Raw genomic sequence first — 72089 nt, forward strand, 5'->3', positions numbered from 1 at the left:
AAATGGGATTTAATTGTGATAAGTTATTCTAATCAAATTGAAATTTGTTGCTTGTTTATGTTTATTGTTTATAAAATGCAATTACACTGTGTTGTATGTTTTAATTTATTCTTTATAGGAGCATTTTGACATCCAAGCTAAGTATAAGAAGGTTATGTTGCAATTTGTTAGGCTAAAATTTAGAGATTTTAAAGGCAGATTAACTTAAAATTTTATTTTATCTAATGTTGACAATTTTGAACTATTAACTCATCCCTTAGCCACATATTTAGATGTAATCAGTGATATAGAGTGGACAAAGTTTATTTCAGCTAATCTATCAATTGAATTCAAAGTATGCATAATTCTATTTTTTTTTGTAATAAATCATTGAAGCTAAGATGTTTGTTTCATGTGTTATTAAAATTGTTTATTCATGTGTTATTTAATTTTTTATTGCAAAAAATAAAAAAAGCCTAAAAAAAATAAGGGCTTAAAAAAAGTATAACCATCGAGCATCACGAAATGGGTATGCAAATGTCGAGCATGAACTTGTAAGTATTTTTAATTGTTTATTATACATGTGGTTTTAGGAATTTGAAATTTAAGGTCTTTTAAGTTACCAACTTATATTTTTATATAGTTTTAGGAAACCTTTGGCTCAAGTAATAAAATATCAAGATGGGATGTTTCGAAAAAAGCACATGCATAAAAAATTAAAAAGTGTTTTGATGAAGAATTGAACAAATGGCTAAGAAGATTGTAAGTTTATATCATATTTATATCTCGTTTGCTACTTCACCATTTATGCATGTTAATATATCGTATTTAATTATGTTTGCATGTTGCGTTTTAGGATGACATAGCTATGAGATTCACATCCGATGACATTAAAATTAGTGATGGCAAAGATGTGATGACCTTAACTTTCAATTCAAAAGACAATCCTAGTTGTGTTAGGGGGTTGGGAGCTTTGTAAATCCAACAAATTATTTTAAAACTCAACCTAAGCCTCGTGTCACAGGTTGAGACTTAAGCTCCGAACCCGCGTAGCTTTGAGACCCAAGCATCCACTCATCTGGCATTCAGATTAGCCTAATTGTTATAGCTCACACCCTTGTGAGGTATTATCCGCTTTGGCCCCCCTAGCCTCATGGTTTTGTCCTACAAAAGGTACCTCACAAGAAAGAGATGGTGTGAACCCTTTTATACCCCAGTGACCCTCTTTTTATATTTGATGTGAGATTCAATACTCCTCTTTAGGTTTGTGACATTCTCCCCCACCCAATCTCGTGATGCCATTGTCATGGAGGCTGACCACCCTACCTACTTCCCTCGAGGCACTTGACGTGGATCGAACAGTTTAGGGTTGGCTCTGATACCACTTGTCATGGGTTGAGACTTAAGCTTTGACCTACACAGCTTCAGGACCCGGGCATCCACTCATTCGACATCCCGGATCAGCCTAATTATTATGATTCACACCCTTGTGAGGTATTATCTGCTCTGACCCCCCGGCATCATGGTTTTGTCTTACAAAAAGCGTTTCATAAGGCAGAGGTGGTGTGAACCTTTATATACCCTGGTGACCTTCCTTTTATGTTCGATATGGGATTCATGACTCTTTCTTAGGTCCATGACACTCGCACCTCCAAGACTACTGAATATTTATCCATAATAGCTCAAAATCAATGAATTGTTGAATTGGAGGTACAATTGGCAGTAATGCAAACTAACACGATGGGTCTATTATTTACTGACAATGTTAAAAATTGAATTCATGGATGAAACTTTTGACTAATCTTATTCTTTAGTAATACATGTTTTGGATTAATTAATTGGATTATTTGATTTTTGTGATTTGATTTTATATGGAAACAATTGAATTTTATATGAAATAGCTTTTTGAGATTGAGATGATCCAAAATCCACTTGTGGACTCTAGTGTGCATGCATTATGCAATTATGTGCATTAGAGTTTACTAGGTGGATCGCTTATGAACATCGAAATCAAGGATGGACTATTTGGTTATCCCTTGATGACATGGATTAGATAGGATGAGATTCTTAGATCTTGTCAATGAAGAAGATTTTGGTTCTAGAAATATTAGTGTACATGAGGTTAGCTTATATATTCATTTAAATATATAATGTATATTCATTCATATATTGTGTATACTGGTATTATAATTGATTTGTATTTATCTTGTAGCCTCATGTACTAACATGTAAAGAAGAGACAAATGACTGATACCTAGAGATTCATTAACCTATATCATATATCTAGTAGTGTGGGCTCTTATAGAGACCCATACCAAAATTTGAGGTCTTATTCGCTTTGACTTGAAAGTTTCATGGTTTTATCCCACAAAAGATGACTTAAAGTATGGGTTTTGATCTCTCTATATATACATCATTTTATATCTTTATGTTCTTTTAATGTGGGATTAAGTCATTACAATCTTCCCTTGTTAAAGTTTGACATCCCTATCAAGCCTAACTTAAAGCACACATAGATCCATAGAACAAGGATTACATTAAACATTGGGATTATAGAGGTGGCTCTCACCATGTAGCACTTAGCTTTTTAGGGATTTTAGAGGTGGCTCCCTTGGGATTCTAGAGGTAGCTTCCATGGTGTAGCACTTAGCTCCCATGCAATTGGTGACCACTTTGACACCATTTGTGGTGACCACATATAACTTGTGACGTATTATCCACTTTGACTCAAAGGTCTCATGGTTTTATCCCATAAAAGGTATCTCATAAGTATAGGTTTAGATCTTTATATAAATATCAGATTATATCATCATATTCTTCCAATGTGGGATTTGAGATGTTATAGCTCTGTACTTGATTATGCATCTACTTTGGCATGTACAATGGAAAGAGAGTTTAAATACTTTATAGCACTTTATAATTTTATATATGTGTTCAATGTTTACTTTGTTAATTACTTGACTATGTTTGATTTACGGATTTGATAATTGTTACAAGCATTACATTCTAATATTGGAATCAATATAATGAATTTCAGGGGTCATTGCTAGTTGGTTGTCATTGAGTACACAACCTTTTCAGTGTACTTTTTTTACTTACAAAAAGGTGCACTGAAGCCATCATAAGAACTAGTGAATATAATAGAAAGTTATTCATTTTTGTTTTGTCAAATAATTACTATTATGTTTACAGTTTATTTATGAATACAATTTTATGTTTACGATTTCCTTTATGTTATTTTAGGGGATTGGTGATTGCACTAAAATATTAGCTTTTTCATACTCATTTTTAGTGTAATTTAATTCATATTTTGGCTTGTTCCTTAGGATTTTTGGCAAAATTACTCCTAAATGCACATTTATCTCATCTGTAGCTACAAATAGAGAAAATGAGGAATTTTGGACACATTTGGAGGATTTATGATGGCAAATGTTAGCAAAGGTCACAACTAGTGTAATTATGCTTCATCTGTTAAAAGAGTTCTTCTTACTCTTTTCTTCTATGGCTTTTTAAGCTCACATGAACTTCATAGAACCATATTTCAAGTCCCAGTTCTTATAATTTTCATTTAGAATTATCTTTCTTACCTCAATTATGCATTAGTACCTTTTAAGGATCTTAATACATGCTTGAAAGGTAAAATGTGCATTAGTGAGTTAAAAGTTAACTTTTATGTGGTAAATTTCCAAAATTATTTTTCAAGCATTATAATGTAAAAAAATTTCCCTTTTATGACTTGAATTTTGGTAGAAAAATTAAAGAATAAATGGACGCATTTAATGCCAGAAGGAGGGAACATGAATGCAAGCTTACATGTTGGAAGTTGGCCATGTAACCAACACTCGGGTGCCATCTTTTGAAGAATTAAAAGAGGTTTTAAGAAGCACATGAGTTGGCATTTTGGAGAGCTCCTATTTGCTATAAAGAAGACTTTTGGGTGTGGTAGAAATGCATAAAGAGAAGTTTGCAAACCGGTGAGGAGTTTTAAAGCCAAATAGCCATGCACTAAATATAGAAGCAAGAAGGAAAGAAGTCACTAAAAGCTTAACCTATTGTATATATTTTGGAGAGATTTTTTGGGCCTCCATTATTCACTCACCTGTCTATAAATAGGAGTAGAGCCAACCATTTTAGAGAGTCTTTAGCTTAGGATTTTATTTTTCTTGTTTTTTAATTTTTGCATTTTCCTTTACTGCATTTTACTTGCTTAACAACCTAACAGCCCTTGATCTTTATGTCTTTCTATAGATTTTGTTTGCATTTTCACATTTCCACAAGTATTTTTAGTTTTCTTTATGATTCTGGCAATGAAGCTTGCAAATTTTATTGATTTCTAGCTCAAATATACTAATTTTTCATTAATACTCAAATTTATTTTTAAATTTGCTAGTTTTGATCTATTTGCCATTTTTTATGATATCTCTTTCAAAGCTTAACTTGTTTTTGTTCATTTTTTTCATAGTATACTAATTTAATTAGCTATAACATATTAAAAATTTAGCCTCAAAATCACACCATAGCATTCTAGATCAAGCTTGGATCATCTAGATACAAGTGACAAGTGTAGGTCAGATGTGATCAATCAAGTTTAGCATGGAACTGCTCTCTCCTTGGTGAATTGTTCTTTTCACTTTGAATCTTTAGTTTTATTTGTTTACTTGTTGATTGTTACTTGTTTCAGTTTATTTCTTTACATTTCATTACTGTTTGGATCATTTTCTTAGATGATATTATGATTTTCCAAATTCTGCACCTATTTTGAAGTTAAGTATGTTGAGTTTGTTGAACCATGCTGTTTTCTTATTGATTTAGGTAGTTAAATCATAGATCTAGGTTATTCTAGCTTAAATGAAGTTCATTTGCAGTATATAATTATAGATGAAATTTTTTCTCTTGAAATTCTTGCATTTCGAGTATATACCAACTGTTGTTTTAGTTTTTTTTTTGCACTATTTGTGTATTTTTTTGCATTTTTTTCTGCCATTTAATTCTTCGTTTAGTCCTATACTTTTCCATATGAATTCCAAATTAGGTGTACATCCATTTGTTCAAAGCAAAAATCCAAAACAGTGAAATAAAAAATTAGTTTCTAGCTATGGTCATTCTTTGCATTTATGGTTTGACGTGTTGCTTGGTTAAGCTTTCTTCTACATTTTGTTCATTTTTTTTTCACTTTAGATCAAGTGTTCATACATGTTATTTAGGGTTTGTTTCAAGACTAGTTTAGGCTTAGGAAGTTTTCATATTTAGTTTTCATTTCCATAATATAGTTTCATGTTCGTGTAAATTTTGCAATTGTAGTTTACATGTGATTTACACATTTTGCATTTTAGTCTAGTTATTATGTGTCTTTGCATTTTAGGACTAGTTAAAGTTTTCATCTGTATTTTATTCATTGCTTTCCATGTCTTGATTTTTTTACTTGGTTTTAGTTGATTACTGGTATTTTTTTAGTAGAATTTCAATTTATTTTTGTTATTTGGCATGTTAGTTTTTTTTATATGTTAATTTTGCCTTAGTTAATTTTTCATTTTCTTATGTATATTCTTTGATTGAACTAACTTTAGTAAGAGTAGGGTGATAACCAATACTTAGCTTAGGAAGTTCTACTTAATCCCTATGGAATTGACATTTTGACCAAAAGATCACTTTTACTACTTATCCGACTTGTATACTTGTAGATTTTCTATATCAATTAGCTATCCATAATAAAAAGAAAAAAATAAAATGGGTTACATTTTTGGTAATTTTTTAATTTTATTTTCTTAAATTCTTAAGAGTTTAGTGAAAGGCATTTTGACCACTTAACAATGATTTGTAGGTTCCTCATCAACCAGGAAAGAATAATGTGAGTATTATGTCTTCCATTTCATGAAGGAGATTATTATTAACAATCTTATAAGTATACTAGATAAGGTGAACATAATTTGGAAGTATTGTTCCTGTTTTTATTTACCTAATGCTAAAAGAATATTGATTGACATTCATTCAGTTTTTTTATAGTAGGTTCAAAAGGAACAATTCACGCGAGCAAATTGATGAAGTCCATCTTGAATAGTGTGACTATAAATCTAGTTTTATATAGTGAGGATTAAGGACACAGAGTCATTTCCCTATTTAGGTTTATGTAAATTTGTATATTGATGTAAATTCAATATATAATTTGTATATAACTCCAAATTGTTTCATTGAAATGAATCAAAAAATTTTCATTTATACAAATCCACAATTTATCATTTATATAAGATAAACTTTTATGATTGATAAATGACTCATATCAAAATTCAATGTATGTTTGATATACATAGATGGAATTTTTTTAATTAAAAACAAAGTCTTTGACACAAAGACAACGTTTTTTGTTTAAAAACACAGTCTTTAACAACAAAAATTACATATTTTCCCTAAAAATGCAATTTTTGACAACAAAAATGCAGTTTATAATAGTCAAAGACAGTCTTTGTTAGTTTATCAAATTTTAAATGACATTAGTCAGTGACTGTTAACAAAGATGACTTTTTTTTTCACAATGTAGTGATTGTTAATAAGGACAACATTTTTTTGTGTTTAAAACATAGTCTTTGTTTGTACTAATCATTTTTAAATTGAACTTTGTCAATTTTACATAAAACTGACTATCACAATCTGTATAATTTATGTACATTTAATTACAAAATACCAAAGGCAATTATAATATTGAAACAATACAAGGCATTACATTATCTTTAAAATGATAAAACTATGAACCGTAACATTTTCTAATCATAATATTTAAACTGTCTAACCATATCCATAATTAAAAAAGTGTCACTCAATAATATAAAAAATTATTAATGTTTTGGGTTTACAAATAAGCTATATGTGTCATGGAGGAGAAAAGTCAAATGATGGTTGATATGTATTACATTCATTCAATTGTTTTCATATGTAATCCTTTCTCAATTCAAGTGGTAAGACAAAGAAGAAATCAATTTTGTGAGTATTCCCTGAGATATAATCACTAATAAAAAGCATTTCGTCTCAAGAAAAACCATCTAGTTGCATGATTTCAATGAAGAGCAACATTCGCCTATCACTACTCTTGGCTTCTTTCTTGAAGAAAGATGAAATGCCCATAATTTATTGCACTACCTCACAATACGCAACTTTGAAATTGCCTATTTGCTTGCCAAATCAGCTAATCCATCATCGATGCTTCTTGCCTAATAGTATTCTAGTTGTGGTTAGAGTTGTAGCACAAGGTTAACCTTTAACTTTATCATCCTCTAATTTCTCCTTATCCTGATCAGTGTTGAACTAATTCTCATGATAGCCAAAGTTAGCATCCTATCAGCATAAATGATTACACCGTATCAATTGCTGTTTCAGATCATTAACTAGTAGCTCTGCTGGTTCCAAAAATAATTTTGAAAGTCATTAAAATGAAGGAAATATTTATTTATTAACCCTCTAGCATGGGGATGAGTCTATACAAAAGTTAAATTAAATGTGTACAAATATTTGATAAGAAATAAACAATCAAAGTAACTTCTATATTCATGTTAACTACATAGTCGAACCCATTGAATAAAAACATCCTTGTTAGCATATAGACATTTGTCCCTATTGTTCTAGCAAAATCCACTTGTATTGGCTATCATATCACAAATAGCATGATATTTTGTTTTAAGTAACTTTACCTTTAAGTCGATGTGTGGGTTTGCTTTAAGTTGGGCTTAGGGATTTCTTGACTCCAACATCCTTTCCAAATGTCTTAGATAGCCAACTCTAAAGGTTCCATTATTGGTCCACCATTTAGGATTATCAACCAATACATATAGGCATTGGACAAATATTGCATCGTCATCCTCTGTCCAAGTGTAATTACCTACTGATGAGGTTTTTTTTCTTCTTCTTGATGTAGTTCTTATAGTAGCACTAGATGAAGGCATTTTGATATCATAATCATATAGTTACATCATGTAACAAAAGGCATATCACATCTAAAACCATATGAACATGAACCAATAATTAGTGTAGGAAGTAAACCATCATACATGATAACAAAACAAATAATATTGCAAACAATAGTCAACTACATTGTACACTCATAAAAAAAAAGGAAAATAGATATAAAACAAGTGTAGAAAGCAAATGGTACACCAAACCATATTGTACGCACATCAATGTAACCAATAAAACAAAAACCCAAAACAATGTCCCTAACCTTGGGATTACAACCAATTGTGAACTTCTCTTATGCTAGGTTATCTCTAAACTCAGTCTAAACATTACTTGGCTTAATGTGCCTAATCAAATCTTGATGTTCAGATCCATTTGGTTGGCTATTACTCACTTTAACAATATCACCTTTAATATGGTCAATTACCATCTCAAACCTAATAAAATTATGGAGAAAGTAGCAAGCAAAAATGATTTTGCATTGTCTTTTAATTGGATAAAATGACTTCTCCCTTAAAACAGCTCATCTAGCTTTGAATATACCCAAACATCTCTCGATAAAATTTTTTACTTAAAAGTATTTTATATTGAAGTATTTCGAGGTGTCGTAGGTTGGTGTCCTGGCCTTTAATAATTCAAATGGTATCTTTGACCTCTATAAGATACCAAAAAGCCTTTTTCATTTATGTATCTAGCACAACAAATATTAAAAACCTAATCTAGTGTCGTAACATTAGTATATATTTTTAAAATGTCTTTCTTATGAAACTAAAACCAAAATATTAAAGCTAATATCTTGTGGGATCCTTAAACCATTTTTGCATGTAATGGCATCCTAGAGCAGTCTGCTATTTATTGCAAAACCTTTCTATCCTGGTAGAACAAAAATGAATTGTATGTCTAATATGTAGCACCAAAAATATTGGTAGTAATTTCATTTTTTCTAGTCATGTACCTAGGCTTATCAACTGAGTCTACATGCACCTTTATTTACGTTCCATCAAGGTGCCCTCACAACCTTAAACCTAACAACTCTGATTAATACATTATATAATATTAAGATTTATTCATATTTACTCAAAGCAAGCAATGATTAATGCATTACCTTGAACCATTTCCATTTGTTACTTGTTAAATTCTTTGGTATCGATTTTGGTTTTAAATAATAGAGAATGCAGTTTCAAAATAGAATTTAACATAGCATGAAATTGTTTACTAATTATCTCTCCAGATCTAGCTACTTGATGCTTCATAACCCTATTTTTTGTATAGTAGGCAATGATATGAAGGACATTAATAGTCATTTCTTCTATTGACATATGTCTAGATGCCTTTAATTCCCTTTTTGTTTGAAGCAATTGACATAATTTTGCAAAAGCTCTCCTACCCATTCTACAATTATCTACACTTTATCTATCACTTTCAAAATCATTTTTTTAAGTTCAACTCTCTAATCTAAAGCCTCTCTTGAATGTCATTAACATAAGATATTCTACATCTTTTTTTAAGTTTCATTGCAAATAATGTCATAGCAATAATAAGTAACAATTGAAACATAGTATCTATTTGGTTCAATTGCAAAATAAGCATTGTTACCAATTCCATCTTTCTTATTGATAAATGATTCATAGCTATTTAGAAAAAGATTTTTATTAATGTTAAAAACATATGTTAAAAGCAAATATGTGTATTTGATAGATCGAATCTAAAACACATCTAACAAAAAACAAAAAACCAATAACAAAACATTTGTGGATCAAGAACAAAAGCCAATATCAAGAACACATATAATAGATTAACAACTTTTCAATCAAGATCTAAATGAGATCTAAACAAATAAAATAAGAAGACATTTGAATCAAACAAATAATGTAGAATAGATCGTACAAAACAAAAAGTAAACTCATTGTTTACTAAAAAAGATAACATAAAATGAATAGTGCGAATATGAAATCATAAAGGTTGATTTTTCTTTTTTGAAACAAAAAAGAAGGATTAGACTTGAGATTTGCAATGTCATTTGAAGAAAGAAAGTAAGTTATATTGTGTTCAAATGTAAGTTTTATTATGTTATTTTTTATTCATTATCAACCACATTTTTTGTTAAAAATGTGGTTTTTGATAGATTATGAACCACGTTTCTAACATTAGAAACATGGTCTATTATTTAAAAAAGTGATTTTTGTCATTTAGCTAAGATTAAGTTTCTTTTGTAAAAAATGTGGTCTTTATATTATACAAATACTGCACTTTGGACTTTAAAAATGTGGCCTTTGTATTAAAGGCTACATTTTTTACTTCAAAAATGTAGATAAAAGTATCAAAAATATTATTTTATAAAATTATTTCAATTACTACATTTTCAATATAAGAAACATCGTAGATATGAAAATAGTTATTTTATTATTTTAATTGATTTACTATGCTTAATGTATAAAAAACTTAGTGCTTTCTAAAATAAAAATTATTTAAAAACCAAAAATTGAAGTTATCCATTGCGTTTGTTTTGTTAAAAACATTTTTTTTATTATATGTAATATTCTACTGATCATTTTTAGTGCCAAGTGTCCAATCTTGTGGTTAGGAGTGCACCTTTGCCAAATTATATGGCTATGGATGCCAATTTTCTTGTCAAAATGGGTATGCAATTAAGTTGATTTTCAAGGGTAAAATAGATCGAAAAAATTTATTATTAAGATCAAATGTGGGACAAAATAAAATCTCCTTCCAGAATTTTAAAAAATCATAAGAAGAGGTGGGTTTTTTATTTTGGGACATTTAAGCACTGCTAGGAATCTTAGATTACCCCTATGAATCAAATATCTATCAACCAAATATGGAAATCACATTTCAAAAAGCATGATTTCGGGAGAAAATCTTAGATTCCCTTGAACCAAGCACCTTTTTAGTGGGTATTTCGATAATTTTACTCCTTATAAATTGCAATTAGGGTTTTTAATGCATTAGAATTATGTATTTTTATTTCCCAAGCCTTGTTAATCCCATTGAATTGTGAAATCTAAGGATTGATTCAAGATCAATTTGGTTTGACTGATGATTGCCTATTTTTATAATACCTGCAAGTGCATGATCATAATTAAGTAATAAAGTGATGAAAGTAGAGTATTAACCCTCAATGATTATATAATTGATTTTGTTGGGTAGATTCAATTACCAAGGTGACAAACTAATCTTTTATATCTAAACTAACAAAAAATTGATTTGATTTGCAAAGAAAACAATTGAAAAAAGCAATAAAGAAAGATTGTGTAGGCCAAATATAAACTCATCTGCTTGTCACTTGGAAAAGTCTTTTGATTGTAAAATATAGATCTAAAGAAATTATGATTGAAACTTGAATTAAAGACACTTTTAAGGTTGGCCAAAACTTGTAGAACATAAAAGAAAGATTTAAAACAAATGTGCACTAAAATCGAAAGCATGAATAAAAAAATAGGGTATTATTGAATCTTAAAAAGCAAAGAAATTGTAAATTGAATGCCAAAGAACATAAAAGTAATCAAAATCAAAGCTTGTAAACAATATTGGAAAATATAAAAAATGTAAAGAAAGCTTAAAAGAAAATATATATTGAAATAAAAGAATGCTTGTATTAAAGGAAGAGTTAAGAAAACAAAAAGCTTTTGTAGTGGCTAATCTATCACCAAAGCCTAATATAAAGAAACTTTAAAGAAATCTAAAAATCTAAAAAAAGTAGGGGGAAACTAAAAGCAGAAGAGAAGAGTGGAATGAGTGATGTTTGGAATCAAGAACTAGCCTCTTTATTTATAATGAAGGGTTTAGCTATAAGGTAGATATAAGATTAAAGGTTCAATTATATCAAAACCCCAAGGATAAAAGTTATCTACAGCCTCAAAGAGTCATGGCTGAATGGGATTCTTCCTTCTTAAATGTCTTTGGTTGATCATCCTACCTTGGGAACTCATCTTGGATGTTAAATCTTGGAGTGCTTCATCTTGATCATGTTTCATAGTGTATTTGGTGAGATTTGGAGTTCAAGACTAGATATTTGATTTTCATTCAATTATCTTGATAATTAGCTTGCTATTTCCTTCTTGAATCATAACTCTTCATGTGATTATCAAAAAAATCATTCTTGAGTACAAACTCCCTTTGGTCGAATATCTTATCCAATTCTTACTTGCATTGAACTCTTGAGTCATCACATGTAAGCATGAATCCTATTGAAACTTGATGTAGTCGAATGCTTTTGGGTGTCTTCATGGCATCATGATTCCTATTTCAAGTCAAATTTAGTAGTTCTACTCCAAGTTTAATTCCATTTCATCATTACATGCTTGTCTCAAAATTACAAGTATGATGCTTGTCTTAATCTTGCATCATTTCTTGCATGAAAATGATAAAATTCCTACTACAAGTATAAAAACCTAAAGATCAAGAAAATTAATATTAGATGCACCAAAATCAATAAAATTTGAAAATTTTTTCTGCCAAATTGAACCTAGAAATCACTATATTTTTAAGTGCTATCACACCCTTAAATTTAAGTCTTTTCTTGTACTCAAGCAAAATTCTCAAATCAACATAGCTAATCTTCAATAGAGACGCTCACAAATTCAAATTTTCACAACTTTCATACACTATCGTATAATACAAAGATAATTACAAACATAGATTCACAAGAAATACATCCAAAAAGTAAGTTCACAATATATAATTTCCAAGCATATGAAATTGCTCCATCTCCAATCCATTCATATAATTTAAGTAAAATGAATGCAAAACATATCATCACATATCAACTCAAAGATAGAATAAACTTTATATATATTTTTTTCTTAATGTTAGACTTACATACTTAACTCAAGATCAAGAAATCTTTAAGGTTGTAATGTAAGGTTTGGGTCAAGCTACGAAAAAGGAAATTTAGGCCCAATAACCTTTAGCTTACTTTCTTGAAATTTCTTGGACTATAGATTGAGAAGTTAAGAACTTTCCAACTTTGAGGCACACTTTATTTCAGTAATTTCTCTATTTTTTTCTCTTTAAGCCATTTTCAATTTTATTATTATTTTTTTTTTCTTTTGTTGTTTCTTTTTTTTTTTTCTTTTTCCATTTGTTGCTCATCCCTTCTTACCAATTAAGTCCATAATAAGTGTAAGCACATTAGCTTAGGGTGAAATGATAAAAAGGGATAATAATAAAAGAAAAAGGCTTTTGGCTTATTATTGTGGCTATATAAGCAAAGAAAATGATATATAAAAATAGGCTAAAAAATAAGTACTAGGGATGCATCATTCAAAGGTTGGATTGAAAAGGCTCAAACTATCCAAAGAATGCCTAAACCACTTCCTAAGTCAAATATAGGCTAAAATTTCACCTCAAGGATTGAGAAGGTAAATTCTCAAGTCTTATTCTTACTTTAAATTTCTATGCAACTTAACATCTCACAAACTTTCCATAAAAGTTACTGCATACCATAGATTAAGAACAAAAACATATACATAGAAATCATATTCCAAAGAAAAAACATACTTATGAACTTGTTTCATGCTTCACTACATTCATACTTATCCTCATATCATACTTAAGTCATTCTTTAAAAACTTTGAAAAATCAACTAAGCTTGTATAATAAAAAAATTAGCATGCCAAATCAGTTTGAATCATAAAGCAAAAATGGGTAAAAATTTTTGAAAACAAGTTTAACTCAAAAACCATTATTTTCCTTTTACTTGCAGTAAGCACTACTTTAAAACAAAGCAATTAAAAATAATGAAAAAGAAATACACCCTCAAATTTTACGTCAAGGTGGAATCTCCTAGTGTTCTTCATGAGGTTAGACATTCCATCACTTTCCATTCCTACAAAACACAAAAACAAAAGTAATTCAAAGCATACTTGTCATAAAAATAAGAACAAAAAAGCATAAACCATTAAAGTAAAACTTGGGTTGCCTCTCAAATAATGCTAGTTTTGGTTAAGCTTGACATCATTAAATTTAAGAATCACCTCAACCCCTCAAGAGGTAGTTTGCCTTGCTATATCCTTCTTTGTAGATTCATATAAATAGAACTAGGCTAATGAGGTGTATTAACTTTCCTTGCAAAAGTAATAAATACTGGACTAGAATTCAACATAAGGGGTTTTTAGTTATAAAATTGTAAAATCTAGGGCTTAAATATTTTGTTAAGTGGACTTGTGACATTAGGTGAGGATGTTTAGACATTATGCTTGACTCTCTAAGGTTATTTTTTTCCTTAACTCTTGTTATTGAGTGTACATCATTGTCATTTCTAAGGACTTCATATTCACCAGTTACAAATTGTATTCTTTTGTCCTTAAATCTTAAAGTAAATCACAATTATAAATATTAATCAATGCTTTAGATGTCAAGAGGAAATGTCTACCTAACAATAGAAGGGGTTTCATTATCCTTTATATCTAAAACAACAAAATCCAAAAGAAAAGCATATTTTTTTACTTTTACTAACACATTCTTCAACATTCATTATGGTTTCTTAGCAAATTTGCCAGCAAATTTGATGGTGAATGTTGAAGGCTTTAGCACTTCACAACCTAGCTACATAAAAACATTCATAGGTATAAGGTTAATACTAGATCCAAGATCACAAAGAGTTTCATAAAACTTTAAATGACCAATTTTACAAGAGGTAGTAAAACTCCCTAGATACTTTTACATTTTCAGAAGGAGTTGTTAAAGTTTTGGATTGCAATCTTCAATAAAAATGGCATTTTTCAACTCTTTGAGTAGCATTTTTAAGATAGGCTCAGTGTTGGTGGTGTTATCTCAAAGGTTTGCCTTCAAGTAGTCATTTTAGAGGTCAGTCTCACTCTTTTCACTTATTGAATCTCCACATCCTCCATTTTAGATTGAATACTTTCTAAAAGTTCTCTTCTTTTTTACATTAGCATCTCTTCTTTTTCAATTGATCATTCATTAAACTCTTCAGGATCCTTCTTATAAACATACTCCTCATGATCTTTCTTAATTTTAAAATTCTTTCTCTCTTTTTCATAAGGCTCAATACTTTTAGAGGCTTCTAGTGCCATATGATCAAAGTTTTCCAAGATCTCCCTACCATACCTTAATAGCTTATCTTTCTTCATCACATCATCTTTTTTAATGAAGTTTACCTTAGGTTGCTTAACAAAACTATGGAGGTTAACCACCATAGGTTCATTCATAATGTCATCATTATTAGAGTCATACATAGTTTTTTCCCCAAAGGAGTATATAGCATTATATGCTTCATTGCCTTATTTCTTAGAGTTTAACTCGGTGTTACTAGGCAAGGTTCTTAAAGGTTGGTTGGCTATAGCATGAGCAAGTTAACTTATCTGGTTTTCAAGGTTTTTGATTGATGCAAATTGACTTTGGATGTTTGCATTATTTGCTTGCATCAGTTGGGTCAACATTTCCTTAAAATCAATTTTTTTTCTTGGGATGGGTTATAAGATTATGGGTTAGGGTGAAAATTGTTGTTTTGCTTGGTGGCTTAATTGTTGGGTTGATTCCAAGAAAAGTTGGATGGTTTCGCCAACTTGTGTTATATGTGTTGCTATATGGGTTGTAGATGGGTTTAGACTATTTGGTGAACTAAACTGTTTCTATCTTAAATTGGCACTTATCACCAGAATGAGGTCCATTATATATTTCACAGGAAATAAAAAGGTTTTGTATGGTATGGAATGGGTTGGTTTGAGATGGGGTTCTTAATGCTTCAATCTTTTTAGTTAAAGCTTCCAATTATGAATTAATAGGTTTCTTGTGTACCTTTATTTCCACATCCCATTGATAATTGTTGACAGCCATCTCTTCTATTAACATATGGGCCTCCTTAGTAATCTTGCTTATTATGACTTTTCCAATAGCTAAATCCAAAAAGGTTCTCATGGATGGAGAAACCATTATAAAATATTTGAATTTATAGCCATTAGGGAATATCATGATGTGGGCAATTTCTTAATTGCTCTTTGAATCTTTCTTAAGCATCATAGAGATTCTCACCATCCATACATAAAAAAATGGTGATTTCATTCCTCAACTTGGCAATCTTAGTAGGTCGAAAGAATTTTATTAAGAATTTTTATGCCAAATCCTCTCAAGTTGTAATTGATCCATATGGTAATTAAGATAGCTAGCTTTTCACCTTATCCTTAAAAGAAAAAAGAAAAAGCCTTAGTCATTTTGCATCATCTGAAACACTGTTATACTTAAAAATATCGCATAATTCAAGAAAATTTTACAAGTGAAAGTTAGGATCATCGCTTGGTAGACCACCAAATTGTATAAAAATTTGGACCATTTGTATGATTGAAGGCCTGATCTCAAAGTTGTTGGCTTTTATGGCCAGCTTTCAGATGGATGGTTGAAAACCATTAGCATTAAGGATTGTTGGTATTTGCCTTTTAAGCCAAATCATATTTTGGCTAAGATATTATCATATTTGTAGAACTTTAATATTTGATATCCTACAAAGGTCTTTTTTTTTTTATCATTGAGCTTATGTACATATATTTCAATGTTGATGCTTATATGATAAAGTCCTCAAAAAACAAATAAAGCTTTGCATGGGAATTGCAATGAGATTGTAATTATGAGATCATCATTTCATAAAAGCTATATGTTTCAAAATTGTTCCTAATTGATGCTTTATCAATAAAAAGACATTGACACAAGCCGTTAGACTAGCACATGGTTATGTTTTTGCTTATGAAGCAAGTAACCGATCTCATAGGTTGAAGTTTTGGATAAACTTAAGCTAACATGTGGGTGTTTCTTACAAGAATAAGTTCATTGTACATGACTTGATATGGATGCTACATGGTAGTTCACATAGTGTCTATAGCTGCATTCTCATATGATGGTTGTATAAGTGATCCTTAACTTGAAATTACTTATGATCTTATATGATGAATGTGATACTTTACTTTACTTATGGTTCTAACCAAAAATGCTCTAGTTGAGTATTGTTGGGTATAACATAAGCCATATGAAAATGCATGAAATAATCAAGATGGGATTTATCACCTTGTGTGATCAAGAGAGTATGTTAACTAGTTTTGATTGAATTCACTTAAGAAATTTTTGTCAAAGTCAAAATAAGAGTCTAGAAATATTCTAAAGCTTTTTATAACTTAATGTCAAGGACAAGACTAAATATGGTTGAATAAGATTAAGTAGACACTAAACCATACTCAATGTTCAAACAAAGATACTATGTGGTGAAAGGATATTAATTACACCTAAGACTATTCACGAATAGGTTTTCAAACCATCTTGACTTTTCTTTAGCAATTAGGGGTCATGAAAATAAAGCTAGTATTGATCATGATCTATAAATATAAGACTAGCTAATTGAAGAATTGGTAATAAAGACAAAAAGTTTGTTTCATCTGTAGCCGAATACCAAGGCTTACAATGCTTGTTTTTATTGCCAACATGCTAAAGAACCTAATGGGCCACACACAATAAAATAATTGTGAAAGATTAAAATTGGGACAAATTAAGTAGGACTTAATTTGATTTTGGTATAGCCAAAAATAGAGGAAATAAAAACAAGAGAAATAGTTTCCCTTATTTGGTACATTCAGCTAGCATCAAGTTAATTGTGAAAATTTGCATTCAAAGCATTAAACCTAATATGGCTGAATGCTTCCCCTATAAAAGGAACATCAAGCCACCCCATCTTGTAACCAACTAAATATTTAGAGCAGAAAAAAGAAAAAACTAAGAGAAAGAATTTTCACTCAAGAAAATACAAGATGTCTTGCAAACACTTACTAGCTAGAGTGTAGCTTTGAGTTCTATCAAACCTTAGAGAAGGTTCTTTCACAAGAGTTCCTCGGGATCACCATTAGCGGTTGAACACTTAGGTAGCTTCTTGGCTTGGAATCTATTTGGAAGGTCACCAAATTGAATCAAAGGATTTTCGACATTCAAGGTAACACCTTTAGCTGAAACTATATATACTTGTATATATATGTTGTTTGTATAATCTTATTGATTGATCTTGGCTTTAAGGAATTAAGATTTTTTAAAATTCTCCTACTTTAACTCTGCATAATTATGCATAATTCCATTCAACTGGTATCAGAGCCTTGTCAACATAGATTATACAAATTAGAAGTTTGTTTGGTTATTCATGATATCAAAACTGTTTTGATTGCAATCATTTATTGTAATATAGAGGCTAGAAAATTATGTTTTCTACATTATTCTGATTGGATTCTTTTAGAATATCAAAGTATGATGTCTTAGAATGAATGGGTATGAATTTTATGATTTATGGATATCGTTTGCATGCTCAATGAATTTTTTGTTTGCAATTTATGCATATTAGGAAAATTCTACTATAGTGATATTATGAAAATTGTTTCTGATTCTAGGAATATTATTTGGCTACGAAATTCTAACATATAAAAATAAAGATATTGATGATCATTATTTAAAAATTTTAGAATTTTAGGAGCTGATTTGGTCATTCAAAAGTTGATGACAAATTTAGCTCATAAATATGTCAATGGCAGCTGGGCATGTAAAATATGCTTATGATGTATGGTTGCCCTAATATAATTAGGGTAATTGGTTTTCTTGATGCAGCTGGTATTCTTAAAAGTTAAGAAACTTTAAAAAACTTGCTTACTAAGATTTTAATGAAAGTCTACTTAGTAATCAATATTGGAAATCTTAGTCAACTTGTTCACCAAGATTTCAAGATTTGCTTTCTTAATCACCAAGTTTAATGGATTATTTTTATAGAAGTCAAAGTAATTGTTACTTGTGATTCAAGAATCATTACCAAAGGTGTAAGAAAGCTTAAGAAAGAGTTTAGAACTCTTGGATGGTGGCTAGTAGGGGTGGTATAGCAAAAGATGGCCAAAACTAACTAGTTTCCATAAAAACTACCCTAGCTGCAACTTGCTTTCCTTCTTGGATGGGTTTTCGGTGAAGCCCTAGATTGGTGTTATTTCTTATTGAATTTGGATTACTAAAAAGTTTGGGATTGAGAAATAAGATTTCATATAAATCCAAATTAAAATGGACTTTCTAAATTGTTTAGAACTTTTAATTAATAAGAAATTATTTCACTACAACACCTAGTTGGACTAGGAAAATCCCAAGGCATGTAATTTGACTTGATTTTAATTGATTGGCATTCCTAAATGGTTTAGAGTGATATCGACCATGTTACATTAGAATTCAAGTAAAATTATAATTCTTTAATTTTTTTAAGAAATTATGATTGCAAATTACATGTTCCTAAGTTAATAGTTAGACATATTCTGCCATGCTAGCTAAACACGTATATGCCTTGCAGCACATTGAGTTGGATTGATGATTGATATATGATATTGATATTGATTCAAAGAATAAATGTGCAAGATCATGAATTTGAACTAAACATGATGATTGTTGTAGTATGCATGTTAGTTATGAGATACATACCATGTATGCTATATTGATTTATTGTTATACATGCTAGAATATATATGTGATAAATGCCATGTATAATTTATAAGATGCATGATAAGATAACATGTATTGGATATATGATGAATTCTTAGGCATGCTTGATGAAACCTATGATGAATAAAAAATCCCTCATAAAAAATATTAAGTGTTGATAAATTCCATTAACTTAAACAACTAAACTTTCTACTAGTGGGGCTTTTTGAAACAAAACTCAAGGCACTCATTATTCAAAATAAGGTTGTGTTACAGTTAATAGGTCTTACTTAACTATCATTGTATTATTTGGATATGAAAAACTTGATCATATAATGATAAAGGCAATGATTTGGGCAAATCATATAAGGTGTGATTAGACAATGAGTTGTCACCTAATTCATTTAGGAGTCACATAGGAATGAGATTGATAAGCAAGTTATTTGCCTAATTTACTTGTCATGGCTTGTTCAGACAAACCTTAAGGTTATGGTAAACTAAATGGGATCCTAACTCGTTAGAAAGGTTTGATTTTTCCAAATTGATAGTGAAGGCTATTAATTTGATTAACATAGTGGGAGCAACTAATATATAGATTTGGACCTTATCTATATTGTTATTGAACAATGTGACTAATACTTGTTCATATTTTATAGGTTGCAAAATGAGAAATAACTTGTCACTTCATAGCATACTTGATGCTAACAAGCTCATAAGGCCTAATTTCAGTGATTGGTACCTAAACTTGAACCTTGTCATAAGGGAAAAGAAAATGCTTTATGTTCTTAATGAATTGGTTCTATCAAAACTTGATGCCAGTGCTAATGATGTAGTGTGGTATGTTTATGAAACCTATAAAAACCATGCTAATCAAGTCATGTGTATCATGGTGGCTAGCATGACCCCTAAGTTATAAAGGCAACATGAGACTATGGATATTTTAACAATCATTTTGTAGCTTAAAGAGTTGTTTGACAAATAATGGCAGATTAAGAGGTTTAAGACCTTTAAAAAATTATTTCGAGTGGTGATGTCTAAGAGCACTTTGGTCAAAGTGCCTTGTCTTAAGATAATTAATTGGACTGAAAAACTTGGACAATTAAGATTTGTGATGGATTATGAGTTAAGTGTTGACTTGATCTTATCATCTTCTTTTAACAGCTTTTCACAATTTGTAATGAAATTCCATATGCATAAGATGGAAGTAACATTACCATAATTGATGAATATGCTTGACACTATTGAAAAGTCCATTAAGAATCAAAAGCCTAAGGTTCTTCTAGTTTTTTCATCTAAGGCCAAGCAAAAGTCAGCCAAGAAAAAGAAGAGTTAAAAGGTTGATCAAAAAAGGGATGCAAGCAAGGCTATCAAGCTTGCTAACAACATCAAGAAAGATAAGAGTGCATGTCACCATTGTGATAGAAAGATCATTGGAAGAGGAATTGCAAGGTCTACTTGGCAGGCTTGAAGGAGAAGAAGTCTAAACAAACTTATACTTAAGGTATGTTTATGATTGAGATCAATCTATTTCTTCTTGACACATCTATTTATGTATTGGATACTAGATGTGGTTCTCATTTATATAATGACATATAGGTACTAAATATGATAGATGCCTAAAGAAGGGAGAAATGTCCTTGCATGCTGGAAATGAAATAAGTGTTGTTGCCAATGCACTGGGGACTTATTATTTACCTTTACCTTTTGGTTTAGTTTTAGAACTAAAATATTGTTATTATGTTCCTGTCATAACTTGAAATATCATTTCAATTTCTTATTGAAGTATGAATGATGGATACTTATTTAATATTAAAGGCAATTGTTGTTTCTTTTATTTAAATGATGTGTTTTATGGCATGAGAATGTATGATAATGGCTTATATGTTCTTAGATTAAATAATGTCATGAAGGCTAAGCTAGATAAACTGAATCAATCTTACTTGTGGCATTGTAGGCTCGGTCACATCAATGAAACATGAATCACAAAGTTACATAAACAAGGTTACTTTGATCTTTTTAATTATGAATCATTTGAAATTTATGAATCATGTTTGCTTGGAAAGATGATCAAATCATCTTTTACTAGAAAATGAGAAACGGCCAGCGTGGTTCTTGGACTAATACATTTGAATTTATGTGGCCTAATAAACACAAATGCTAGAGGAGGATACTTTTATTTCATTACATTCACTGATGATCATACAAAGATTGGTTATGTGAATTTAATTAAACACAAGCCTAAATCATTGGAAAAGTTTAAAGAATTTAGAATGGAGGTTGAAAGGAAAATTGGTAAAAGTATCACGACACTTAGATCTGATTAAGGTGGTGAACATTTAAGCCATGATTTTCTAGGTTATCTAAAAGAGAATGGGATTCTTTCACAATTTACTCCACTTGGAACACTACAAGACAATGAAGTTTCTAAGATGAGAAATAGAACTTTGTTGGACATGGTTTGATCCATGATGAGCAATTCAAATTTTCATATATCATTTTAGGGTTATGCACTTGAAACATCCATTTATCTTCTAAATATAGTTATATCTAAATCCATTGATAAGACACTATATGAGATGTGGAAAGGAAAAAGAGCTAACTCGTCACACATAAGGATTTGGGGATGTGGTGCTTATGTGAAGCATGCATAAGCTGACAAGCTTAGAGCTAGATGAATTAAGTGTAAATTTGTGAGATATCCAAAGGAAACTATTGGATATTACTTCTACAACTCGGAAGAGCAAAAAATGTTTGTTTTTAGACATGCTATCTTTTTGAAAAAAAAAGTTTATTCTTGAAGAGAAAAGTAGGAGTAAAGTAGAACTTGAAAATTTTCAAGAAACACAAATTGACACAAGAATGGAACTTGAGCTAATGGCTAAGGCATCAAATGAGCAGCTAAAAGCTCAAAGTACAAAAAAACTCTATAGGTCAAGTTGGACTCGCCAAGCTCCTGAGAGATATGGATTTCTCTTGGACAATGATGAGTTGATCATAGATGATGATCCTATTACTTATCAAGAAACAATGTTGGACATTGATTTTAGGAAATGGCATGAATCCATGAAATTTGAAATGGAATCCATGTATGCAAACCAAGTATAGACTTTGGTGAAATCACCCGAAAGGATAAAACCTATCAGGTGCAAGTGGGTTTTCAAGAAGAAAATCAACATGGATGGCAATGTACAAACATACAATGCCATGTTAGTTGCAAAACGTTATAATAAAAGACAATGAGTTGATTTTCATGAAACTTTTTCTGTAGTAGCCATGTTAAAATCGATTAGGATTTTGTTTTTTGTTATCGCATACCATGATTATAAGATATGGCAAATGGATATCAAAATGACATTTCTTAATGGGAATTTGTGAAAGGATTTATAGATGACACAACTTGAACATTTTGAATCCAAAAAGAATGCTGACATGGTGTGTAAGCTTCAAAGGTCTATCTATGGACTTAAGCAAGCATCAAGGGGTTGAAATATACATTTTGATGAAGCAATTATATAATTTGGATTCATCAAAAAATGTAGATGAACCTTGTGCATACAAGAAGACAAGTAGGAGCACAATCGTTTTCATAGTGCTATATGTGGATGACATATTACTTATAGGAAATGATATACCCATGCTTTAATCTACTAAGATTTGGTTATTAAAAAAATTTTCCATGAAGGATTTAAAAGAAGCAACATATGTGCCAAGCATGAGGAGCTATAAAGATAGATAGAAAAGGTTGCTTGGTCTCTCACAGTCTAGATACATCGACAAAATGCTAAAAAAGTTTAGCATGAAAAAACCTAAAAAAGGATTCTTGCCAATATGACATGGCATAAATCATTTTAAGGACATGTGTCTTTAAACATAAATTGAGAAAGATGGCATGAATAAGGTTCCATATGCTTCAACAATTAGATCCATTATGTATGCAATGCTATGCATAAGGCCTGACATTTAATATGCTTTAAGCATAATAAGTAGATATCAAGCAAATGCTTGTGAATGTCACTAGAAGGTCATCAAAACAATCCTTAAATACTTGAGAAAAACTAAAGATATGTTTCTTGTTTATGGTGGAGTCGAACTCCATGTTGAGGGCTATTGGTTTGCAAGCTTTCAATCTAATAAAGATGATAGCAAGCCTTAAATTGGCTATGTTTTTACTTTGAATGGTGGAGTAATGAGTTGGAAAAGTTTCAAACAGAGTACAACTATAGACTTTGCAACTGAAGCTGAATACATCTATACATTTGAGGTTGCAAAAGAGGCCATTTAGATCAAGAAGTTCATAATTGAACTAAGCATTGTTCCTAGCATTATTGATCTAATAACAGTTTATTGTGACAATAATAGAGCTATCGCTCAAGCTAAAGAACCAAGGTTTCATCAAAGATCTAAACATGCATTGAGGTGATATCATCTCATTAAAGATGTTGTTTCTAGAGGTGATGTTGAAATTGAATGAGTACCCATAAAGGATAACATTGCTGATCCTCTTACTAAAGCTATGTCCTAGTAGAAACATGATAAGCATGTAGTCGAATAGGGTATTGGATACATGAATGGTTGGCTTTAGTGAAAGTGAGAGATTTTTTATTTTTGCCCTTCAAGCTAAATCATATTTGGGCTAATATTTTGTAATATTTGTAGTACTTTGATATTTGATATCTTATAAATGTCTTATTTCTTTATCATTGAGCTTGTATACATATATTTCAATGTTGGTGCTTATATGATAACATCCTCAGAATACAAATAAAGCTTTTCAAGAAAATTACAAAAAGATTGTAACTATGAGATCTTCATTGCATAAAGCTATATGTTCCAAAATTGTTCCTAGTTAATTCTTTATTAATAAGAGGACATTGAAAAAAGTTGTTGAGACTATCATATGGTTATGCTATTGCTTATGAAACAAGCAACCAATCTCAAAGGTTGAAGTTTTGGATAAAGTTAAGCTAACATATGGGTGCTTGTTATAAGAATAAGTTTATTGAATATAACCCGATATGAGAATGCTATATGGAGTTCACATAGTGCCTATAGCTACATTATCATGTGATGGTTGTATAAGTGATCATTTAACTTGAGATTATTTATGATCTTATATGATGAATGTTATACTTTGACTTTACTTTACTTATGATTCTAACCAAGAAGGCTCCAGTTAAGTATTGTTAGTATAACATGAGGCATATAAAGATGAATGAAGTATTCAAGATGGGATTATCTCTTTGTGTGATCAAGAGAGCATCTCAACTAGTTTTGATTGAATTAACTTAAGAAATCTTTAGTCAAAGTGAAATAAGAGTTTAGAAATGTTTTAAAGCTTATTTGTGAGTTATTGTCAAGGACAAGAATAAACATAGTTGAATAAGATTAAGTAGATAGTAAACCATACTCAATGTTCAAACAAATATACCATGTGATGAAAGGATATTAATTATTCACAAAGACCATAGCCAAATACTCAGGCTTACAATGCTTGTATTTATTGCCAACATGGTAAAAAACCTAATGGGTCACACACAATAGGATAATTATGAAAGATTAAAATTGGGACAAATTAAGTTGGACTTAATTTGATTTTGGTATGACCAAAAATAAAGGAAATAAAAACAAGAGGAAGAGTTTCCATTGTTTGGTACATTCAGCTAGCATAGGGTTAATTGTGAAAATTTGCATTGAAAGCATTAAACCTAATGTGGCTAAATACTTTCCCTATAAAGAAACATCAGGCCGCCCATTTTTGTAACCAACTAAGTATCTAGAGAAGAAAAAAGAAAAAACTAAGAGAAAGAAGTTTCATCTAAGAAAATATAAGAGGCTTTGCAAACACTTATTAGCTAGAGTATGGCTTTGAATTTTACCAAACCTTAGAGAAGGTTCTTTGACAAGAGTTTGTATGGATCACCATTAGGGGTTGAACGCTGGGATAGCTTATTAGCTTGGAATTTTTTTAAAATGTCACCAAATTAAACCAAGGGATTTTCAGCATTTAAGGTAACATCCTTAGTCTAAACTATGCATGCTTGTATATATATGTTGTTTGTATAATATTATTGGTTGATCTTGGCTTTAGGGAATTATTTTCTTTTTAAATTATGCTACTTTAACTCTGAATAATGATGCATAATTCCCTTCAGGGACAACATAATCCCTTAAAGTTCTTGGACCTTATTGTTTGCATTTGCCATTGGTGTAGGTGCAGGTGGTGTTTACTCTTTCCTTAGACGCCTTAAAGTTTTTTCAATCTCTTGATCGAATAGAGCTAAGTCAACAGTTTTAGATCTAGGCAAGCAAACGAGAAAAGATCAAAACAGATAAAAGAAAATGGAAGTAAATGTTTAGATTACAAAAGATTAGAGAATATTGATATTGAATCGAACATCGCTATAATACCTAGTAACAGTGCCAAAAACTTGATTAACTATTTTTATAATGCTTACAAGTGCACAGATCGTAAGCAAGTAATAAAATGATGAGAGTAGAGTATTGTCCCATAAGAATTATAGAATTGATTTTGTTGGGTGGATTCAATTGCCAAAGGTGACAAACTAATCTCTTTTATCTAAACTAATGAAAAATTGATTTGATTTGCAAAGAAAACAATTAAAGAAGGATTGTATAGGCCAAAGATCAACTTATCCAACTATCACTTAGAAAGTCTTTTGATTGTGGCTGAATATAGATATAAAGAAATAATGATTGAAATGTGAAGTAAAGAAGATTTTAAGATTATTCAAGACTTGTAGAACATAAAAGAAAGATTTAAAACAAATGTGCACTAAAACCAAAAGCTTGAAGAAAAAAGAATAAGGTATTATTAAATCTTAAAGAACAAAGAAATTGTGAACTGAATGCCAAAGAATATAAAAGTAATTGAAATCAAAACTTGTAAACAATATTGGAAAATCGAAAAGAATGTAAAGAAAGCTTTAAAGAAAATAGATCTTGAAAATAAAAGAATACTTGTATTAAAAGAAGATTTAAGAAAACAAAAACTTTTGTTATGGCTAATCTGTCACCTTAGCCTAATATAAAGGAACTTTAAAGAAAACTAGAAATCTAAAGAAGCTAGAGAAACCAAAAATAGAAGAGAAGATTGGAATAAGGGATGTTTTGAATCAAGAACTAGCCTCCCTATTTTTAAAGAAGGGTTTGGCTATGAGGTAGATATAAGATTAAAGGTTCAATTCTATCAAAACACTAAGGATAGAGGTTAACTTAATCTTTAAAGAGTCATGGCCAAATGGGATTTTTCCTTCTTGAATGTTTTTGGCTAATCATTGATTGAGCAAATTTGCAAGCGCACAAGCCATACAAGTAATAATAGTGACCTTTCGATCAAGATATCTTCTCATGAGGATTAGATAAAGAACTTCTTAGCCTAAGTATCTATTATCGTGACACCCTTCTAAAGTTGGTTCAATCAAAGAAAAGTAAGCATGAAAGTAAGCTATCTAAAAAAATAAAATCAAACAAAGCATCAAACATAGGATTCTAGTGAAATGTAATCTAAGTAGAAGGAATTGCAAAAAAAATAGCTAAAACACAAGGCATTGAACTAATCAAAAATTAAAATGAAAAATTAAGCTAAGAATTGAAAATGGCAAAAAAAAAAAAAAAAGAAAACAAAATAGTAGCCAAGTAAGATCAACCTAAATAACTAATTTTAACTATCTTTGACTAACTTTAACTAACTCTTAAATTCCAACTAACGAAATATCTAGAAAATTCTTTAAAATTGATTTAAACAAACTAGAAATTGCAACAACAAAATATAAATGAAAAATCCAACCAGAATCAAAATGAAATTTAAATACCAAAATTATAAACCTAAAAGACTAAGCAACTTGTGACAAAGATATAAAGCTAAAACCAAAAGTTTAGTAAAAATTGCAATTTTGTTGTGCTCCAATTTGTACAAAAATAAATTGTAAATTGCATTAGCAGTGAATTAACTAAAAATAAATAGCAATTCAAAACAATTAATGAAAAGGAATTACAAAATTTAAGCTAAAAAGAAGAGAACCAAATGTGAGCTTCACTTTGAAAACTATAACTACCAACTACAATTCTGAATTTTAATTGTATCAAAGTAAAGGAACATGAACTAGAAATTGAAAATACATTGAAGACACTATGAGACAAATCAAATTGCAGAAAATTAAAAGAAAAGAAAATGCAAATTTTAGGAAAAAGAAGTGAAAATAGAAATTGATTTCTACTTAGTAACTATCTATTCAATGGAGGAAAAAAATTAGATCTAGAATTTTCTAGAAAGATTAAATAGGAACTGAGCTACAGGAACATTCATCAACAAGTTTAATATAAAATTCAACAAGAAAATTGCATCAAATTAAAGGAAATTCAGCTCAATGAACTAGCAACTCAAACAACACTCAAATTTGGAAAAAACATAGTATGATCAACAAAATCTATCCAAACATCAAGTAAACTCATGAAAATAAATGCAAACAATTAAGAACTAACAAGTAAACATATAAATCTAAGAAAGTAAAGTTTAGGAAAGGCAAACCAATGGAGAGTAGATCCTTGTTAAGTTGTCACTGTTGCAAAGCTCTTCTCTACCAACTAGATTCAACTATGACTTTAAAGATTTAACTGTACTTGTGTGGTTGGAATTTGCAAGATATTTTTCACAAGATTATAGCTCTATGAGTTAGAAATCTATAAAAAGAAATTTGACTTAAAACAAGCTAAAATTCATGAAGTTTTGATCAAAACACTGAGTAGAGGTCCAAATTGCAAATTTTAAAATAAAATTGATGTTCATGCGAAATTAAAGAAATTTGAAGATGAAAACATGAAAATCTATAAATTTCATTACAAAAACTTGAAAGTACATTGAAAATTAGTGCATGATAGTTAACTTTGCAAAGAAAATCAATCAAAGAAGTTGTAAATCAAAGCTGTTTGGCTACAGAGAAAATGTAAATGCGTAGAGAAAATAAATGCAAAACTTAAAGAAAAATCTAAATCCTAGCCTAAAGTTCTTAAATAGTTGGCATCTACCTCTTATTTTTAGACAAATATAAGGTTCCTATCTACAAAATATCTAAACATGATCATTGTTCAAGAGCTTTCTTTTCGTCCTTCATTCTTATTCTTTGTATGCTTGTTTTGCTCTTTAAGCTCTCCTTGCTTTCAAGTCCTCTTCTCATGCTCCATGGCACTCTAAGAAGTCAAAATTATGGCCAATGGGAGACCTTCATTTAGCCAACTCAGCAGCTCCTAATGGCCTTCTTTCAATTCCCAAAAGTGGCCCCAATATGTGTGATCACATGATCCTTGCTTCCAACATGCATGCTTGATTTTCTTCCTTCTTTTTGGCGTTACATGAACATATTTTCTCTTCAATTTTATGCCATAATTTCAAGCTATAAAATGAACCAATTTCACATGACAATTCTTACAAAAATTTTGAAAATTAATCATTTGAAATTTCACTTCTAACTCCAATATGCATACATTACCTTTCAAGCATGTATAAAGATACTACAAAGGTACTAATGTATAATTGGGCTAAGGAAGACAATTTCATATGAAAATCATGAAAATTAGGACTTAAAATAAGGTTCCATGAAGTTCATTTAAGTTGAAAAGATCATAAAAGCAAAGGGTAAGAAGAACTCCTTTTATAGACAATGAAGCACAATTACACTAGTTGTGGCCTTTTCTAGCTTTGACCACCATAAATCCTTCAAATTAAGTACAAATTGTCAAAAATTCCTCATTTTTTATATTTTCACTTGTACATGAGACAAATGTTCATTTAGAAGTATTTTTTGCCAAAATTCTCACGGATCAAGCTAAAAATCAAAAGAGTTGCACTAAAAATAAGTAACAAAATGTTAAAATTTTAATGCAATCAAAATCCAAAACTTAAGTTTTTGCTTGTCTTCAAGCAAAACAAAATTGAGCAAGAGTCATCAAATACTTTCAATGCTTCATTTAACATGAATGCCCCCTGGATTGATTAAGGAATATAACCATAGTAAAATCATGAACATATGCTAATATAGAGGAATCAACCTAGGCTAAGATCATTCCTAACTATGCTTCTACAAGCAAGTAATGCCTCTCACACATCCTTGTATGAAATCTAGTAATGTGATGCAAAAAATGAAAATTCAAGAACAAAGTTCAATAAAGTGTGCTCAATTTTCATATGTTTACTTATCATATCTTTTTCCACTAATGTAGATAAACACATAACCAAGGATCATTTATGACTTTTATAAGCTTGTAATATAAGGCTAAGGTCAATGTGTGAGAAAAGACATTTTAAAGTCAAGTACGTAACAATGCATTACTTCATTATAAGAAAAGTAAAGCTTGACTAAAAAATCACCCCTAAACTTTATTTTTGCCCATTTTTCTTTCTTTTCTTTTTTTTCTTTGCTTTTTCACCACTTTATTATTTTTGTTCTTTCTTTTCTTTTTCTTTTACGCTTTTTTTTTTCATAGTTTTTTTATGCAAGCTAGCTTATTTTTTTTCTTTTTCTTTTTATTTTCCCATTCTTTTTCAAGTTCCACCTTTCTTCCCTAATAATGTATAACTCATAAATGATGCATGAATGTCCTAATGGACATAGGGTAATGGACCAAAAGTTAGGAAATATACAAATCAAGGCATTGGGCTTGTAATGTGGTTTCAAAACAAAGAAAAAGTGTCATTAGGCTCAAATGGTGTGACTATGGAAAAATTAAATGAAGGTTGACTTGAAAAGGCTTGATCAATCCAAAGATGGCCTATATCATTTCCCTAATCACATGTCCCTTAGGATTTCACATCGAATGATGATGAAAAGAAATTCTAGAACTTGAAACACAACTTTAAAGTCCAATAAAAAAGTATTTCATGCTCACATAATCATGCACTAGATAAAAAATGTAATTCAATGATCAAAGCATCAACTCACAAGTGAAAACTAATAATCAAAATGTCACTAAACTGAAGCATCATCTCATATTTTACACAATATTCAATCTTTTCCTAAAGCGATATTCATTCTCAATCTCTAAATATCATTGGTTCATGAATAACTAATTAAAGAAAGCATACTAGTAATTCAAGCTACAACAAGTTAAGCTCAATTTCAAGGCAAACTCAAGGAAAAGTCAAAAAATTTTGCAAGAATTTTGAATAATTTTCCTGTAAACCCAGAGTTAAACAACACATTGTCCTTAACGTGTAAGCAAAAAGAAATAAAGCATGAAAGAGGAATAAGGAAACTCCCTTTTCACATGGAGGCATGGTGGCCAAATCTCCACGAATGCTTTGGCCAAAACTAGTGCAACCTTTTTTCAAGCTTTTATTCAACCTACAGAACAATGAAACAATTACATAAAGAAACTACATCAATATGTACAAAGAAAAAAAAAAAGCAAAACATGAAAGCAACAAAATAAGCAAATAAACAAAACATGAAATGTAAAGCTTGCGTTGCCTCAAAAGAAGCGCTTGTTTAAAGTCAATAGCTTGACTTTCATTGGTGTTAGAGAATTACACCACATTGTTTTCTTAAATCTACCTACTTTTTTATCTTCTTTCGCACCAAATATGTACTGATAAGCTCTAAGTAACCTCAGTGCTTGAGGGTATATTTGTAACCCACCTCTATGATTAGTCTAAGCATATTGTAATCTAACCAAATAGAGGTGGTCATTGGCTTCAATACCAATGAATGAGGTACCACCATAGAGAATATGGGTTTTGGCTCTAAAATGAAAAATTTTGACATGAATGGTATTAGTCTAGTTAGCATAATGGATAAGAAGTCAAAGGTATCAATTTGACAATTAAAGATTGAGAAATTTTTAAACAACTAGAGAATGTCTTTATATTATTATCATCCAAACCCTTTACATTATCAACTTTTGACATTTTGCTCAAAATTTCCTCTATTGCATCCTCATCTTTTTCAGAAAGCTCATTAATGTTCTCAAAAGGTAGGTTTTCAACCTCATGCATTTTTAAATCATCAAATAATGGAATCTCAAGAAGCTGAGAAAATAGCATAGGTGAATGATAAGGTCCAAATTCTTCTTCATTAGGATCATTGCTAGGACCTTCATGCAACTCAAGGTAGGGAATTGAACCATCCTTACAAAATCCATATCATTCACTTTTTCTTCCATGGATGGTCTTTCTTGTGAAAGCTAAAAGAATGAGGTGTCAATAGCTTTGGGCATAAAATCAAGGATAGAAAAGCTGCTAGATAAGTAAGTTCTTTACTAATGGGTTCTTCTTCATCTTTAAGTTTAATATTAGATTCAAGAAGGAATGTGTCTAAAGGCCTAAGTGATCTCTCTAGTAAGCTTACCTTATCAACACATCTATCCACCTTATGTATTCCCACATAATTAGGTAAATGATCTTCAAAGAATTTAAGAAATGGCATGAGTGGAATATCAAGCTTAACTTCTTCTTGAATGTTCTCTTCCTTTATAATTTTCCTAAATGATCCATCATCATCAAATTTCTTAGCCATAAGTATCTCCTCATCCACCATTATTTTTCCTCCACAACTTTTATAGATTGTTGTGAATTTACCATGATATGCTCTTTATCATCATTAATCTACATTGAGTTTCCCTTTATATAATGATCCCTCAAGGTGCAATCCTTCTTATTAAACCAACTAGGTTTTGGACTCTATAGTGCTAGGCATGGAATCTTGAAAGTAAACTGTTTAAGGTATGAGTATTTTGACCAAAGTGTCTAAAAGCCTTAATGAATGCCTTTTCTTGGTATTGGAAGAGATTTTTTTATAGTTTAGAGCCCTTCACAAAGCATCTCCTTAAAGGATAGTTTCTTTTCTTATGGAAAAGGTGATGAATATAATGTGGATAGAAAGTGATGTGAAGATGAATGGTATTGTGATGAAGAAAAAATTTCTTGTAATAGAGCATAGTGTGGCAGTTGAGGTACTTATAGTGATGGTAAAAAATATTAGGGTTATGGAGGGTCTTATAAATGCTTGGCAGGATAAGTCAAGGTGTCTTTAGGTGGTGAACTAAAAGAATGTCCCAAACTAGTATCCTATATGTGTTTAGGATGACCCTTCCAAATTTGACTAGTGTAGGTGTTTGCGTAAAATTGGAATTGTTGATCAAGTGTGCACCTATCACTATGGTAGTCACCATCATGTACTTTACCATTGTCATATTGGCTTGGAAAGTTATGGAAAAGAGTAGGCTTTAGATCATACATAGCTTTAATGGCCTCTACTTGATTTTTTAGAGATTCTAAAGTGTTAGATAAAGTTTTAAAGGATGATTCTCTTTTGGCTTGGTTTTCCTCACTAGGTCATGGTCCTACATAGTCATCAAAAAAATAAAGTCTAGCATGGTCCATATGATGCTTGCCTACCTCATAAGTACTAGAATACCATATGTGAAAAAATAAATAAATCCTAAATATAAACCTATGCCAAGAAGGTTAGTTTGTGAACAACCCAAGGAAACAAAAACAATGCAAGTTAGTAACTAGCCTAACAAAAGTACAGTAAGGGTGAACCAAACTATAGAAGAGCATGGAGAAGCATAATATTAACCTATGACTTTGTAGACCTAATCCTAGGCAATGGCGCTTAAAACTTGATTGGGCAAATTTGCATGCATATAGACTGTACAAGTAATAATAGTGACCTTTTGGTCAAGATATCATTCCAATGAGGATTAGGTAAAGAACTTCTTTTCCTAATTTATTATCCCTACACCCTTCTAAAGTTGGTTCAAACAAAGAAAAGTACACATGGAAGTAAGCTATCTAAAAAAATAAAATAAAAAAAGCCTCACACATAGGATTATAGTAAAATGTAATCCAAGTAAAAGAAATTACAAAAATAGTAGCTAAAATACAAGGCAATGAACTAATCATGAATTAAATGGAAAATTAAGCTAAGAATTGAAAATCGTAAAAAAAAAAAAAGCAGTAGCTAAGTAAGATCAACCTAAATAACTAATTTTAACTGCCTCTAACTAACTCTAACTAACTCAAAAATTCCAACAAATGAAACATCTAAAAAATTCTTTAAAATTGATCTAAACAAACTAAAAATTGCAACAATAAAATATGAATGAAAAATTCAAATAGAATTAAAATGAAATTTAAACAGCAAAATTATAAATCTAAAAGACTAAGCAACTCGTGACTAAGATATAATGCTAAGACAAAAAATTTAGTAAAAACTGTAATTCTGTTGTGCTCCAATTTATACAAAATAAAATTGTAAATTGCTTTGATAATGAGGTAACTCAAAAGAAGCTGCTATTCAAAACAATTAATGAAAAAGAATTACAAAATTTAAGATAAAAAGAAAAGAATCGATTGTGAGCTTCACTTTGAAAACTATAATTACTAGTTGCATTTCTAAATTTAATTGCATTAAACTGAAGGAACATGAACTAAAGTTGAAAATACATTGAAGACACTATGAGAGAAATCAAATTGCAAAAAATGAATCGAAAAGAAAATGCAAAATTTAAGAAAAAGAAGTGAAAACAGAAATTGATTTCAATTTAGTAACTACCTATTCAATGGAGAAAAAAAATTAGATTTATAATTTTCCAGAGAGATTGAACTGGAATTGAGCTAAAGCAACATTTATCAACACGTTTACCATAAAATCAAATAAGAATATCACATCAAGTTAAAGGAAATTTAGCTCAATGAACTAGTAGCTCAAACAACACTCAAATCTAGAAAAAATAAAGCATGATCAACTAAATCTATTCAAACAGCAAGTAAACTCATGAAAATAAATGTAAATAATTAAGAACTAATAAGTAAACATAAAAATCTAAGAAAGAAAAGTTTAAAAAGGCAAACCAAATGTCGAGATGGAGAGTAGATCCTTACTAAGCTATAACTCTTGCAAAGCACTTTTCTACCAATTGGATTCAGCCATGATTTTAAAGATATAATTGTACTTATATGGTTGGAATTTGCAAAATATTTTTTTACAGGATTATAGCTCTATGAGTTAGGAATCTATGAAAAAAGGTTTTGACTTAAAACAAGCTAAAATTCATCAAACTTTGATCAAAATAGTGATAATAGGTTAGAACCACGAATTTCAAAATAGAATTGATGTTCATGTGAAATCAAAAAAATTTGAAGATGAAAATGTGAAAATATATAAATTTCATTGCAAAAATCTAAAAGTGCATTGAAAATTAGCATAGGAAAGTTAAATTTGCAAAGGAAATCAATCAAAGAAACTATAAATCAAAGCTGTTTGGCTAAAGGGAAAATATAAATGTGCAGAGAAAGTATATGCAAAACTTAAAGAAAAAACTAAATCCTAGCCTAAAGTTCTCAAATGGTGAAAAAAAAGTGCCTCAACCCTAAAATATCTACAAAAAAATCTAAACATGATCATTCTTCTATAGCATTTTATCCTTCCTTCCTTTATATTATTTGCATGCTTGTTTTGATTCTTAAGCTCTCATTACTTTCAAGTTTGCTTCTCGTGCTCCATGGCACTTTAAGAAGTCAAAATTATGGCCAATGGGAGACTTTTATTTAGCTAACTCAATAGCTCATAACGGCTTTCTTTTAATTCTAATTGCTGCTTTTTGTATAGCCTGCAAATGCATAGATTAAGTAATAAAGTGGAATTATTCTAGTATCATCTCTCAAGTGATTACAGATTGTAAATGTTGGGTTGCTCTCAATTACAAAGTTGAAATCTAAAAATCCTATATCTAAATAATTGGAATTTTAGGGTTGATGGCAAATAAAGAAAGAAATATTGAAAAAGCAATTTAAGCTTATATCTTGACTTCACTAATTGTCACTTGCGAAGTAAAAAAGAGTAGCCAAATGTAACTAAAGAAAATAACTTAAAAAATAAGAGTAAATGATGAAGGCCAAATGAAATCTTGTAGAGAAAAGTAATGGCCGAAACTAATCTTGCATAAAAGATAATTTAAAGAGCAAAGCTTGCATGAAATTAAATAAAATAGGAGAAAAGTAAATGAAGGCCAAAAAGAAGAATAAAAAAGAACAAGATTTTTAATTAAAAGTACTAAAAATGAGATCTTGAAAAATACTTCTTAAATTAAAGAAAAGAATTTAAACAAAGCTGTAGTTATTGGCAAATCTGCCACTTAAGCTTATAACTAATCTAAAAAAAAAAACTAAAGAACTAATAAAGAAGAAAGGAGAAGTGAGGGATAAAGGATGATGAAATAAGGTGAATGGCCTTCTTATTTATAGTAGGGTGTTCGGCCATAGAGGGATAGATAGACATGACTTACATTTAAATTCAAATACTAAGAGATTAAGTTGATCCTTATTTTCCAAGTACTTAAACTAAATGGCACTCTTAGTCTTAGATGAGTTTTAGCTGAATGGAGGTCTTGGGATTTCATCTTAGCCGTTTGATCTTTATCGATTCCATCTTAATTCAAAGCTCATTAGTATGTTCAGCTAAGCCTTGGATTACAAGAAAATATATTTGAATTTCATCCTATCTCTTATAATTCAAAAGACTAGAATCCTTTTTCATGTGTGACTCTTCAAAAAGTAAGCAAAAGAGTCTTGTCTATTGCAAACCCCATAGCTAAATGTACCTCATGTCTTTTTTGGTTTGAAGTTGCATGAAGTATTCTTGAATTGTGTTTTAGACGAATGGATATAGGAGATGAGAGTCTTTGTGCCTTTAGAATTGCATGGAATCTTCTTAAAAAATGGATATGGCCAAACAGCGTAAGAATCCCCTAAAGATACAAACTCTTATCTTGGCCACATGAACAAGTCCTAATGTAATAAAATTCCTTTGAATCTTTCTTTGGTCGAATACAAGGATGATTTGAGAGTGTCCTTGTGTATTTGAATTTCTTCAAATTCTCTTGTTTTGCCACTTGGGTGCATTGATGGATGGAATTGGTCCAATAGGGTTTGATATAAGCTTCCAAGATGGGGCTAAATGTTCTTCTTGCATGTTTTCATGCATAGTTTGCATGAAAGTGAAGTCCACAAGCTTGAAATCTTAAAATCATGAAAATAACATTCTAAGTACCAAAAATCAACCAAAATTTAAAATTTTGCACCCATTTTGATATACAAAATCACTATTTTTAGGTGTTATCATATACCCTTACACTTAAATCTTTGTTTATTTTCAAGTAAAATCCTCAAATCAACATAACTATAGATCATTATACATTGTCACTGATCAAAAATTGCATAAAATTTTTGTCATGCGCTATTGCATAATACAAAGATGAATATAAACATAGGGTTACAAGAAATTTCTTCAAACATAAGCTCCCAATATCTTATATTCTTTACACATATACATCTATTCAATCTTTAATTCATCCATATAACTCAAATAAATAGAATGAAAAACATTTCATCATATTTTAACTTAAAGATAGAATAAACTTCATATGTTCACTTTCCCCTTCCCTCTCCACTAATGTTAGACTTGCATACTTAATTCAAAATCAAAATGTCTTTTAGGCTTGTAATGTAAGGCTTAGGTTAAGGAAGGAAAAAGGAAATTTAAGGCTCACAGTGCTTACCATACTTTCTTTGAAATCTCTTGACTTTGAAAAGTTGAGCTTTTAAAACTATAAAGACTTGAGGCATCTCTTTTATTTTTCATGGCATTTTTTCTTTTTCTTTTTTTTTTGAACTAAGCCATTTTTGGCTTTTATTAGGCTTTGCCTTTTATTCGCCATTTTCTTTTCTTTAATTCCTTGCACCTCGCTTCCTCCTAAATACAAAATCATGTCCATAATGCATAATTAAGCATGATTGGGTTAGGTAAAAACAAAGAAGGGATAAAATAATAAAAGAAAAGGCTTATTGGGCTTAATATGTGGCTAAATAAACAAAGAAAAGGGAATAATATAATAGGCTCAAAATCAAGGTACAAGAGATGTATCAAATAGAATAGGCTCGAAAAAGGCTCAAATGTCTAAAGAACTACCTAGATCATTTCTTGAGTCAAATATACTATAGGATTTCACCTAAAAGGTTGAGTAGGTGAATTATAGAGTACTTATTCATATCCTCAAATTTCCATGCAAATCCATATCTCACAAAATTTCATAAGAATCAAAGCATTTCCTGAAAAGAGAATAAAAGCATATGTGCAAAAATTATATCCAAAGAGAAACATGCTTAAGAATTCCTTTTAAGTTCCATCGTATTCATAATCAATCTTCAAACAAATTTTAGTCAATTTTGAAAATTTATCAACTAAGTGTGCATATTAATGATATCTAGCATGCCAATTTGGTTTGAAAGCAAAAATGGGATCATGCTTTTCAAAAAGCATTTAAGTTCATAAAGCATTCTTGTTTCCCCTAAACATTTAAATTAAACAACGTACTAAAATAGAAAGCAAGGGAAAAAGAAATATTCCTTAAATTTACTTTAGGGCTGAATCCTCATTTGTATGAGGCATCTTTCTTGCCTTCTCTTCATCCCTACAAATTCAAACTTAAAACATAAAAGCATAAACATACCTATCCTAATCAAAGTAAAGAAAACATAAACCATAAAAATAAAATTTGGGTTGCTTCTGAAACAACACTAGTTTTGGTCAAAGTTGACCATCCCTAAATCTATGGCTTATCATATCCCTTTATGAGGGAGTTTGCCTTGTTGTCTCCTGATAAAACCTAAAAATATAGTGATTTTGTATATCAAAATAGGTGTGAAAAGTTAATATTTGGTTAATTTTTGGTAGTTATAAAGTTACTCTCATGAGTTTAGGGTTTTAGGCTTGTGGACTTAATTTTAATTCAAACTATGCATGCAAGCATGCAAGAAGTACATCCTTCCCTATCTTGGAATCTTATAGCCGAACCCTATTAGCCCAATTCCATCCATTCATGCAACCAAGCAACAAAACAAGGGAATTTGAAAAGGTTTAATTGCACAAGGGCACTTTTAAATCATCTTTGTATTTGGCTAAAGGAAGATTTAAATAATTTTAATTGCATTAGGGCTTGATCCAGTGGCCAAGAGAAAAGTTTGTATCCATGGAGAATTCTTACACCATTTGGCAATATCCATTTTTCAAAAAGATTCCATGCAATTCTAAAGGCACAAAGACTCATATCTCTCATATCCATTTAGTTAAGACACAATCCAAGAGGCCTTCATGAAACTTTAAACTAACAAGGACACTAGTGCATTCAACTAAGTGTGTTTGTGATGGATGATGACTTTTTTGATTGCTCTTTAAAAAATCACACATGAAAAAGGATTCTAGTCTTTTGAATTATAAGAGATAGGATGAAATTCAAATACATTATCTTGTAATCCGAGGCTTAGCTGAACCTACCAAGGAGTCTTGCATCAAGATGGAAGCTACAAAGATCAAATGGCCAAGATGAAATCCTAAGACCCCCATTTGGCCAAAACTCATCTAAGACCAAAAGTTCCATTTAGTTTAAGTACTTGAAAGATAAGGATCAACTTGATTTCTTAGTATTTTAATTTAAATGTAATTCATGTATATCTATCCTCTTAAGGAAAAACCCGTTACTATAAATAGAAAGGCCATTCACCTCATTTCATCATCCCTCATCTTTCACTTCTCTTCTTTTCTCCCTTTTTTCTTTATTAGTTCTTTAGTTTTTCTTTAGATTAGTTATTGGCTTATGTGACAAATTTGCCAATAACAAAAGCTTTGTTTAAACATTTGTCTTTAATTCAAAATGTATTTTTCAAGATCTCTTTCTTAGTACTTTCGATTTCAAATCTTGTTCTTTTTAATTCTTGTTTTAGACATTCATTTACTTTTCTCTAATTTTATTTAATTTCATGTAACCTTTGCGCTTTTAATTCTTTTTTATGAAAGACTAGTTTTGGCTATTTCTTTTCTCTACAAGATTTCATTTTTATGCAACTTAGTTTGTTTATTCTTTTATGAGTCCTTTGCCTTTTGGCCTTCATCATTTGCTTTTATTTTTCAAGCTATTTTTTTTAGTTACATTTGGCTACTCTCTTTTACTTCCTATGCGATAGTTGGTTAAATTAAGATCTAAGCTTACATTGCCTTTTAATTTTTTTTCTTTATTTTGCAACCAACCCTGAAATTTTATTTCTTTAGATATAAGATTTTAGGATTTCACCTTTGGTAATTGAGAGCGACCCAACATTTATAATCTATAATCCCTTAGGAGACAATACTAAAATATTTTCATTTTATTACTTGATCTATGCACTTGCAGGATATACAAAAAACGGCAATCAAGTTTTTGGCATTGTTACCGGTGATTATAATGGTGTTATCAATATCAATAAGGATTTTTTAGACTTCTATAATCTAAACTCTTTTTCTTTTATTTGCTTTTATCTTTCTTTGATCTTTTCTTATTTGCATTTGTAGATCCAAAAGTATTGATTTAGCTCTAGTTGATCAAAAGATTGAAAAGACTTTTAGAAGAAGAAGAAAAGAGCAATCAGCACCACTTGCACCAACACCAATGGCCAATGCAAACAATAAAGCTCAAAGAACTTTGAGGGATTATGCAGTTCCCAATTTTGATGGTTTCCAACCATTAATTAGATGGCTAGCCATTCAAGCCAACAACTTTGAGATCAAGCTTTCAATAATACAAATGGTATAAACTTTCGTGTAGTTTGGAAGACTACCAAGTGATTATCCCAAGCTATTATCCTAAGCTACATCTTTCTAATTTTCTTTAATTATGTGATACTTTTCACTATAATGGTGTTTTTAACGATGCTATTAGACTAAGGCTTTTTCTTTTTTCTCTTAAGGATAAGGTAAAAAGTTGGTTAACATCACTACCACCTAACTCTATCACAACATGGGATGACTTGGTGCATAAATTTTAGGCAAAATTCTTCCCACTAGCCAAAACAATCAAGTTGAGGAATGAGATCACCACGTTCATGCAAGTAGATAATGAAACACTATATGATGCATGGGAATGATTCAAAAAATTGCTAAGGAAATGTTTATATAATGGATTACCTGAATGGCTACAAATCCAAATTTTCTTTAATGGTCTCACACTACCTATAAAAACTACTTTAAACTTAGTTGCTTGAGGAGTAATTATGAGTTAGACTCTAAAGAAAACCAATGAGCTAATTGAAAAGATGGTGGGTAACAACTACCAATGGGGTATGGAGAGAAATGTAGGTAAGAAATTTGTTGGTCTATTTGAGATTGATACAATCACCTTCATAAACTCACAGTTAGCTATCCTAACCAAAAAGATAGAAGGTTCAGGAGCCTAACCCCAAATCAACCATGTGAATGCAATCCAAAGTCCCTTTGTTTCTTATGATATCTATGAAAGACCCCATTCTAGTGAAAGATGTCATTTTAAGATAGAACCTATCCAAGTTATCCAACAATCTAAGCCTAACTATAATCCATATAAAAACACATAGAAACCTAGATGGTGAAACCACCCCAATTTTTCTTGGAACCAACCAAACCATCAATCCACCAATAATAAAAATAATAACTTTTGCCCAAATCCATTAACTAACAATGCACCCTAAGAAAAGAAATCGAGTTTTAAAGATATGTTGACCCAATTGATGCAAGCCAATAATGCCAATATCCAAAGCCAAGTTGCAACAATCAAAAACCTAAAAAACTAGATAGGTTAACTAGCCCAAGTTATAGTGAACCACCTTGTAAGTACGTTGCCCAGCAATACTAAATCCAACCCTAAAAAACAAGGTAAAGAAGGTTGTAATTATATTTATTCATTAGAAGATGTTGGGATAGAGAACTTTGATGAGGAAGATGATTTTATGGATGAACCAATAGTGGTAAATCTCCCCAGCTTTGTGAAACGACTTTAGGTAAGCTTTGTGGGAAATGAGGATATATGATAACACTTAAATATATAGTGTTTTTAAATGTAAAAAATGGTGCAAAAATTTAAATTTTGGATAATTTTTGGTGCTTTTCATGTTATGGTTTTAGGTTTTCAAGCTTAAAAACTTCATTTTCATGCAAGCATGCAAAAGAGAAATATTGGCCCAATTTTAGAAGCTCATTTCTATCTCACCTTGATTGACATTTATGTAACCATAGAGTTTCATTTGCACAAGAACTTTCCCATGATGAATTTGGCATATCCAGGAAAGATTGCATGCAATTCTAATCTCATTTGGACTCTACGTTTGGCCAAGAGTGATCCAAGCATGACTCCTTTACTTAACCATGAAGAAATTATGTTGCACAAGGACTCTATTCATTCGACCTTGCATGGGAAAAGCTTAATTTGCAAGATCATAGACTCCACAAGCACTAACTTATTCAACCGAAACCATCCAAGAAAGCCTTTACGTAACTTTTCCATAATGAAGGCTAAGTACATTCAGCCAAAAGGAATTTAAAGCTCACTATTAAGCTTGTTGCTTAGCCTTGAAGATTTTGACTTGGAGTAAGATTTATCCATTTGAATTTCAAGACTTGGATAAAACCAACCTATTCTTGAATTACCAAGCCTTAGCCGAATCCAAGGTAGGAGATTGATCAAGATTTAATCAAGATTCAAGCAAGGGCCAAGATTGCACCATCAAACCCCTATTTGGCCAAACCTTCCAAGAATGAAGAGTACACATTTAGTCAACTCCTTGAAGATGAGGATTAGCTTGATCTTTTAACGTTTGAAGTAAATTCAAACTCTTGTAAAGCCTATCCCTATCATAGCGAAACATATGTTTATAAATAGGCAAGGGTTTTTCACCTATTCATCATCCCATTCCATTTATCTCTTCTCTTTCGTTTCTTTTAGTTCTTTAGTTTTTTAGTTGAGTTATTGGCTTAGGTGATAGATTTGCCAATAACAATAAAAGCTTTTGTTTCTTTAAATTCTTCTAATTCAAGAAGTATTATTTTCAAGATCTTCCTTTTCTTGTTTCTAAGTTGCAAATCTTGTTTTCTTTTCTTTATATTCAACAAAGCATTATTTTAATTTTCAAGATCAATCCAAGTTTTCTTTTATTTCTTGCAAGATTTAGCCAACATTTTCTTTATTATTTTACAAGTTATTTTCATGCAATCTTATTCCAAGTTTACTTTATGTAATTGGCGCTCTCAAAGCTTTCTTTACTTTTTAGTCCTTTAAATCTTGTTTTCTTAGATTTAGTTTTTGGTAATATTTTTTTACTTCTTAAGTGATAGTTGATGAAGTTAAGATCCCTACCTATACATCGCCTTTAATCTTTACTTTTCCTTGCAACCAAACCCATAATTCTCATTTATTTAGATATAAGATCTTAGGGTTTAGCCTTTGGTAATTATAAACAACCCAACATTACATTCTATATTCCCTAAGGAGACAACATTGGAATGCTTCCTTTTATTATTTAATATGTGCATTTGCAGGCTATAAGAAAACAAAAACCAAGTTTTTGGCTTGTTGCTGGCAATTATAGTGGTGTATGCAATATCAATAAAGAATTCTTAATTTCTTATAATCAAAACCTTTTTCTTTTATTTATTTATTTACTTTTGTTTTACTTTTGTTGATCTTTTCTTGTTCGCATGCATAGACCTAAAAGTGTTGACTTAGATCCTGTTAATCAATAAATTGAAAGAACCTTTAGAAAAAGAAAAAAAGAGTAATCAACACCACATACACCAACGCCTATGGCTAATGCAAGCAATGAAGGTAAAGAACATTAAGAGACTATGTAGTTCCCAATGCAGATGGTTTCCAACCATCCATTGGAAGGCCAACTATTCAAGCCAACAATTTTGAGATAAAACTTTCAATCTCACAAATGATCCAAACTTCTGAACAATTTGGAGGGTTACCAAGCGATGATCCGAATCTCCACCTATCTAACTTTCTTAAATTATGTGATATTTTTGCTATAATGGTGTTTTTGATGAAGCTATTAGACTAAGATTATTTTTTTCTCTTAAGGACAAGGCAAAAGGTTGGTTGTCCTTTTTACCACCTGACTTAATTACAACTTAGGATGATTTGGTCTAGAAGTTTTTAGCAAAGATTTTCCCACCAGCAAAAATAGTAAAGTTAAGAAATGAGATCACCACATTTATACAAGCTGATGGTGAAACATTGTATGATGGATGGGAGAGACTCAAAGAGCTATTAAGAATATGCTCACATCATGGTCCACCTCAATGGCTCTAAATTTAGATTTTTATAATGGTCTTACACCACCCATGAGAACCACCTTAGATTTAGCTTTTGGAGGCACAATTATGAGCAAGACTACTAAGGAAGCAAATGAGCTTATAAAAGAGATGGCTATTAATAATTACTAGTGAGGCATGGAAAGAAAGGTTAGTAAAAAGTTTGCTTTTGAAGGCACAATTAAGCAAGACTCCTAAGGAAGCAAATGAGCTTATTAAAGAGATGGCTATTAATAATTACTAATGGGGCATGGAAAGAAAGGTTAGTACAAAGTTTGTTGGTTTATTTGAGGTTAATACTATTACTTCTATCAATTTCCAACTACGTATCCTTACCAAAAAGATTACAGCCTAAGGAAACCAACCCCAAGCCAACCATGTGAATGCTATACAAAGCCTTTTTGTCTATTGTGACATTTGTGAAAGATCATATTCCTCTGAAAAATGCTAATTTAGAGTAAAACTAGTCTAATACATCCAACAAGCCAAGCCAAACATTAACCTATATAGCAATACCTATAATCCTGAATGGCGAAACCATCCAGACTTTTCTTGGAACCAGCCAAACCACCAATCCAACAAAAATAAAACAAGAATTACTACCCCAATATACCAACTTATACCCTACCCTAAGAAAAGAAACCACCTTTAAAAACATGTTAACCTAACTGATGTAAGCAAACAATGCCAATATCCAAAGTCAAGCAACATCCATAAAAAAACTTAAAAACCCAAATAGTTCAATTGGCTCAAGCTATAGCAAACTGCTCTATAGGTACCTTGCCTAGCAATACCAAAACCAATCCAAAAAGATAAGACAAAGAGGCATGTAATACAATATATTCTTTGAGAGATGTTAGGATGGAAAATTTTAATGTGAAGGATGATGAACCTATAGTAGTAAACCTCTATAGTTTTGTAAGATAACCTAAAGTAAATTTCATAAGAAAGAAAGATATATTAGAAGATAAAGAACTCTTAAGATTTGAAAGAGAAAGTTTAGAGGGTTTTGACCCTATGGCATTAGAGATCCCTAAAGATGTTAGACCTATGAAGAAGACCCTAAGGAAAAGAATGCTAAAATGAATTATGAAGAAGATCTAAAAGAGTATATTGAAAGGTCTACTAAGGAAAGGTAAATGCTACTACAAGTAGGGAGATCACTACTAGAAAGCATTCAGCCTGAACCTGAAGAGATAGTCTAAGGTTAGGTAGTCCAAAATGATCTACAAAAGCTATTAAAAAAAAAGATCCTTAAGAAGAAGAGCAAAAAGTTCAAGAGGAAGTTCAACCAAGACCAAAGATGATTGGAATAATGTCTATGTAATGTTTTAACATAGCACCACCTTCCTCAAGGCCTATTCCAAATAAGCTACTCAAAGAATTGAAGGAAGCCACATTATTAGTAGATCATAGCCCTCAACTTCAACAATTCTTACCCAAAAAATAAAAAGATCCATGGAGTTTTACTATACCTTGCAAAATTGGACATTTAAAATTTCATGATGCTTTTTATGATCATGGTTCTAGTAAAAAATTAATGCCTATGAATATTTTAATGCAACTAGGATGTGGAGAATTGAATACTATCCAAGTTGACATTAAATTGACTGATCAATCTACTAAGTTACCATGAGGGATATTAAAGAATGTACTTGTCAAAGTGAGTAAATATGTTTTTTTATTGATTTTACTGTCTTAAACATGAAGAATGATGAGGCTTCATTACTATTAGGAAAACCTTTCCCATTTGTTGCTAAGGCCTTAATAGATACGTATAATGCTAGCTTTACCCTTATATTTAAAAATAAGAAATTGTAATTTGTATTTGGAGGGTATGGCATGCTTAGAGATGAAGAAGATGTTAGTGCAGTCAAGGTAAAAAAAATCCTTCATAGATAAACCTCCTAACCCGCTAAATCATTTAGCAACCCTTAACTCTAGCCATGTTAACCCTATAAGGAATTCAAGTTCAATGTATGTGATCCTTGCTATGAGAGCTAATCCACATCCTAACACCAAGTTTATTTTATGTCATTCCAAAAGAAAAAGGCAACAAGGTAAGCTCTTTCCAAAATGGTAAGATTATTTTTATAGATTTAGGGATGGTCAAGCTTGACCAAAACTGGTGTTGCTTGGGAGGCAACCCGAGTTTTACTTTAATGGTTATGATTTTTTTTCTTAATTTTTCTTTTACTAGGATAGGTTTGTTTTTAATATTTTTATTCAAGTTGTTTTTGAAGGAATGAAGAGAAGCAAGAAGGATGCCTTTTGCAATTGAGATTTGGCCTTTAAAAGAAATTTGAGTAGTGTTTCTTTTTCCTTTGTGCTTTTGATATAATGTTCCATTCAAGTGTAGAAGGCAGGGGAAACAAAATTTTTTTTTTGAAATCTTAACTTATCTTTGCTTTTAAAAATATCATTATGATGCTTTCCTAGTTGAAAGTTGCATATATTCTTCAAAAGTGACCAAAGTATGATTTGGAGTTTAAGTATGAATATAGCGAAACTTGAAAAGAATTCTTAAGCATGTATTTTCTTTGGATATGATTTTTATGCATATATTTCTATTCTCTTTGTATAAAATGTTATGATTTTTGTAAAAATTTGTAAGATATAGATTTGCATGAGATGTGAAGATTTGAATAAGTGCTTTAAAATTCACCTACTCAACCTTTTAGGTAAAATCCTAGATTGTATTTAACTCAAGAGATGATCGAGGTAGTTCTTTAGGCCATTTAAGCCTTTTTCAAGTCACTTTCTGATAATACATCTTGGTACCCTTATTTTGAGCCTTTTATATTAATTCTTTTCTTTGTTTATTTTAGCCACATAATAAGCCAATAAACCCTTTTTTTATTATTATTATCCCTTCTTTTGTTTTTACCTAACCTATTGTGTTTACTTATGTATAGACATGTTTATGATTTTAGGATAAAAAGAGGCATAAGGAATGAGATGACAGAAAGAAAATGACAATCAAGAAAGCCAAAGCTTAAGAAAGCCAAAAATGGCTGCATATTATTTTTAAAAAGAAAGTGATGCCTTACAAGTCAAAGTTTCAAAAAGAGCTCCCACTGGTTCAAAGTTGAAGAAGTTGAAAAAAAGTAAGCTTAGGGTTTTTGAGCCTAAAAATTTCCTTTTTCTTACCTTGACCCAAGCCTTGCATTACAAGCCTAAAATACCTTTTAATCTTGAGTTAAATATATAGGTTTAACATTAGTGGAAAGGGATGGGGAAAGTGAACATTTAAAGTCTATTCTATCTTTGAATTGAAATGTGATGAAGTGTTTTACATTCTATTTACTTGAGTTGTATGCATGAATTAAAGATTGAGTATATATGTATGTATGAATAGCATAAGAGAATGAAAGCTTGCTTTTGAAGGAAATTCTTGTGACCTGTATTTATTCTTAACCATTATTATGCATAATACATAATAGGAATTTTGTACTATTTTTGAATTTGTGAATATTTATAATGTTCTTTTGTTTTGTTGATTTGAAGTTTTGTTTGAGGACAAGCAAAGATTTAAGTGTGGGGGTATGATGGTAGCAAATCTATAGTGTTTTCACATGTAAAAAATGGTGCTAAAATTTAAATTTTTGATATTTTTGGTGCTTTTCATGTTATGGTTTTAGGTTTCCAAGCTCAAGAACTTCATTTTCATACAAGTTATGCATGGAAAGGAAAAATATTGGCCTAATTTTGAAAGCTCATTGTTGTCCCACCTTGATCCATATGCAACCATGGATATGGCCAAATATATTCTGCCAAAACTCATCCAAGATCAAAAGTCCCATTTAGTTTAAGTACTTGGAAAATGAGGATGAACTTAATCTCTTAGTATTTGAATTTAAATGTAATTCTTGTATATCTATCCCCTTATGGCTGAACCCTTAACTATAAATACGGAGGCTATTCTCCTCATTTCATCATCCTTCATTCCTCACTTCTCCTCTTTTCTCCCTTTCTTCTTAATTAGTTCTTTAGTTTTTCTTTAGATTAGTTATTGGCTTAGTGACAGATATGCCAATAACAAAAGATTTGTTTAAATTCTTTTCTTTAATTCAATAAGAATTTTTCAAGATCTCTTTTTTAGTACTTTTGACTTCAAATCTTGTTCTTTTTAATTCTTGTTGTCGACATTCATTTTCTTTTCTCCTGTTCTATTTAATTTCATGCAACATTTCATTTTTAAATTCTCTTTTATACAAGATTAGTTTCGGCCATTACAATTCTCTACAAGATTTCATTTTTATGGAACCTAGTTTACTTGTTCTTTTATGCAATCTTTTACTATTTGGCCTTCATCATTTGCTCTTATTTTTCAAGCTATTCTCTTTAGTTACATTCGGTTACTCTCTTTTACTTCCCAAGTGACAGTTGGTAAGTCAAGATCTAAGCCTACATTGCTTTTTAATATTTCTTTTCTTTATTTTGTAATCAACCCTAAAATTTCGTTTGTTTAGATATAAGATTTTAGGATTTCACCTTTGCTAATTGAAAGCAACCCAACATTTATAATCTATAATCCCTTAGGAGACAATACTGGAATACTTTTATTTTATTACTTGATCTGTGAACTTACAAACTATATAAAAAGTAACAATCATCTCCTTTTTTAAGGAATAACATAAACAAAATAGATTTAACATTACTAGAGGTAAGGGTTGCCAAGTAGTTTTGTATTTGAGGATCAAAAGGTTTTTCTACTAAGTTACAATCCCTTAGGTTTTTTTTTCTTTATCATGACTGCATTAACATCATTTTCATCTCTAAGAACACCATACCCTCCAATCACAAATCATAGCTTTTTATTTTTAAATCTAAGGGTAAGGATATAGTTGTATACATCTATTAAAGTTTTGGTAGTTAATAGGAAAGGTCTCTCTAATAATTGTAGAGTTTATCATCCTCCATATCTAAGACAGTAAAATTTGTAGGAAATGCATACTTACTAACTTTCATAAGCACATTTTCCAACATCTTTTGTGGTAGCTTTGTAGATTGATTAGTAAATTTCATATTGAATATTATTGGCTCCAACTCTCCATACCTTAGCTTTATAAAAACATTTAAAGGCATTAGGTTTATGCTAGAACCAAGATCATAAAGAGCATAATCAAATTTTAAATTTTAAACTTTGTAAAAAATAGTAAAACTCCTTGGATCTTTTTGCTTTTTGGGTAAGAGTTGTTGAACTTCAAGGATATAATCTTTCAAAAATGTGTCATCTTTCAATTCTTTAAACAACTTCATTTTAATAGGCCATGGGAAAGATGATGCTATGTTGAAACACTACCCATACATTGTTACAATCATTCTTGGCTTTGCTTGCACTTTCTCTTGTACTTCCTCTTCTTGATCTGTTTTTCCTTAATTTACTTTTTCTTAGACTATCTCCTCTTAAATTATTTCTTTTGGAGTTGCCTTTTTAAGTTTAGGCTAAATGCTTTCTAATAGTGTTGTCCCTACTTGTAATAGCATTTACCTTTTTTCAGTAAACCCTTTAATGTATTCTTTAGGATTTTCTTCATATTCCATCTCAGTATTTTTTTCTTCATGGTCTTCCTCATAAGGTTCAATGTTTTTAGGGGCTTCCATTGCTATGGGTCAAAATCTTTTAGAATTTTTGTTCGAATCTAAAGGGTTCTTCATTTTTTAATATATCTTCCTTCCCTAAAAAGTCTACCTTAGGTTGTATCACAAAGCTGGAGAGGTTTACCACTATTGGTTCATCCATAAAATCATCTTCTTTATCAAAGTCCTTCATCCCAACATCTCCCAATGAATAAATAGCATTACAACCTTCCTTACCTTCTCTTTTAGGGTTAAATTCAGTACTATTATGTAAGGTACCTACAGGGTAGTTGGCTATAGCTTGGGCTAGTTTACCTATATGGTTTTCAAGGTTTTTGATTGATGTAGCTTAGATTTGGATATTGGCATTGTTGGCTTGCATCAATTGGGTCAACATATTCTAAAGTCTCAATTTCTTTTCTTAGATTGGATTGTAAGTTGGTGGATTGGCATGGAAGTTATTTTTTTGGTTGTTGATGGATTAGTGGTTTGGTTGGTTCTAAGAAAATTAGGTTAGTTTCGTCATCTAAGGTTGTAGGTGTTACTATATGAATTGTAGTTGGCTTAAATTATTCAATAAATTGGACATGTTTTGCCTTAAATTGACATATTTCACTGAAATGGGGTCCTTCATAGATATCATAAGAAATAAACGGGCTTTGGATTGCATTCACATGGTTCATTCGAGGTTAAACTCCTAAGGCTTCTATCTTTTTGGTTAGGGCAGCTAACTGAGAGTTTATACAAATGATTGCATTAGTCTCAAATAGACCAATAGATTTCTTACTTACCTTTCCCTTCATGCCCCATTGGTACTTGTTAGTAGCCATCTTTTCAATGATGTCACTAGCTTTCTTAAGAGTTTTAGTCATAATTGCCCTTTCAACAATTGAGTCTAAAATGGTTCTCATAGGTGGTGTGAAACCATTGTAGAAATTTTAGCTTTGTAGCCATTGCAGTAATCCATGATATGGGCACTTCATTAGCAATTCTTTAAATCTTTCTCATGCATCATATAGTGTTTTATTATCTACACACATGAACATAGTGATCTCATTCCTCAATTTAGTTAGTGGGAAGAATTTTTCCAAAAATTTTTGAAAGAAGTCATCTCATGTTGTGATAGAGCTAAATGGTAGTGATGTTAACTAACTTTTTGCTTGTTCATGAAAGAAAAAATAAAAGGTCTCAGTCTAATATCATCATCAGAAACACCATTTAGTGAAAAGTATCACATAATTCAAGAAAATTAGAAAGATAAAGGTTAGGATCATCACTTGTAGTCCTCTAAACTACACAAAAGTTTGGACTATTTGTTTTATTGAAGGCTTGATCTCAAAGTTGTTAACTTGAATATCTAGCCACTAATAGATGGTTGGAAATCATCAGAATAAGGAATTGCATAATCCCTCAAAGTTTTTTAAGCTTTTATTGTTTGTATTGGCCATTAGTGTTGGTGTTAGTGGTGCTAATTGCTCTTTTCTTCTTCTTCTAAAAGTCTTTTTAATCTCTTGATCAACTAGAGCTAAATCAACAATTTTTTATCTACGCGTACAAATAAAAAAAGATCAAAGAAAGATAAAAGCAAATAAAAGAATAAGAGTTTAGATTACAAATGTTTAAGAAATCCTTATTGATATTGAGAACACCACTATAATCCTCAGTGATCATGCCTAAAATTTGATTGCTACTTTTTATATAACTTGTAGTGCATAGATCAAGTAATAAAATGGAAGTATTTTAGTATTATCTCCCAAAGGACTATAAATTATAAATGTTGGGTTGCTTTCAATTACCAAAGGTGAAATCCTGAAATCTTATATCTAAACAAATAAAATTTCAGGTTTGGTTGCAAAATAAAGAAAAAGAATATTAAAAAGCAGTGTAGGCTTAGATCTTGATTTCATTAACTGTCACTTGGGAAATAAAAAAGAGTAGCCAAATGTAACTAAAGAAAATAGATTGAAAAATAAAAGCAAATGATGAAGGCCAAATGGTAAAGGATTGCATAAAATAACAAGCAAACAAAGTTGCATAAAAATGAAATCTTGTAAAGAAAAGCAACAGACAAAACTACTCTTGCATAAAAGAGAATTTAAAAGCAAAAGTTGCATGAAATAAAATAGAATAGGAGAAAAGTAAATGAAAGTAAAAAATAAGAATTAAAAAGAACAAGATTTGAAATCAAAAGTACCAAAAAAAAGATCTTAAAAAATACTTCTTGAATTAAAGAAAATAATTTAAACAAAGCTTTTGTTATTAGCAAATTTGTCACCTAAGCCAATAACTAATCTAAAGAAAAACTCAAGAACTAATAAAGAAGAAAAGGGAGAAGAAACGCAAAGTTAAAGATGAGGGATGATGAAATAAGGAGAACGACCTTCCTATTTATAGTGAGGGTTTCGACCATAAAGGGATAGATATATAAGAATTACATTTAAATTCAAATATTAAGAGATTAAGTTGATTCTCATCTTCTAAGTACTTAAACTAAATGGGACTCTTGGTCTTGGATGAGTTTTGGCCAAATGAGTATCTTGGGATTTCATCTTAGCCATTTGATCTTTGTAGCTTACATCTTGATTCAAGACTCCTTAACAGGTTTAGCTAAGCCTCGGATTACAAGATAATGTATCGAAAGACTAGAATCCTTCTTCATGTGTGACTCTTCAAAGAGCAAGCAAAAAAGTCCTTGCCCATCACAAACGCCCTTAGTCAATTGCACCTAGTGTCCTTGTTGGTTTGAAGTTGCATAAAGTCTTATTGGATTGTGTCTTAGCTGAATGGACATGGGAGATGAAAGTCTTTGTGCCCTTAGAATTGTATGGAATCTTCTTGAAAAATGGATATGGCTGAATGGTGTAAATCTTCTATGGATACAAACTCTTATTTTGGCCACTTAAACAAGTCCAAATGCAATAAAAATTCTTTGAATCTTCTTTTGGCTGAATACAAGGATGATTTGAGAGTGTTTTTATATAATTGAACTTTTTCAAATTCCATTATTTTGATATTTGGCTACATGGATGGATGGAATTGGGCCAATAAGGTTCAGCTATAAGCTTCCAAGATAGGGCCGAATGTATTTCTTGCATGCTTGCATGCATAGTTTCCATAAAAGTGAAGTCCATAAGTTTGAAACCCTAAAATCATCAAAATAACACTATAAGTACCAAAAATCAACCAAAATTTAAAATTTGCATCCATTTGATATGCAAAATCACTACATTTTTTGGTGTTATCAAATTCCCAAAAGTGGCACCAATATAAGTGATCACATGAACATTGCTTCCAATATGCATGCTATGTTTTTTCTTCCTCCTTTTTAGCTTTACATGAACAAATTTTCTCTTCAATTTTTTGTGGCAATTTCAAGCCATAAAATGGACCAATTTGACATGATAATTCTTATAAAAATTTTGGAAATTAATCATCTAAAAATTCACTTCCAACTTCAATATGCGTACATTACCTTTCAAGTGTGTATAAAGATACTATAAAGATACTAATGCATAATTGGGCATAGGAAGACAATTTCATATGAAAATCATGAAAATTAAGACTTAAAATAACGTGACATGAAGTTCATTTAAGCTCAAAAGATCATAGAAGCAAAGGGTAAGAAGAACTTCTTTTGTAGACATTGAAGTACTGTCATAACGTCTAGATTCAAGAATCTATCGCTAGTCATTGACTTAAGGGAGTTGCCACCAATCTTTTTTATCTAGGTGTGATTGGTCACCTAAGGAATCTGTCCTTTCAGGGAACACCTAAGTTTAAGGGTCCCTAAAAGAATAGGTTCAGGTCTACTAACCAGAACAGGGTTCGAGAGTTCGGTTACGTGTGAGGAAGGTTATAGCACCCTCACAACGCCTATCAAAAGATAGTACCAGCTTAAATTTGTGTTATCCAATGAGCCTTAAAATTTTACTAAGTAATTAACTATTGGAAATCATTCTCAATTGACTCTAATACTTTTAGCAAAAAATTTAAAAAATCCCTCACCTCAAAAGTATGCAAGAAAAACTATTGTTTCACTTGCAGAGGCTCCATCGTCGGATTATTTAAAGTAAAATCAAAATCAAAATCAAAATAAAAAGGAAGGAAAGAATACTTGTTTTTGTGCAGGAAAATTGATACTTTCAACTTTTCTCAAAAAAATATTCTTTTGAAACTTTAATTTCGAGGAAAATTGATACTTTTAACTTTTCCCCAAAAATATTTTTTGGAAACTTTTATTTTCAAGAAAAATTGATACTTTCAACTTTTCCTCAAAAATTGATTTTTTTGAAAATTTATTTTTAAGAAAAATTGATACTTTCAACTTTTCCTCAAAAATATTTTTTTGAAATTTTATTTTTAAGGAAAATTGATACTTTCAACTTTTCCCAAAAAATGTTTTTTTTGAAACTTTGATTTTCAAGAAAAATTGATACTTTCAACTTTTCCTCAAAAACCCTTTTTTGAAAATTTATTTTTAAGGAAAATTGATACTTTCAACTTTTCCCAAAAAATGTTTTTTTGAAACTTTGATTTTCAAGGAAAATTGATACTTTCAACTTTCCCTCAAAAACCCTTTTTTGAAAATTCATTTTTAAGGAAAATTGATACTTTCAAATTTTCTCCAAAAATATTCTTTGAAAACTTTGATTTTCAAGGAAAATTGATACTTTCAACTTTTCCCCAAAAATATTTTTTTTATTTTTATTTAAAGAAAATAGAATAATAAAACAAAATAAAAAAAAGTAAAGTAAAACAGAAATAAAAATAAAATAAAGATAAAAAGAATATTAAATAAACCTAATCTAATAAATAAAAAAAATAAACAAATAAATAAATAAATAAATTCAAAAAAAAAAAACCTGGAGTGGCTCGGAGTACGGCTCGGTCGGAGAAGTGGCTTGGGACCTCGGCTCGACTATCGGCTCGGAGGGGGAAGACACGAACGGGTCAGGAAGCAGGTTGACGCTCGGGTTGGGTTGGATCTCGGTAAAATGCATGGATCCTCTGGGTCACTTAAAGTAAAAACGACGTCGTTTTGGGAGGGTATATAAGGCTCTTCCCTCTATTTTTCGGTAGAAACCTTCTTCCCTCTCTCTTTTTTCTTCCTTTTTCCTCTTGCTTCTCTCTAAAAAGGCCGAAGAACTCCGGTTGAATATCATCGGATTCTAGAATTTTTCACCGGAATCTGGGTTTTTCATCGAAAGTTCATCAAAAACTTGGTCAATTTTTGGGATCCTACATCGAAAACTGGGCAGCTGGCCGAAAACTTCAAACTTAGCTAGAATTTTTGCCGAAAAATTCAACTTTCATCGAAAAATTCAACCGAAATCTGAAATTTTCCAAAAATTCCCAGAAAAAAAAATCCAAAAATCTCCAAAAAATTTCTGCTAATTCCTAGAATACTTCTAAACCTTTTCTTAGCCTTCTATAATTTTTTATCTGCCCCTTTTCTCTTAATCAGTAGCTTTTGCTCACTGTTTTTCTATTCTCTGTGTTCTGTTCTGTTCCAAAGGGTCCCTTTTATAGGGATTGATCAAAAAAAAATTTGATCAATCCCAATTCCTCTTTGGATTGGGATTCAATCATCGAATCCAATATGGACTCTTCTGATTGAATCCCAATCCAATTTCTAGCCAGATAAATCAAAAAAATAAAAGAAAAAATCAAACGAAAATAAATCAGATAAATTAAAATTAAATAACAGATAATACAAAAATATTAACAGAAAAAAAAGAAAAAATAATAATAATATATACATATTAATAGACACATAAATACTCAAGATAAAAAATAATAATAATAATAAAAGAAAAGAAAATATATACATACATAAAAAATAATAATAATAAAAATAAAATAAAAATAAAAATAAAATAAAAATGTAAAATACAAAAATAAAATAAAAATAAAAATAAAATGAAGAAAATATATATATATATATAGACTTACCCATTTGGACCAGGCCCAATTGATCCGGGCCTAGATCAAATTGGATGTCTACAGCTGCCCCTCTTTGCACATTTTCTGTGAAACAGAAATTACACAAAGACGTAGACACCCAATCAAGACTCAACTCGATCTTTTCACTTTTTATTTTTTTTATATTTTTTTGTTTTTTTTTTTTTGTTTTTGATCAAAGCTCCTCTAGGCAGAGGCTCAATGACTTTGAGAAACATGAATGGCTCCTCTAATCAGAGGCTCAACAACTTTGAAAAAAAATAAATTGCTCCTCTAAACAGAGGCATCACGACTTTGGGAAAATAAATTGCTCCTCTAAACAGAGGCACCACAACTTTGGAAAAGTAAATTGCTCCTCTAAACAAAGGCACCACGACTTCGGGAAAGTAAATTGCTCCTCTAAACAAAGGCACCACAACTTTTGGAAATTAAATTGCTCCTCTAAACAGAGGCACCATGACTTCGAAAAAGTAAATTGCTCCTCTAAACAAAGGCACCACGACTTTGGAAAAGTAAATTGCTCCTCTAAACAGAGGCACCACGACTTTGGAAATTAAATTGCTCCTCTAAATAGAGGCACCATGACTTTGGGAAAGTAAATTGCTCCTCTAAACAGAGGCACCATGACTTTGGAAAAGTGGACAGAGGCACCACGACTTTGAAAATTAAATTGCTCCTCTAAACGGAGGCACCACGACTTTGGGAAAGTAAATTGCTCTTCTAAACAAAGGCACCACGACTTTGAAAATTAAATTGCTCCTCTAAACAGAGGCACCACGACTTTGGGAAAATAAATTGCTCTTTAACAATCATGTCTAAAGGAGTTGAAAGTTATGTTTGAAAAAATTTCAGGAGATTATGCCCAAAGGTCTTACAAATCAATCCTGATACCAAAAGACATCCTATTTCAAGGATTAGGAACTTACCTGACAAGTTTCTTCTCAACATTGAAAAATATCTTCATATTTGTCTTCTTTATGTGGGATCTTGGAACACACCTGCTTCTTGAATTTATACACTATATTTTCCTAAAAGTAGTGTATGCTATGCAATGCATATGAATTTCAATGCATGCTATGCAAATGTTGGCCAATTAATTCCTATTCAATGTATGGTACTCAAGTTTCTCAAGCTTTTTCCTTGGGCATCAAGCCTTTTGGTTCTTCAAAGATCCAATTACACTGCTCTTTTAAGATCAAACCAGTGTAGCTCTTAATTGTCTTTTCCACTCACATTTTTCCTTGTTCAGTTTCTCAATACTTTGGAATAAGCTTCATCAATCGATCATCACTTGACCATTATTCAATGAATTTCTCAGCACTAACAAATTTCAAAACAAGTTTCATCCACCATCACTGGGTCATTACTCATAGGTGTCTCAGCATTAACCATTCCAAAACAAACTTTGTCCACTGATTGTTCTCATCATTCAATCATAACTTGCAAGTCATATCGACCAATTCATCCTTGTACTCATCACTTGGTTATACCACTTTTCAAGATTTACCCCATTATATTCTTCATTTGATCACATCATATATCTTTCCAAATCATCTCTTTTAGGTTTCTACCATTTCTTCATTTTGTTACCACCATCATCTTAGATTTCTTTTCAAATGAATGCAAGATTCTTTTAAACACATATTCGTTCATTCATTATCATTTCAAATCTTAACAAATACAATGCAATCAAGCATTTTCTCAATTCATTCAGGGGTGTAACAATAAAAAAAACACAAGGTGAATTATGGTAAAGATAATCAGTGAAGATCTATTTTGGTACAAAACAAATGGGAAAGGAAATAAATTGGATACATGTCATTGGGATGAATGGTATGTCCAAATGACGAATATTCAAACAATTCTCAACATTAATCTAGGATTCTTTTTCAAAAACTCATTCCATTTACTGTTGAAGTTATCTTGAGCTTGGCGAACTTTACCCCAATCTTTGAGGGATCTTCAAATATCTTTGATCTTCCATTCATGTGAACCATTTGACCTGGATCTTTCTTTACCAAAATCACCCTTTCAGGTTTTCTCTTTTTTTTCATTTTCTCATTTTTTCATTCATTCATTCTTTTTTTTTTCTTTTTTTTTTTCATTATCTTTGTTTTCTTTTTTCTCATTTTTCATCCATTGTTAATATCTTTCATACATCAAACTTTAGAGCAATGTAGCATGATTCCATTGCTTCATCATGAATATACCTTCGCTCAACATATGATCCTTCAAGTTGAGTATTCACACTTGATCCAAATGGACTTTTCAAGGTTATAATGTAGGCCAAAGTGAAGGGTCATAAAAAAATGGATATAATAGGCTCAAAACATGTATTAAAAAGGTTCAAAACCAAAGGATCATTTAATACAATTTGGCATTTTGCCCCACATCGTTTCATTACTTTTTTTTTCCTCACACAAAGGATTCTCATTATTTTGCCTCAAGTCATGTGTGGCATTTATTTTTTCTTTTTTTTTTAAAATTTTTGAGACCTTTCGTGATTTTTTCAAAAATTGCCCCCTAGTGTAGAGGGTGATCCTTGGTTGGGGTTCCTCCGAAAAAAAATCATAATAGGCTCAAAAGGGTAGCAATAAATGGTTTTTTGAATGGTAAAAGAAAGATGGCCATTTTTCATCTCAATTGTGAATACTTTTCTTGAACATCATCTATTGAACAAAGCTCATATTCCTGTATAAAAGATTACATATCTTCAAGACATATCTCTTTCACCTCTAGTAGTGGCTTACCTTTTTTTTTTTTGCTCAAATCATCTCCTCATATTAATGTGAATGAGTTCTCAAAATTAAATCTCAAAATTATTATTATCATTGTCTAAATATTCATCATCTGAAATTTAAGAATGGGAGTATAAAGTTATGAAAGGTAACAGAGCATGGAGTAGTGGTCAAGTGAAAGAGAAAAATGTAATGAAATGCATTAACTTGCCTTTATTAAGATGATAACCAGTGAAGTCATATTACAAAAAAAAAATCTAACATTACTCGAAAAGAAATCTTAAAATGACAAAAAAAAACCTTCAACCAGCCTTATCTCCATTCTTAAAAATTATCCCCCTATATGATGAGGTGAAGAATCTCTATTGACATCTTGCCTCTTAATTTTTTGTGACTCTCCAGATCCTTTCTGTTCTTGACTTTCACTCAGAACGCTAACATTAGGTGTTGTTGCTTTTCCTTTATCAAAACTTACCATTCCATTATTGATCAACCGTTGCACCTTATGCTTTAAAGCAGTACAATTTTCAGTAGAATGGCCAGTAATTCCATAATGGTAGTCGCAGCGGGCTATAGGATCATACCACTTTGGATAGGGTGGTTTAAGTGGCTCCACATGGCTGAGGGCAATCAAATGGCTATTATAGAATTCTCGATATAACTCTGTATAAGTCATAGGGATTGGATCAAATACAGGTTTTTCTCGAGTAGTCCGTTGTTCTTGTGAACCATTTGCTGGGTTAATAGGGCGAATTTGGGTTCTTGCAGAAGCTTGAATGTTAAGGCTATATGTAAGATCTTGAGGGCTAAAAATTGATCGGTATGTGGATGAATAAGGTGGTTGCAGAGCTAGCTGGTATAGGTAGGATGAGGCATTATTCACAGCAGGATAGTATAGAGAGTAACCTTGGGGTAGATAGGGTTGATAACCCCTAAATTGTTGTCTATCAAAGCTCACAGCTTGAGCTTGAGCTTCTTTCTTTTCTGATGCCTTCTTGGTTTCTCCTCCTTTTAACTTGCCCTTTTTTATGGCACTTTTAATAATTTCTCAAGAGATTACCATGTCAGCGAAATTCTTTGTTGCATTCCCTATCATCTTTTCATAATAAAGAGACTTTAAAGTGCTGACAAATAACACTGTAGTTTCTTTCTCAGTCAAAAGAGGTTGTACTTGAGAGGCAACATCCCTCCACCTCTAGGCATACTCTTTAAAAGACTCGTTTGCCTTTTTCCCTAGATTCTGTAAAGACAAACGAACAGGGGCCAAATCGATAATATGTCGATATTGACTGATGAAGTCATGTGCCATATTGCTCCAAGAGCGAATGTGGGTTTTGTATAGCTGAACATACCATCTGGCCGTAGAGCCAGTAAGGCTATCCTGAAAGACATGCATTAAAAGTTTTTCATCATGAGCATGAGTTGCCATCTTTCAGCAATACATGGTGATGTGAGTTTTGGGGCACTTCGTACCATCATATTTTTCAAATTTTGGTACTTTGAACTTATGAGGAATGACCACATCAGGGACTAGGCAGAGTCCAGCAGCATCAACTGACCCATAAAAACTAAATCCTTCCACAACCCGTAGCCTTTGCTCTAGCATACTAATCTTGGAGCTTTCTTGAGTTTTCACTTTTATCTTTTCTTTCTCATTCTCTTTTAAATCATCTAGATCAAGAATTGGTTCTGCTGTCTTTTCAGTGAAGATAGGATTTACATAGCTATTATATTGCCCCGGGTTGGAAACTGATGGCATTCCAGGATATGTTGATATGCGAAGTGTTGTGGCGGAACCTCTTGAGCAGACTGGGCTTGAGGTAGGATAAAACCTGGAGGATATAAAGGGTCAGCCACTTCTTTCAATGGGGGAACTTGTTGGCTTGCGTTTTCTTCAACTCCTTTTCCTTTATTCATATTATTAAGAGCCTCCAGAATCTTGCTCAGCTCACTTTCAATCTTCTCCTATGCTTTTTTTATCTTTTCAAATCTATGAGAATTTTCCTGCTCCATTTGTCTTGCTCTAGATCTTGTGTTGTATCGATGGGTAGGGTTCTCGTTAGATGGAGCTATCCTTGAACCTTGAGTACCATACTTATGATTAGAAATGCTATGCTATGCTTTATGTATGATGCTTTGATACACGAATGAAATGTACATTTTCCTGAATGAAATCTAGTATGAAATGAATGCAAATGATTATGTTAAAACATGATCATGAAAATAATGTAGATGCATACAATCAGACAAACAACATAGTTAGTTTCATGGATGAAATGAAAGTGATGCTGATGCATAATGTTACATATGATAATGAAAATGATACACAAAGTTAAACAATTAAAATGATTAACATAAATAACCTTTTTGTGTTTTAATTTCAAGGTATATCTATCATTGGGTAGAAAGGGCTCTATCCTAGGTTTAGGCACCCTTAAGGTTCACTATATGTGGTTTTAAGGTCAAAGTCTAAAGGTCCTCAAATTGTTCCTTACATCCTTGTCCATCACAAACTAGTAAGGCACCCTAATCCTCACCCATTACAGGCTACAAGCAAAAAAGGTTCAATTTGAGTGGGAGTATTTCGCTAGCCACTGCGAAGGCAATAGACCTCACAAAAGCAATAGGTACTTTACTCCTTCCTAGAGGGACGGAGCTCGGGTATAGAGCTCATGTTATGCACATGCATATGAATGACATAATTAACAAGGTAAATATGAATGAATAATAACACATATATACAAACAGGTTCAATTTTATTAGGCTTTTGGATAACACAAATTATTTGCTAGCCTGACTCTCAAAGTCCCCAGCGAAGTCGCCAAGCTGTCATAACATCTAGATCCGAGAATCTATCGTTAGACATTAACTTAAGGGACTCGCCACCAATCTTTTTTATCTAGGTGTGATTGGTCACCTAAGGAATCTGTCCTTTCAGGGAACACCTAAGTTTACGGGTCCCTAAAAGAATAGGTTCAGGTCTACTAACCAGAACAAGGTTCGGGAGTTCGGTTACGTGTGAGGAAGGTTATAGCACCCTCACAACGCCCATCAAAAGATGGTACCAGTTTAAATTTGTGTTATCCAATGAGCCTTAAAATTTTACCAAGTAATTAACTATTGGAAATCATTCTCAATTGACTCTAATACTTTTAGCAGAAAATTGAGAAAATCCCCTCACCTCAAGAGTATGCAAGAAAAACTACTGTTTAACTTGCAGAGGCTCCATCGTTGGATTATTTAAAGAAAAATCAAAATCAAAATCAAAATAAAAAGAAGGAAAGAATGATTATTTTTGTGCAAAAAAATTGATACTTTCAACTTTTTCCAAAAAAATATTCTTTTGAAACTTTAATTTCGAGGAAAATTGATACTTTCAACTTTTCCTCAAAAGTTTATTTTTTTGAAAATTTATTTTGAAGGAAAATTGATACTTTCAACTTTTCCCCAAAAATATTTTTTGGAAACTTTTTTTTCAAGAAAAATTGATACTTTCAACTTTTCCTCAAAAATTGATTTTTTTGAAAATTTATTTTTAAGGAAAATTGATACTTTCAACTTTTTCTCAAAAATATTTTTTTGAAATTTTATTTTTAAGGAAAATTGATACTTTCATCTTTTCCCAAAAAATGTTTTTTTAAAACTTTGATTTTCAAGGAAAACTGATACTTTCAACTTTTCCTCAAAAAACCTTTTTTGAAAATTTATTTTTAAGAAAAATTGATACTTTCAACTTTTCCTCAAAAATATTTTTTTTGAAATTTTATTTTTAAGGAAAATTGATACTTTCAACTTTTTCCAAAAAATGTTTTTTTGAAACTTTGATTTTCAAGGAAATTGATACTTTCAAGTTTTCCTCAAAAACCTTTTTTTGAAAATTTATTTTTAAGGAAAATTGATACTTTCAACTTTTCCCCAAAAATGTTCTTTGGAAACTTTGATTTTCAAGGAAAATTGATACTTTCAACCTTTCCCAAAAAATCTTTTTTGAAAATTTATTTTTAAGGAAAATTGATACTTTCAACTTTTCCCCAAAAATATTTTTTTTTTATTTTCATTTAAAGAAAATAGAATAATAAAACAAAATAAAAAAAAGAAAAGTAAAACAAAAATAAAAATAAAATAAAGATAAAAAGAATATTAAATAAACCTAATCTAATAAATAAAATAAATAAATAAATAAATTCAAAAAAAAAAACCTAGAGCGGCTCGGAGTACGGCTCGGCTCGGCTCAAGGAAGAGAAACGGCTCGGAGAAGCAGCTTGGGACCTCGGCTCGGCTCGACTATCGGCTCGGAGGGGGGAAGACACACACAAGTCAGAAAGTGGGTTGACGCTCCAGTCGGGTTGGATCTCGGCAAAACGCGCGGATCCTCTGGGTCACTTAAAGCAAAAATGACGTCGTTTTTGGAGAGTATATAAGGCTCTTCCCTCTAGTTTTTGACAGAAACCTTCTCCCCTCTCTCTCTTCTTCCTTTTTCCTTTCACTTCTCTCTAAAAAGGCCGAAGAACTCCGGTTGAATATTCACTGGATTCTGGAATTTTTCATCGGAATCTGGGTTTTTCGTCAAAAGTTCATCGAAAAGTTTATCGGTTTCTGGGATCTTACACCGAAAACTGGGCAGCTGGCTGGAAACTTCAAACTTGACCGAAATTTTGATCGAAAAATTCAATCGAAATCTGAAATTTTCCAAAAATTCCCAGAAAAAAATATCTAAAAATCTTCAAAAAATTTTTGCTAATTCCTAGAATACTTCTAAACCTTTTCTTAGCCTTCTATAATTTTCTATCCGCCCTTTTTCTCTCAATCAGTAGCTTTTGCTCACTGTTTTTCTGTTCTCTGTGTTCTGTTCTGTTCTAAAGGGTCCCTTTTATAGGGATTGATTAGAAGAATTTTTGATCAATCCCAATTTCTCTTTAGATCGAGATTCAATCATCGAATCCAACATGGACTCTTCTGATTGAATCCCAATCCAATTTCCAGCCCGATAAATCAAAAAAATAAAAGAAAAAATCAAACGAAAATAAATCAGATAAATTAGAGAAATTAACAGATAAATTAAAATTAAATAACAGATAATACAAAAATATTAACAGAAAAAAAAGTAGAAAAAATAATAATAATAATAATAAAAATATATACATATTAATAGATACATAAATAATCAAGATAAAAAAGTAATAATAATAAAAGAAAAGAAAAAATATATATATACATAAAAAATAATAATAAAAATAAAAATAAAATAGAAATAAAATGAAAATGTAAAATACAAAAAAAATAAAAATAAAATGAAGAGAAAAAAAAAAAATATATATATATATATATATAGACTTACCCATTTGGACCAAGCCCAATTGATCTGGGCTTGGACCAAATTGGATGTCTACAAGTACAATTCACTATTTATGGCCTTTGCTAGCTTTTACCATCATAAATTCTCTAAATTAAGTACAAATTGTCCAAAATTCCTCATTTTCTTTGTTCTCACCTTCACATGAGACAAATGTGCATTTAAGAGTGTTTTTGCCAAAATTCTCAAGGATCAAGATAAAAATAAAGAGAAATTACACTAAAAATAAGTAAAAAAAATGCTAAAATTTTAGTGCAATCAATCATCCTACCTTGGAACTCATCTAGGATGTTGGATCAACTACATAAAGAAACTACATCAATATGTAAGATAAGCAAAACATTAAAATAACAAAATAAGCAAATGAACAAAACACGAAATGTAAGGCTTGGGTTGCTTCCCAAAAAGCACTTTATTTAAAGTCAAAAGCTTGACTTTCGTTAGTGTTAGAGAATCACACCACTCTTAGTTGTTGAATTTACCAATTTCATTTTCTTCTTTGGCACCAAATATGTAATGACAACTTTAAGTGACCCTAGTGCTTAAGGGTAGATTTATGTTTGACCTTTATAAATAATCTAAGTAAATTGCAATGTAATCAAATACAGATTGTCATTGACTTCATTACTAATGTTATGGGTACCATCATGGGGAATATGGGTTTAGGCTCTAAGATGAAAAATTCTTCCATAGATGGTATAGGTTTAGCAAGCATAAAGGATGAGAAGTTAAAGGTATCAAGTTGAAAATCAAAAGTTAGGGAAATTTCTAAGCAACTGGAGAATCTTTCTATATTATTATCATCCAAACCCTCTACATTATCAACTTTTGACATTTCATTCAAAATTTCCTCTGTTGTATCATCATACCTTTTACTAGGCTTATTAAAGATATCAAAAAAGTGAGATTCCAACTACATGCATTTTCAAATCATCATATAATGGAATCTCAAACAACTGAAGAAATAGCATGGGTGAACTATGAGGTCCAAATTCTTCTTAATTAAGACCAATGCTAAAAGCTTCATGAAATTCAAAGTAAGGAATTTAACCATCCTTTCCAAAATTCACATCATTCACTTTCTTCTCCATGGATAGTCTATTTAAAGAAAGTTCTAAGAATAAGGTGTCTATAGCTTCGAGCATAAGAGCATAAATAAATAAGCTACTAGACATGTAAGTTCTTTACTAATGAGTTCTTTCTCATCGTTAAGCTTAATACTAGATTCAAGAAGAAATGTGTCTAAAGGCTTAAGTGATTTAGGTAATAAGCTTGCCTTATCAACATATATATCCACCTATGCATCTCCAAACAATCGGGTAATTGATCTTTAATGAATTAAAGAAATGGCATGAGTGGAATATCAAGCTCAACTTCTTCTTGAATGTTTTTTTCTATCTCAACTCCCTTAAATGATCCATCATCATTAACTTTCTTGGCCATAAACATGTTCTCTCCCTCTATTATATTTTCCTCCACAACTTTCACAACTTTTGGCAAATTCACCACAATAGGGTCTTCATCATCATCCATCTACATCGGATCTCTTCTCTTTAAATGATCTCTTAATATATGCTCTTTCTTCGCTTCCCAACAAGGTTTTGACTCCATAGTCCTAGGCATAAGATCTAAAAGGTAAGTATTTAAGGCATGTACATTTTGATGAGATTGCCTAAGAGTCCTCATGAATGCCTTTTGGTCTTGAAAAAATTTTTCTTGAATTTGAAGTTTTTCAATGAACATCTCTTCCAGGGATGGTGTCTTTTCTTATGTGGGAGGTGATGTTGAATATGGTGTGAATGGAAAGTGATGTGAAGAGGAATGGTATTGTGATGAAGAAAAGTGTTGTTATGGTGGAACATGATACGGCACTGGAGGGACTTGTAGAAATGGTGGAGAATATTGAGGTGGTGGTGGGTATTGTGGAAATGAATGCTTAGTAGGATAAGTTAGAGTGTACTAAGGTGGTGAGCTAAAAGAATGTCCCAAAGTAATGTCCCACATGTTCTTAGGATAACCCTCAAAGTGTAAGTAGTATAGATGTTCGAGTAAGGTTAGAATTATTGGTCATATGGACACCTAGCACTAAAGTAATCTCCACCATGCATTTTACCATTGTCATATGGGCTTGGAAAGTTATGGACAAGAGTAAGCTTAAGATCATACCTAACTTTAATAACCTCTAGTTGATTTTCTAGAGAGTCTAATTTTTTGGATAAATCGTTAAAGGTCGACTCTCTTTTGGCTTGGTCTTCCTCTCTAGGCTATAGTCCTAGGTAGTCATCAAAATAATAAGGTCTAGCATGGTCACATGGTGCTCAATTACCTCATAAGAATTATACTCCCACATGAAAAAGGAAAATAAATCCTAAACACAAATATAACAGCTAAGTCTAAACTACCTACACTAAGGCTATGTAAACTAAGTAACTATCCTAAGCTATGTAAAGTAAAGAGGTGAACCAATATATAGAAGAGCATGGCTGAAAACGATATCAGCCTAAGACTCTTAACTTTTAATCCCTAGCAATGGTGCCAACAAACTTGGTTGGGCAAATCTGCAAGTGAATGAGCCATACAAGTAATAATAATAACCTTTTGGTCAAAATATCATCCCACAAAGATTAGGTAAAGAAATTCCTAGGCTGAGTATCTATTATCATCTTATCCTTCTAAAATTAAATCTAAAATATAAGCATGGAATCTAATTATCTATAAAAATAAAATTGAATAAAGCATGAAAAATGTAATACTAAGTAAATGACCAAATGAACAATAACAATAGGTAAATGAATGCTATAAAATGTAAAATACAGTACCTAAATCAAAGTAAAAACAAGTTTGAAGTAAGAATAAAGTGATTAAAATGCAAAATACTTTTTTGATGACGCAAAGTGATGAATCCCATCTTGATTACTTCATGGATCTTTATATGCTTGATGTTATACCCAACTATACTCGATTAGAGCATTCTTGGTTAGAACCGTAAGTAAAGTCAAAGTATAACACTCATCATATATGATCATAAGTAATCTCAAGTCAAAGGATTACATATACAACCATCACATAAGAATGTAGCTATAGACACTATATGAACTACTATATAGCATTCTTATCTTAAGTCATGTTTAGTGAACTTGTTCTTGCAACAAGCACCCACATGTTCACTCAAGTTTACCCAAACTTCAACCTATGAAAGTAGTTGCTCGCTTCATAAGCAAAAGCATAACCATGTGTTAGTCTTAACAGCTTTTGTCAATGTCTTCTTATTGATAAAGTATTGACTAGGAACTATTTAGGAACATATAGCTTTTAACTAATGATGATCTCATTTTACAATCTCATTGTAATCCCCTTACAAGGCTTTTGTTTATATTTCAAGCACTTTACCATGTAAGCATCAATAATAAAATATATGTATTGAAGCTCAATGATAAAACAATCAAGACCTTTATTAGATGTCAAATATCAAAGTATCACAATATGATAATGCTTTTCACCAAAAATGATTTGATTTGAATGGCATATACCAATAGGATACAAAAGTAAATAAAACTAACCACTCTAAAGAAATCTACCAAAGAGATACAGAGTTTAGAATACAACATGAAAAACTACAAAAGTAGAAGAATAACTTTCAATGTCTGCCTAAGAACTAACCAAGGCTAAAAATAAATAGGATAAATTGAAACATCCCTCAAGTATAGGAAAATCTTCAAATTATTGTGAGCTTGAAATTAAGGAATTTTCATCAAATTGCATGAATGTTGAAATATGCCTCTTGAATCAGGGAAATGAAGTCAATTTCCTTAAACATGGGAATTGCACTCTAAATTTAAGGAATCACAACCAATTTACCAATCTCTTAATCAACATTAACTCAGCCAATGTGAACATAGCAAATTCACATTAATCTAGGCAATGTGAAATCAATTTCTATTAATTCTGCTAATGTGAAATAATTCTCTAATCCAGCCAATGTGGAGAGTTTATTTACTCAACAAATTAAAGTAAGGGATAGACTTTCCTTTGCTTTTGGACATCAATTTATTGGTGGGACCACTCCGGTGTCCATCTCCCCTAGTTGAAAAAAAAAAACTTGTCCTCAAGTCTAAGTCTATTTTTTTGCCATAATATGGTGATAATTGATTAGGTCTAACTGCAAGTGCACAGACCATATATGTAATATTATTGACTTTTAGGTTAAGATATCATCCCACAGAGATTAGGTAAAGAAATTCTTAACCTAAGTACCAATTATCACCCTACCCTTTTATAGTTGGCAAAATCAACAAATGAACATGAAAACTAACTACTACAAAAATAAAATTAGATAAAACATCAAAATTAGAAAGCTAAGTAAATGAGAAAAATGAAAAATACAAAATACATTGCAAAATCAAAAAGTTCAAAACTAAATTCTAACAAAACCATGACTTCAATGCTAAATGAAATCCAAATGGCAAAAAGGTAATTGAACTAGAACTTAAAAATGCAAAATCACATAAAGAACTAGATTGAAAACATATTTCAAATGCAAAGGAAAATCAAAAGTTGCAAAATTTCAAAGAAAGTATCAAAATTGTAACTAATTTGCAAGATGCACAAAATTGAATTAAAGCTACTGTTTTATGCCAAAAATGGAACATGATCAATTGAAGACAAGATGGAAAGTTGAAGATCTATCAAAGAGCAACATGACAAATAAATTTGAAAATAAAAAATTAAAAAGAAATTTCACAATGTAAATAATAATAATAATAATAAATATGCAACTACAGACTAACTAACATGTAATTAAACCTGGTTTGAAAATTCTAGATCTAATTGAAGCTAAAACAAATGAATATGAACTGGAATTTTGAAAAAAAAACTAATGAATTAAAAGGAAAACTAAATTGAAGAACAAAAAGTGCAAGAAAATGCAAAGACTAAGAAAAACCAAAGTAGAAATTGAAATTTCAAACCTTAACTCATTGAGTTGAAAAGAAAACAAATTAGATCTAGCATCCTATAAGGAAAATAAACTTAAATAGAGTTAAGGAACCCTTCATTAACAAGTTTACTACTTCTACAAGCAAGAAAATTACATCAAAAATAAGAAAAACAAGCTCAATGAAGTAGTAAATCTAGATCCTCTCAAAACAGTGGAAAACAAAATTTTGTCAACAAAATTCATCCAAACAGCCAACAAATTCATGAATTAAATAGAAAAAAAAATGAAAATAAGCATGGTAACAAGTAAATCTAAGAGTGCAAGAATTAAAAGAAATAAACAAAATGCCTAGAGGAGAGGAGATCCATGCCAAACTGGTTGCTCAAGTCTAAAACTGCATTGTCACTTGCATCCAACTGGAATTTCCAAGTTTGATTTGGAATGCTGTGGTGAGAATTTGAAGCTAAGTTTTTACTATGTTATACCTAATGAGCTAGGAAACTGTGAAAAAAAATTGGAGCAAAAAAAATATGAAATGATTGTGTTTTGAATAAAACACTGTAACTAGGTCAAATGCCAAAATGCCAAAATGCAAAAACAAAATTGAGATTAATTAGAAAACTTGAAGATTTGAGCTGCAAAATCGATAAAATTTGTAAATTTCATTGCTAAAATCACAAAGAACATTGAAAAATACATTAGGAAAGTGAAAATTATAACAAAAATCATTGCAAAAAACTGAAATTAAAATTGTTTGGCAAGTAAGAAAATGCAAGGAAGTAAAGTGCAGAAATTTAAAGAACATAAAATTTAAATCCTAAGCTAAAGTCCTCTTAAAATGGCTGGCTCTCTGCCTATTTATAGGTAGGACAATGATGAATTGAGCCAAAAAAATCTCTCAAAAATATCTACAATAAGATGTCTTCCAAATACTTCTTTCCTCTTTGCTTCATCTCTGGGTGCATGGCTGTTTGGCTTTAAAACTCTTCATTGGCTTGCAAGCTTCTCTTCATGCATTGTTGCCATGCCAAAAAGTCCTAATTATGGCCAATAGAAGCTCTCCAAAATAACATGTCAGCTACTCCTTAAAGCCTCTATTGAATGACCAAAGTGTGGCACCAAATGCAAGTGAATGTCATTATAGCAATGTAGCTTCATTCTACACCACTAGTCCTTTGCATTTTTCTGCCAATTGCATACTTCAAACTCTCCATTGTTGCTGCAAAAAATTCAAATATTTAGTGAAAAAATTTCTCATTAAAATCATTAGTCCAAAAATAATGCTAAAAAATCATAGAAACAAAGATTAAGAAAACTCCTTCAATAGGCAATGTGTCTTAAGCACACTAGTTTAGGCCATTTTTATAATTTTGCACAAAAAAATCCTCCAAAATGTCTCCAATTTGACCAAAATTCCTCATTTTCTCCACTTTTACCTACACATGAGAAAAATGTGCATTTAGGACTATTTTTGCCACAATTTGCAAAGAAGAAGCCAAAATATAAGAAAACTTGCACTAAAAATGAGCATGAAAGTACTAAAATTTTAGTGCAATCAAACCACCAAACTTAAGCTTTTGCTTGTCCTCAAGCAAAGTAAGATTGAGCAAGAATCATCATATACATTCAATGCCTCATTTACATGAATGTCTCATGGATTGATCAATGGATATAACTAAAGCAAAATCATGAACAAGTGCTAGTATACAAGAATCAACCTAAGTTAAGATCATTCCTAATTATGGTTCCACAAGCAAGCAACACCTCTCACACATCCTAACATGAAATCTAGTAATGTTATGCAAAACATGAAACTTTAATAGCAAAGATCAATAAAGTGTGCTCAAGTTCCATAAGTTTGCTTATCACTTTCTCCACTAATGTAGATAAACACATAGCCAAAGATCATTTAGGACTTTCATAAGCTTGTAATGTAAGACTAGGGTTAAGGTATGATAAAAGTCAATTTACGCCCAAGTACCCTAGCAATGCATTACATTTATAGGATTGTTCATAATTGAGCTTTCAAGGTAAGAAAAGTAAGCTTGACAAAAGAATCAACCTCTCAAACTTTGATTTTGCCCCTTTTTCTTTATTTTCTTCTTTTCTTTGCTTTTTCACCACTTTATTGTTTATCTTTTCCCTTTCCTTTTCCCTTTTTTTTTCACAAACTTTTTCTTTTTCTTTACTTTTTTTATTTTTTAATTTTCCCATTCTATTGAGAATATTTGAGCTTCTCACTAAATAAGGTAAATGGCTTACCTTCTAAAATTAAAATAGCACCAATTCCATAATTGGAGGCATCACACTCTACCTCAAACACCTTGTTAGGGTCTAGTAAAGAAAAAATTGGAGCTTCTATTATCCTTCACTTGATGAGTTCAAAACTGTGTTTAGTCTCATTGGTCTATTTGAACACATCACCCTTCAAGCATTCGGTGATAAGGCAACAATGGAACTAAATCCCCTAATGAAGCATCTGTACTATGAATCAAGACCATGAAAACTTTGAATCTCATGAAGAGAAGTCGATGTTGGCCAATTCAAATTGCTTTCACCTTGTTAGGATTCATCTTGATTCCTTCATGTGAAATAACATAACTTAAAAATATAAGGCTAGAAGTAAAGAACTTGCACTTTTTCAAATTAGCATAAAGTTTGTGTTCACTTAATATGCTAAAAAGTTAGTGCATATGATTCAAGTGCTATCTTTCATCCTTACTATAAACTAAGATGTAATCAAAATGCACCATAACAAATCTACCAATGCACAGTTCAAGTATATGATTCATGAATTGCATAGAAGTACTAGAATTATTGGATAAACCAAAAGACATTACTCTCCATTCATAAAAACCATCTCGTGTTTTGAAAGTTGTCTTCCATTCATCTCTTAGCCACATTTGAATTTGATGGTAACCATTGTGAAGATCAATCTTAGAAAAGATAGTAGCACCATGGAGCTAGTCTAGCAAATCATCAAGTTGAGGTATAGGAAAGCTGTAATCAATTGTAATTTTGTTAACTGCCTTACTATCCACACACATACTCCATGAATCATCCTTTGTGGGCACCAAAAAAATAGGAACAACACATGGATTCATGTTTTCTTGCACTATCCCTTTTTTTTCGAAAGATCACAACTTGCCACTATAGTTCTTTTTTTTCTTTTGGGTTTATCCTATAAGCTGCTTTATTTGGTAAACCACACCTAGAACAAGATTTATACAATGGTAAGTGTCTTTCCTTAGGGGTAAACCTACAAGTATCTTTTCTTAGACAACATCATGGAACTCTTCCAAAATTGGTCTCACAAGAGAAGGTGGTTCATTGCTGGTTTCATTATTTTCCACCAAAACTAGAGCATGTATAGTGTTACCCATTCAATCTCCTTTCTACTTTTGGCTTGAGTGATTAAATTGCTTCCCTCTCTTTTAGAAAGTTTGGGAGTATTCACTAGTTTTGTTAAACCCAATATGATCTTGCAACCATCTTTGACAAAAGTGCATGTGTTTTTGAACCCATCATACAAAATCCTTCAATCATAGTGCCGTGGTCTTCCAAGTAGTAAATGGTAAGCTTTCATAAGGGCTACATCACACTATATTTCATCCTCATAGTGTTTTCCTATAGAAAATGGCATTAAATAGCATTTTTTGACCTTGATCTTATTTCTTTGTTACAACCATGATAGTTTGTAGAGATGAGGATGTTTCATGGTTTTAAGATCCAACCACTGCACCATGAGAGTGGACACCATATTCTTAAAACTACCACTATCAATAATCACATCACATACCTTTCCATGGGTAGTACATCTAATGTGGAACAATTCTTGTGCAATCAGTCTTCTCTTTCTATTAATGCAACACTTAAGCTATATTACATAACAAGTAAGGATCCAAGATCACCATAGGACACCTCAACATCTTTTTTAGGATGTTAAGGTTCTTCCACATGTTTTTCTTTGGCTT

At 31.0% G+C, this 72089-nt stretch overlaps 3 non-coding genes across 3 annotated transcripts; 2 read left to right on the top strand and 1 right to left on the bottom strand.

Moving 5' to 3' along the window:
• Window positions 1–15866: 15866 nt before the first annotated feature.
• Window positions 15867–15973, top strand: LOC149514698 (small nucleolar RNA R71). Its single transcript, XR_016328377.1, has one exon. It is a non-coding gene; the product is annotated as a small nucleolar RNA R71 (small nucleolar RNA).
• Window positions 15974–43419: 27446 nt separating this feature from the next.
• LOC149514699 (small nucleolar RNA R71) lies at window positions 43420–43526 on the bottom strand. Its single transcript, XR_016328393.1, has one exon. It is a non-coding gene; the product is annotated as a small nucleolar RNA R71 (small nucleolar RNA).
• Window positions 43527–50087: 6561 nt separating this feature from the next.
• LOC149514700 (small nucleolar RNA R71) lies at window positions 50088–50194 on the top strand. Its single transcript, XR_016328410.1, has one exon. It is a non-coding gene; the product is annotated as a small nucleolar RNA R71 (small nucleolar RNA).
• The last annotated feature ends 21895 nt before the right edge of the window (window positions 50195–72089 follow it).

This window comes from Durio zibethinus, chromosome 15 (genome assembly GCF_047325235.1).
Source record: "Durio zibethinus cultivar Kanyao isolate XHJ-2024 chromosome 15, ASM4732523v1, whole genome shotgun sequence".
In the NCBI taxonomy this organism is placed as follows: domain Eukaryota; kingdom Viridiplantae; phylum Streptophyta; class Magnoliopsida; order Malvales; family Malvaceae; genus Durio; species Durio zibethinus.